Source organism: Citrus sinensis, chromosome 8 (assembly GCF_022201045.2).
Source record: "Citrus sinensis cultivar Valencia sweet orange chromosome 8, DVS_A1.0, whole genome shotgun sequence".
Lineage (NCBI taxonomy): Eukaryota > Viridiplantae > Streptophyta > Magnoliopsida > Sapindales > Rutaceae > Citrus > Citrus sinensis.
Genome location: NC_068563.1, coordinates 10662150 through 10734238, shown reverse-complemented (window position 1 = coordinate 10734238; position 72089 = coordinate 10662150). Strand labels below are relative to the sequence as shown.

The 72089-nt window shown below is 34.0% G+C and overlaps 4 protein-coding genes and 1 pseudogene across 8 annotated transcripts in view; 3 read left to right on the top strand and 2 right to left on the bottom strand.

The window, feature by feature from the left end:
• The window catches only part of LOC102620109 (auxin-induced protein PCNT115), a 3880-nt gene extending 775 nt beyond the window's left edge, over positions 1-3105 (bottom strand). The window contains exons 1-4 of the mRNA XM_006487426.4: positions 2782-3105; positions 2371-2571; positions 1590-1762; positions 1392-1494 (exon numbers count right to left, since the gene is read on the bottom strand). Of these exons, the coding sequence (XP_006487489.2) occupies positions 1392-1494; positions 1590-1762; positions 2371-2571; positions 2782-2997 (693 nt within the window). The 5' untranslated portion in view covers positions 2998-3105. The remainder of the gene's footprint in view (positions 1-1391; positions 1495-1589; positions 1763-2370; positions 2572-2781) is intronic.
• A 39529-nt stretch (positions 3106-42634) lies between these two features.
• On the top strand, positions 42635-48304 carry LOC102619337 (65-kDa microtubule-associated protein 3-like). 4 transcript variants are annotated; one of them, XM_006487424.4, is made up of 13 exons: positions 42635-42854; positions 43179-43263; positions 43369-43575; positions 44120-44371; positions 44474-44683; positions 44800-44955; positions 45079-45238; positions 45325-45476; positions 45571-45658; positions 46044-46117; positions 46206-46280; positions 46422-46713; positions 47545-48304. In XM_006487424.4, exons 2-13 carry the CDS (start codon positions 43195-43197, stop codon positions 47991-47993), a joined length of 2184 nt encoding a protein of 727 aa, XP_006487487.2. In that variant the 5' UTR covers positions 42635-42854; positions 43179-43194; the 3' UTR covers positions 47994-48304. The 4 variants fall into 4 exon arrangements, with proteins under 4 accessions (XP_006487487.2, XP_015388514.2, XP_015388513.2 ...); XM_015533028.3 differs by having other exon boundaries at positions 42635-42859; XM_015533027.3 differs by having other exon boundaries at positions 42635-42859; positions 43179-43274.
• Positions 48305-50569: 2265 nt separating this feature from the next.
• Positions 50570-52371, top strand: LOC102619039 (uncharacterized). The gene is made up of 4 exons (XM_006487423.4): positions 50570-50771; positions 51091-51262; positions 51733-51849; positions 51983-52371. Exons 1-4 carry the CDS (start codon positions 50662-50664, stop codon positions 52157-52159), a joined length of 576 nt encoding a protein of 191 aa, XP_006487486.2. The 5' UTR covers positions 50570-50661; the 3' UTR covers positions 52160-52371.
• Positions 52372-53436: 1065 nt separating this feature from the next.
• LOC102618562 (uncharacterized) lies at positions 53437-57532 on the bottom strand. 2 transcript variants are annotated; one of them, XR_003066923.2, is made up of 7 exons: positions 57145-57532; positions 56954-57049; positions 55740-55780; positions 55129-55246; positions 54618-54698; positions 53883-53976; positions 53437-53750 (listed from the first exon to the last, which is right to left on the bottom strand). XR_003066923.2 is itself a non-coding variant. In XM_006487421.4 (6 exons), the coding sequence occupies exons 1-6, from the start codon at positions 57367-57369 to the stop codon at positions 53694-53696; spliced, it is 618 nt and encodes a 205-aa protein (XP_006487484.2). In that variant the 5' UTR covers positions 57370-57530; the 3' UTR covers positions 53437-53693. The 2 variants fall into 2 exon arrangements, 1 of the variants encoding a protein (XP_006487484.2); XM_006487421.4 differs by lacking the exon at positions 53883-53976 and having other exon boundaries at positions 57145-57530.
• A 4305-nt stretch (positions 57533-61837) lies between these two features.
• LOC127899297 (probable glycosyltransferase At5g03795) lies at positions 61838-65779 on the top strand (annotated as a pseudogene).
• Positions 65780-72089: the final 6310 nt, after the last annotated feature.

Genomic DNA, 72089 nt, shown 5'->3' with positions numbered 1-72089 from the left:
ATGTATGTGTTGTTTTCATGCATGTCAGTAGGCAATCTCACTAATTCTTACAGAATCTGAGAAGAAAGATGCTGATTAGCTTACAGTTCTATAATCAGAGGCAGCTAACTACTAAAACATGTCCTAGGGCAGGATAAATTATATGAACGTTAAAGGGACTGCATGAAAATGCTTGGAAAGATACCGAAAGGTGAAAAAAAGAACTACATGAAATAGCGAGATGGATATGCATGGTAACATATCATTGCCATCAGAGAGCACTCCTCCATATCTGTGGATTAATTGCATTCACTCTGATTCCATCCAAAACTATTGAGTTACAATCTTTGAGGCAAAAGAATAGCTTCACTATGATTCCTATGATCCTTGGATCAGGAAAAAAATGTTAAATTAGGCAAACAATAGATGTAGTTATGAAAAACTACGTAAGACTGAATCAAGTTGTTTTTAGAAAATTGTAATTGTTCCAGTGTCTTAAATTGACAAAATGATTAGTCAAGGGACTTCTCGCAAAGAGAAGAGGTGAATTATGGAAAAACATTTTGGGAACTGAAGAAAATGTCTCACAAGGAGTAAACCCCATTTGGATGGGTCAATGGAATTTCACTTTAGGAAGCATAAGGCATAAGCAATGCAAAAATGCAATGCAACAATATGGAAACTACCATAATAATGAAGAAGTCTTGGAGAGTCCTAGTTATTAAACTTCTTGAGGATCCAGCAATAGTTGAGGTAAGGGTACAATACCCTTTTTTTTTTTCGGGTGTCCTTTTAATGATCCAAACCCGGATAAGGACTTTAACCTTCAACTCGATATTAGGGGGACGCATTATTGTGTACATCCATTTAATATTTAATTTCATGTTAAATTTTTTAAGAATTAACAAAACTTGCATATGCAATTCCTCATACTTTCATTGCAAAGAAAATACGACTTATTTTCAAAGAAATTAATATACATGATATCAGAAAGCACATTTGAAAACTATAACAAATTTCATTAGTATAGAGTAAAACTAAACAGGTGTAATGTGAACAGCAATCTGAAACGCATGAGCTTCTAACTGAAGAAATAAACAAAAGACATTTACTTAATGATGAGTAAGTTTTGGTAGCCATGATGTCAACTGGACATGAATTTGGAGTGTATTAAGTTATTGAATTTTCTTATTACTCTAGATTTTCCATGCGTTTCATTGGAGTGAACTATAGGTACAGGTTGTTTTAAAAAAAAAAAATTCAGAGCTTTATGCAAGTCGATCCAGGGTACCTTCAGAGAAGGTGCTTGCCAGGCTTGCAAACTTACAATAATGATGCTAGAAAACATTCTAAGGCTAAATGCACATGTAATTCATCCCAAATGCTAGTAATTGCTTGGTAGATTTACAAACCTGTCTAAAATCTTCCTTTGAAAAGCTTTCAACCAACTTAGGCCCTGAGGAAAAAAATCCTCGTCCTAGAGGACTGTATGCAACAATTCCAATGCCAAGTTCCCTGGGCAATCACAAGGTTTCCGTTGGCACATATTAAACAATTCCTCTCATAATTTCTTTTCCTTTAAATCTACAAACAATTCAGTATTCCCTTACCTGCAAGTAGGAACAATCTCTGCCTCCACATCTCGTGACCACAAGGACCATTCCAACTGCACAGCTGTTATTGGATGGACAGCATGAGCTCGTCTAATTGTTGAGGCAGAAGCCTCGGACAGACCTATATACTTTATCTTACCCTCTTCAACTAGTTTCTTGAGTTCTCCAATCTTCCAAAAGGATACAAAAAAGAATTAGTGAATATTCAATAGGAAGATTGATAAGTAGATAGGATCCATAAAAAGTCCATAACGATAAATGGAGACTGTTTCGAGACAATCACACTTCATTACCATAACAGATTGTTAGTTTAATAAAAAAGTTTCCAATAAAGAAATCCTGCTAAAATAAAAAGGGATTACCGCTCCTGACGTGACAAGCACTGCACTATGCCACTACTTGCTCAGGGGTTATTCATGATGATCAAAAAGTCTCTCCGTCAAGCATGCAGCGAGACAAAATGCATTTTCTTATTGACAGTCATCAAATAAGATATTGTCCCATCTTCTTTGATGATTAGACAATTAATATGCATGCTATTAGTTAAATAGATTTGTTTTTCTTTTCTTTTCATTTTTCTCTTTTTCAGGTTCTAACTAACTTTTACCAAACAATAAATCAGATGATGTAAATAACAGGGTTCAGCACATTGCCAAAAAATGTAAATGACAAGCAAGTGAAAAAAATGAAAGAATTAAGCAATGGAAGAGGGGGAAAGGAAAAAAAAAAATCTCATAATGAATCAAGACTGAGACATATACAAAAAAGGGGGGCAAACCGTGACTTCAATGGGAACTCGTGTATCAATGCGATGTTGGTAATAAAGATCAATACAATCAATATCCAGACGCTTCAAGCTGGCCTCACATGCAGCTCTCGCATAAGCCGGGTCACCGCGAATTTCCCTTTTACCATCCGCATAGCTGATACCAAATTTAGTAGCCAATTCAACTCTTTCCCTCATTCCTCCCTTCAAAGCCTGCTCCCCCAAACAAATTAAAACAAGATTACATATTTACATAAACAACAAAAGCCCATTTCACAGATATTTGTGACAAAATTGTGCACTAAAATGTTCAATAAACACCCAATTTTTACTAGGTAGCTAAATGTACCAACTACCACTAATTTATACTCAATTCTAGCCATACCCTTTGAAAGAAAGGGGAGAGCGGCAGCAAATTATTACCTTTCCCAGAAGGATTTCATTGGTGTGGGGCCCGTAAATATCGGAGGTGTCAAGTAGAGTGATGCCACTGTTAATGGCATGGTGGATCAAGGCGATCATGTCGGATTCTGGCTTCGGGGGCCCGTAGAAGGCGGACATGCCCATGCATCCTAAGCCTTGTGCTGAAACCTCTAGACCTTGTGAACCAAGCTTGATTCTCTTCACTGCCCCCGCCATTTTTTTTTTTTTTTTGATATAAACTATAAGTACTCACCGAAGGATGTATAAATAGATTGTTTAAAAGAAGAACAAAAGAGTTGGTGGGTGAATCGATGACATCGATGATGATCCCAACACTTGTACTGATAACGCAATTGATTACGTTAGCACTGGCCTGATTAACGCATAAAGCACAAATTAGTGCCATATACATTAAATGAATGATAAATATAAAAAAATACGTGTTATAATTTTAATAATGTAGTTATAAAAACGTGTTTTTCCTTAAAACAGTTTCAACAGTTGGATTTATTAATTAAATATCGAAATTAATTATTCACTTATTGTCTTATTCAAAGCAACATCTCGCATGCTAAATGCGGTGGTTTAATTTATAGGCCTATACACGTTGATTTCGTTACTTAAAAGGGTTGGGCCTCGATTCTGTTAGTAAGACTTGAATAATTAAGAAAATATAAATTCATCAGTTTTTAATTTAAATTAAATCGAATTAAAAATAATCAGTTTGATGTTAAAATTTAAAAATAAATTTAATTTATATACAATAATTTTTTTATTGATATTTTTGCATAAAACATGAATAATTAGTCATTATAATTAAATTAGGCTTAAAAAATAAATTTAAGCTAAAAGTATAAAATTATAAAATTTTTCGTTAATATAAAAAAAATTAAATTTCATGAGCCTATATAAAACTGAACCAAACCGAACATATTCAATTATCAAGTTCGGTTCTTACTTGGTTTATAATTTTTTGAAGCATTGGGTTCGGTTCGGTTGATTTTTTAGCAAATTGAACCGAACGAATTTATGGCCAATAAGCACTACAAAAATGGGCTTGGTGGGCCTTAGTTTCTGGATCATTGTTGAGTGAAAGTGAAGTCAGTCGAGTGCATAATGCTTTTTTTTTTTTTCAGTGAAGCTATTGGCACCCTTTCATTATCCTTATAAAAAATCCAGTTTGAATAAAATTACAATTAAAAATAAATAAGAATTAAATACACATAATTTTTTTCCTATCAAATTACTTACATTTATAGGCAATTATTTTTTTTAAAATTTCTTATCTGTTACTTTCTATCTAACTAAAATAGATTGTACAAACTTAAAATAATATATTTCTCTTTTTATATTTCTCATTGATTAAATATGTTTGTACTTAAGATTGCTATCCAATTATAATGTAAAATATGTGTAATTTCAGCTAATGATTAACACTAAAAAATTCATCACCAAGAATATTTTTTAATTTGTGTTTAAAGTAATAATAAGATTGTAAAGAAATGAAAAATAAGACAATACTATTTTGAGTTTTCAAAAAATAAATGAAAAATTAGAAGTGTAGAGAAAAAAAAAGAATTTTTTCAAAAATAAAATAAATATTACTAAAAAAGAGGTTTCTTGAGTAGATTAGAGGGATGCCAATAGTCTAAGGTTGCGTTGTTTTTTTATTTCAAATCTGAATAGATCTGAATTTAATTAAAGTCTAAATAGATCTGAATGAGAATGTCTGAATGACATGTCTGTTTTTTCTTTTTTAACATTTGAAGAGAAAAACTTAAAAACTAATAGTTTGACATAAATATCCTTTTAAATGGTGCATATATTTGTTCTTCAAAATTTATAATTTTCACAAGTTGATTAGTCCGGTAACATAAAAAAAATATTATCATTGTTGATCTTAATTTAATTTTTTAATGAAAGATGTAATTATATAACATAATATTTTATTATAAAGTCAGTACGGTTATTTTATTTTTGATTCATCACAATTGACATAATTTGATTTATTCAATATTTCAGTTTAGTTAATATTATTATGTGAATAAAAATTTAAAGCAATAAAAAAAATAACTTCAAGAATAGTACAAAAATACAAGGTTTATATATAATGTTGGAAATACATGAATTGTTAAGGGTATTTTTGAGATTTAAAATTAAAATTTTCCATTTAACTTCAGACTTTAGATAAAAGTGAACTTTTTCTATTTTTTCTATTCAAATAAAATTATCTGACAATAAATGATAGATTAAAAGAAAAAAAAACTTAAAATAAACAAAGGTCTAAAAAAAATTAAATTCAAACTTCAGACTAAAAAACAAACATCACCTAACTCTTTTTTTCTTTTTTTCCTTTTTTTTTTCAAAAACAAACTCATACAACAGCTTCTTCAATCAGTTATTTTCCCGCCATAAGCAAGATAAGCCCCATTTTCTGAAGTAGAGGAAAAAGTAAAAAAAAATGAAATAAGAAAAACCACCGCAAGAACCAAACGATCTCTGTAATAAATAAATAAATAAAATAAAGAAATCCATAGACCTTGAAGCACTGACGGAGCTAGCATAAGACCAGTTGGGACATGGACCCTAGTTGGGCTTGAAAAATTTGAAGAGTAATTTAAAATCAGTTCATAATTATTTTGAATTTTTATAATACCTCAACTCAATATTATAATTACTAAAATTGCCTAGATAATTTTGAAGAGATTCAAATTTAAGCTTTGTTAAAAAAATAATAAAATTTAATAGTTAGGTTGATTCTATAAATATGAATTAGCCACACCTAAATAACGACAAGAAATTTAACAAAACAAGATGTAATAATTAAAAATCATTAAACTATAAAAGAAAATTAAGTTTCTTATTTTTTCCTTCATTATCTTCTTCTTCTTCATAATTAGTTATATAAATGAAAATATTATATATTATTGTATTGACAATCATGCTGCATTTATAAAACTGGAATCGGAATGAGCTGGAATCGGAATGGGCAGGAATGGGAATGGGCTGGAATGAGAATAGGGAATGCTAATCAAAATAAGTTGTTTACTTGAATTGTATGAATCGAAATCAGAATAAGATGGATTGCCATTAATGTGTTTATTTTGTCTTGGAATCAAAATCGGAATTAGTTAGATTGTAACAAATTATTAAAAAGTACTTAATGGATTGTTGTCATAATTATTATTAACTAATATATTAATTAATTGTAAAAAATTTAATTAATTAATTATAATAACTATATTAACAATTATTATAAAAATATATTTGCTAATAATATTAATATTAATTACTTAATTAAAAAATATATTAATTATTGTGAATATTTATTCAAAATTTATAATTATTAATAATTATTTTTAATATTATATTAATATATTAATTATTAGTAATAAATATATTATTTAATTAATAATAATATATGAATTAATTATAATAATTATATTAATAATGATTATAATAGTATATTAATTAATTAATAATATTAATATTAATTAGTGTGATTATTTATTCAAGAACTATAATTTTTAATAATTATAGTTAATAATATATTTATATATTAATTAATCATAATATATGAATTAATTAATTAATTATAATATTATATTAATTAATTATAAAAGAGAACAAAGTGGGCATTTTTAAATATGAAGAGGGTAAAATGGTCAATACTGAGAATGGGAGACTCATTCCCACCTCCCCCATAGGAATCAATCTCCCATTCCCCGTTCCCAAATAGTGGTGGGTCCCATCATTCTGATTCCAATTCCTACTTCATATTTGCGAAGTAAACGCTGTCAATCATTCCGATTGCCCAATCCGAAAAGTAAACACACCATCAAACCATTTTATATCATTTTCAAAACACAAAATTTTCTGCTGACAATTGTAATTAATAAAAATCTATCAATAAATAATAATATAATATAGTTATAATCTCATATATTGTTATTTGAATATATTGAAATTGTATTATATCTTTTTTTTAAAAAAAAAAAAAAGATAAAAGAAGATGAGAAGCCTTATCTACTAAACATCAATTCTTACTTTCTATTATTACCCGGACTATACTGCTTTCTATTATTACTTTCTGTCATGATAGTTATTATATGAGTCAGTTAAACTACACTCATGATCTATATTATTTGTTCAATGTGCCTCTGTTGAAAAAAATTTCTGACAACCTCCCTATCATGAAAGATCTTTGTCTCTTTTTTTTCCCCTCCTTTTTCAAAGATTTGAGCCAGGAATAGGAAGTTGAGAAAATGAAGTAAGAACCGAGAGCGTTGATTACAAAGTGTGAGAAGCAGAGAAGGGTTGGAATTGGTTAAATGAAAAGCATCAACGGGAAATATAAAGGCAATAGAACAGGCATGCCGTGGAGGAATCGGCCGCGAGTACCATTGGCTCTCCTTCCTTTAGCCCCATGGTGCTTTAATTATTATGCTATATATTTTGTTCTCTTTTGGTCTGACCATGTTCAATCCCACAGATTTTTGTAAGAAAATGTAAAGATAATGGGAAGTACTGCCAGCAGGAACCTATTCAACCTGCAACTCGGACAGATATCTGCATCTGCTTATGACAATCAGTTAATTGCGTTGCTCAAATTGAAGTCATTCATCAAGTTTTGTGTTGGAATCTCTCAGTTTTCTCGACGGTCCTTTGCTTCGGGAGATTTATTGTTACAACTTTCCATGTTGAAATTCTGTACTTTGTATTCAATTCTGGAACATCTTTGTTATGGACATACTTACTCATAGGGAATAAGGATGACAAAATCCGGTTCCGGATTCGGATGCACTTTCGGATCTGCAAAACAAAAAAAAAAAAAGTGGATTCAGATGCGGGTAATATCCGCACAGATTGCGGGTGGATTTTCTGGATATCCGAATATGATTAATAATAAATTTAAATATAATTTTATATTAAATAATTTATCTAATAATATCAAATAAAATTCAATTATAATTTAACAATCAACAATTTAACGTCAATTCAAAATAAATAACGTACAACAACACCATAAATTGACAAACAATAATTTCACAACATGAATCAAACATTAAAAAAAAAAAAAATTTAAGGTAAACCGATTCATTACAATATTCTCTAATTATTATTATTATTATATTTTTTTAGTTTTTTAACATATTTTTCATGGTCAATGAAGATTATAGAGTTAATTATGCTTATACATATTAAATAAATAATTCAATTTATATATATTTTCAATTGCAATTTAATTAAATAAATAATTTAATTATAAAATAATGCGGATCTGAATATCCGGTTTTTTGGATGCGCTTGGATCCGTATCCAGATCGCACGGATCTTGGTTTTTAAGATCCGTATTTTTTAACATGCAGATTCGGTTTTTTTTGGGATCCAGATCTTCTGGATCTTTGTGGATTCCAGCCGGATCCAGAGTTTATTGTCATCCCTAAAGGGATGTATCTCTTAGATTAAGTTAATACATTTTAAATTAATTATAACAGCTTCACTGAGAGATATGACTAATTCTTGAAAGACGTAACTTTCCTTATAACATAAGTGTCATGTATGTATAAAAGGTTTGTTGAACAGTTATGAATAGTTTATAAATAGACTCTATTATATGCATTTCAAATGGACTCACTTACAAATATTTCAAATCATTGAAAATTATGAGTATAAGACATTAAGGTGATGTTTGGTTTTAAGAAAGGGGAGGAGAGGAAAAGAGTGGAATGGAAGGGAAAGGAGAAGAGAGGAGTGGAACTGTGGAAGAGAGTAGTGAATTAAATTTTATTTATTTGGTTTGACATAAAATTTGATAGGGAAATGAATTGTAATTTTTTTCTTTGGACAAATCTATCCTTTGCCTTAAATACTAAATTACCTATATTAGTAATAAAATATAATTTACTATTAATACCAAAATTTTTTAATTTCAAAAAATTCTAAAACAATTCATGATTTATATTTAACATAAAATATAAAATAATTTAATATACTAAACTATTTAATATAATTTAATATAAATAAAAGCCGGTCAACATAAGTCAACACTGGTCAACAAAAGTCAACGGTGGCCGGTGACTTTTCGACGGAAGTCCGGTGAAGTTCCGGCGAAGTTCCAGTGTGCTGGTGGTGATCCGGTGAAATTCCGGTGGAGGTTCGGCGAGATTGGCGGTGCTTCGCGCGGAGGTTCGGTGATTTCCGGCGGAGATCCGGCGGTGGTCAGGCAAAAGTCCGGCAGTGATTAATTTATATTTATATATTTTCATATTAAATAAATAAATAAGTTATTTATTTTATAAAATTTTTTAAATCATTCATTCAATTTGATTAATATAAAATTATTTATAATATTAAATTGATAAAATAAAATTATAAATGATAATAATTAATAACAATAAACAAGTTAAAATATTGAAGGTTAATTTTGGAAGTTTGGGTTTTCAACATAAGAGGAATTTAAATTCTTCACTCTTTGGTGTGGAATTCAAATTTTACATTATAAAAGATATTAAATTCTAATTGAAATTAATTTCTTATATATTTTGTGTAATCAAATAATGAAAATAAAAGTAAAATTTAAATTACTTTCCTCTCTCCCATTCTCTCCTCCCAACTAAACATCACATAAGAGTTAACTAGCTGCCTAGATAGAAGGGAAAGCGACCCCCCCTCAAGAGCTACAAGCGCACAAAAGGTTAACCCCAGGTTGCCTGGAACAAACGAGTTCCCTCAGGGAAGATAAAGGCCTCACCTCACTCCTTTGTCTGAATAACTCTTATGTTGTGTTTACTTGCTGGAGTGGGAGTGAGGAGTGTGGATTCCTCCCACTCCAGCGTTTACTTCCTCTAAATAGGAAGGGAGTGGGAATCCCACTCCGTGGGCCCCACCCATTTTTGGAGTGGGGAGTGGGAGTGGGAATCCACTCTCACCTCTCCCTTTTTTATCCTTTTATTTTTTTTAATTTAATATTTTATAATTAATAAAATAAAATAAATATTATTTGAATAATATTATTATATTTATTTGAATAATGATATTATATTTAACTAAATAATAATTTGCATTGATTCTAAGTTAAAATTATTTTAAAATAATATTATTATATTAATAGAGAATTAATAAATATAATATTATTATATTTATTTTAAAAATAATAGTACTATATTTATTTGATATTATTAATAATAAATAGTTTATTCTAAGAAAATATTAATTTTGTACTAAATAATATTATATTATTATTTTATATAATAATAAATTTAATATAATTATATTAAATAAAATAAAATAAGGTTTCATTTTGTATTAAAATTAATAATTAAAAACTATAATTCTTTAAATAAGGATAAAATTGTAATTTGAAACTATTTACTCCCAATCCAAGATAAAGTAAACACATAAATTGGATTCTGATATCTAATCCATGCTTCCATTCCAGTGTAAGTAAACAACCTACTCTCACTCCCACTCCACACTTCCAATCCTAGAATTCCCACTCCTCAGGATTCTCAATCCAATCCAAAAAGTAAACGCTACCTTAGTTATATTTGATTTTCAGTATGAGGAGAATTCTCTCCGAATTACCTCAAAGGGGACCAACAAAAGAAGAAAGAGGAAGAAAAGGAGAGATCAAGGAGAGGTTTACGATTTTAAGGCTTGATTTATGAGACAAAGCCTAGCTTCACCAATTAGTATTATTTAATCTTAAACTAACCCAATCCCAACATATGTGCATTTATTAGTATAACATATATACTTTAATTTTTTTAATTAAGTGTATTAATTTTTCCTTCAATATAAAATTATTAAAGTCGTTGGATTTATTATAAATTGTCATTGACAGAAATTTTAACGCGACTTGAATTTGACACGATGAATAAATAAATGTGTTATAAAATTTGACGGATTTAATAAATAGATCATGTTTTAAATAATTTAAATTTGTCACGACATTAAATTGAGACAATTGGAATGCGATCCAATGGCAATGTAGTCGGATTTAATTTTCAATTCGGGTCCGGTAATTAGTCTGAAAAAAAACAAAGGGGTGACCGTCTCTACAAAACGGGGGAGGGAGGGAGAGAGAGAGAGAGAGAGAGAGCGCAGAACCGGTTCAATCTGACCCGACCCGCGAACTTGAAACGTGACCCGGTTGGATTTCGCAATTTCGACCATCTCACCGGCCGAGAAAGTACCAATCTGAAGCTTGAAGACTGGCCATCATATCGCAGCCGTCACCGCCGACGGAATACGATCAGAACGTCGGCGATCCAAACTCGAAAGCCCGCAACTTTTCCACCTTATTTCGCCGGATTTTGGATGCATCACCACTTGGGTTTTGTTCTTCAGGTCACCCTCATCATTTTCCGACCGGTCCCGTCACCTGAAACGGCCGGATTGGCACCGATCGGCCGCCGGAAAGCTCACGGCTTTGGGAGCTCGATCCGCCGCCGTCGTCGCGCGTTGGGGGTCACCGCCTGCATCATTGAACTCAGCTCGGATAGAATTGTCTAACCTGGGCTTCCCGACCACCGTTGACTAATTTCAGTTGCCGTTGACCGGCTAGGGCATTTCCGTAATTTCATAACTTCGGCGATCATATTGTAATTTTAGATTGGTGGATAATTTAGTAATTTCAGACTGAGGGTAGTTAGGTAAATTAGAATCTTTGGAGGGTAATTTGGTGATTTAAGTGTTAAGGGGCAATTTGGTAATTTCACATCTAGGGGTAATTTTGTAAATTCAAATCATGGTGGACAATTTGGTAATTTCATGTTGAGGGTAGTTTAATAATTTGACATTCCAGGAGTAATTTGGTAATTCATGTTTCCAGGGAGTTTTGGTAATTTTAAGAGAGGGGTATTTTAGTAATTTTGTAGAATCATGGTTGTATGTAGAGTTGGCAAAACGGGTCATCGGGTCATGTTCGTATCGTGTCAGTTTCGTATCGTGTCAAATTTAGGTCGATCCAAACCCGACCCATTTAATAATCGTGTCAAAATATTGAGACCCAAACCCGATACGGAAAAATAATCGAATTATCCAATAACCCGTTTAATATCTATATATTGAACAAAAGTTACATCAAATATTTACACACTATCATACATACGTATGTACATACATACATACATACGTAATTTATTGATATTATAAAATATATATATCTACCAATATATTACACATTTATACTATTGAGGTTTTAATAATATATATATATATAAAATATTATATAGCAATATTATAAAATATACATGTCTATCAATTTTTACACACTTACACTATTGAAGCTCTAAATATATGTAAAATTTTATAAATAAAATATTGTGTTTATATTCACCTTTTTAAAGAATAAAAAAAAAAAAGAAAATTATCTTTAATATTTGAGTTTTAATTATAAGAATATGTAAATTATTTTAAAATAGAAAATATAATCGAGTCATTGATCGGGTAAATGGGTCAAGAATTTTAACCCTAACCCGACATGGAAAAAAATCGTGTTGACCCGGACCCGATCCATTTAATAATCGTATTAAATTTGACGACCCATACCCATTTATTTATGTTGTGTTCGTGTCGGGTAATCGGGTCGTGTCAAATTTTGTTAGCTCTAGTTGTATGAGAGTAATAAATGATCGCTTAGAGTTTAATTGCATATCGTTGATTTCATTTCACATTATCGGATAGTAATTATGTCGTTTGCTTGAATTAGGAGGACATGCGAACGAAAATTAATTCGTAGACGTGGACGATAATCGAGTTTGAGCGTTATCACTGTGAGTGAAATATACAAAATATATTTTCATAATATATTCTGATTTTACGATACAGTACAACATGTTTGATAAATAAGTATTTAATGTTCCGATTTAATGATTTTCTAGAAAATAATTTTTTATCTACGTATTGATATTTATTATTAAAAATGCATATGATTAATGATTTATTATCGATTTTGAGTAAATGCATGACAATGTTGTTACTGCAAATTTGTAATGGATAGATAGGAAGTAGTTGAACTAGTAAACAAGAAGACAAGCAGTATGGCTGAAATCTTCTGGTTGATCTTTGAAATTCTGGAAAAAAAAAAAAGAATTTTCAAAACTTCAAAGCTCAGCACATCTCTAGGAATTGTAATGGCATAGCTCATAAGTTAGCTAAGTTAACCTTTCAAAAGAAGGAAATTGTATTATGGTTGAATGAAATTCCAACGGACATTATATATTGTGTTCAAGTTAATTCTATGAAAGGCATACTTTCTTTTTAAAAATAAAAATAAAGTGGATTTAAAGTGTATAAATGAAAAAAGAAATGAGATTTAAAGTGTGATTATGCATTTATGTATAGGTGAATAAAATATTTGCAAAATTATTGGATAATACTCTTCCCTAGTTACAGTGATACAGATATAATGAGGTATTTAGGATTCGTCTAAATACACATTGAGGCTTTGGACCGTGTGTTTGGGTATTTTTATCTTTTGAGGGCATATGCATACAGTAAGATAATTACAAAGATACAAATATTGAAATACAGACAGATATTGAGATACATATGATGCAGATGAGATATAGGTCTTTGAGACCCATCTGAGTACACGCAGAGGGTTTTGGTCGTGTGCTTTGGCTCATTTGTCCTTTGGGGACTAGTTTATATATGCACAGATGTGATGAGATATGATATTACTTTTTCCTGTCTATCCATTGCAGTTTCGAGGCATGATGGTTCCTTGATTGCCCGTATGTTGAGATCTGGATATGACGAGATTATTCTCGTACGGTATTACATATTATGTTTATGTTAGTGTATGATTTATATTTAAATAAGTTATTTAAGTTTCTTATGGTAATTTTGGTAAAGTTTATTTATTGAAATGATATAATTATTTTGAAGTAAGTTTTATTTTAAAAAACTATTATATACTCATGTTGAGTGTTAGAAAATGCATATTTATAAAAGAAGAAAACCGTCATTTTACATTTCAAGTCTTACTAACAACCCTTATTTTTATGTATTTAACCTTCTTGTGATTTAATTACATGTGTTTTATTTTAATTAAGTATTTTATGTATTTTAGGGGTATTATAGTCATTTCACAATAAAGGAGAGATCAGACGGCAAAACGGACATCACTTTTGAACTTAAGACAGTCGAAAACCTTAGGAGGAGCATAAAAGGAAAAATGGCAGTATTCACATGTATGATACTATTCACGTGTACGGTACTGTCTACGTTACTATTCACGACATTGTTTACATAGACGGATCGATAATGTGGCATTGACCGATGAAGTAGCATTGACTGATGAGGTATCACAATCCTATTGGACTAAAATTCTTATGTACTGTTGATGGTGACGTGGCAGCATATCAGTGAACGAAAAATCTCGCATACGGTACATGCATCACACAGGATTATTTTCAACCAAACCATGTTACTGTTCAACCCGGGTCAAACCGTGTTACTGTTCATCCGCCTGGTCAAATCGCGTACTGTTGACTGATGACGCGGCGCTATCCTGAGCGTCCAAACTGTTTTTAATCCGATGACCATGATTTACTCCATGTATCTATAAAAAGAGGGCCTCCCTCCCTTCTAATTTGATATTTCTGAATCTATTTTTGGGATCCATTTTCTGTAATTCCTTCTCCATCTTGTATTTTCTTCGTATTTTAATAAATTTTCATTTTGCCCCTAGTTCAATTATGAGTAACTAATTTCCTTTCAAGCTTGGGTTGAAGGTGAAGTCTCAACATATGTCATGGGCTTTATTTGGTAAATTTATTTTCTCTTCCCCTATAGTTTTTGTGGATGTTTTGACTTCTCGTCGACAAATAATACTAATCTTGTCTAGTACCGCCTTGGTTTCATCGGTCCTCTAGTACAAGGTTATTATTATTTGGCACGATAAGCCCTTAGCTCCATATTGATTAGAGCGTGGTTCATGAGGTGTGGATTCCCCCCTCATGATTTAATTGGCATTAATACGGATTATTTAGCCCATGATGCATGTTGATATGGATCCAGATACCCAAATACGTTATCTCAATAGATTTATCTTCAATTTATTCTCGCCATTTCAATTCCAATTTTAGAATTTATTCTCGCAATTTTAATTTAAATTTTAGCATATTTCAAATCATTTCCACTACAAATCCAATCACTCATTTACAAAATTAATTCTACACACAATTAAAATCCACCTCCTCGTGGGATCGACACTCGTCACCATTAATTTATACTACAATAGATTCGTGCGCTTGCGAGTACATTAAAATTTGCACAACAACTCACTGAGTTCATTGAGTTTTATACTCACCTCGTTTTTATTATACATTTTCCCCCCACAGGAAATTTGTAGGTATAACAATCGACCCAGCAACGATAGTAAATTTTGAAATTATGGCCATATGATGGTGTTAAGAGTCTTAGATGTTTTTGTTATGATATCTCGGATTGTATAATTTTGTTATAATTTGTGATTAAAAATAACTTATTGTATTTTGACATTAGATGTTTGCATGATATTTGGTATTTTGATTGAGGAAGTTGTTGTAGAGGTTGGTTGAATATTGAGTTATTATTTTGAGAATGTTTGTTCTGTAATTTGCAAGTGTGGGAATTTCATAATTATAGGAGAGATTTTGCTGAATTTTTGGCAGAATTCTTGGTTGTTTGGGACAAGTCGTTTCAAGTTGGCATAAGAGCATGTTGTAATTATAATAAGTTTTGTCGTTGTTGAAGTGAGAATTGATATTTTGTAGGCACCATCATGCTTCGTTGTAGTAGTAGACGTGGTCGTGGTCGTGGTCGTGGCCGTGGTCGTTCTAAGCTAGTAGCTGAGTTGACTCCTAGTTATGTACATGCGGAGGAAAATAAACTCGTGAATGAGAGAATAGTAGAGTCTTCAATGCATGAGGTTGCACAACAAGCACTAAGAAATGTATCGAACATTGAGCAATCATTTGATAGGCTAGCTCAGATCATAACTGCTGTTGTACAGAATCAGACTCAAGCACATGCCAGTCATGTAAACAGCATTGAACGTGTACGAAGTCTAGGGGCAAAGAGTTTTAATGGTTCTGGAGAGCCACCTGAGGCTGAGTCGTGGTTTGTCAAGATAGAGCGTATTTTTGATGTGATGAAATGCTCAAATGAGGACAAACTTTCCTTTGCCACTTTTCTACTCGAGGATATAGCTTATCATTGGTGGCAAACAATAGAGCGTCGATATCAAGGACATGCTGCTATCACTTGGGCTATTTTCCGTAAGGAATTCTATGACCATTATTTTCCAGTGGTGTACCAAGATATTAAATGGAGTGAATTTCCTCGATTGGTCCAGGAATCTATGACGGTTGAAGAATATGAGAAGAAGTTGTGGATCTTTCTAAATTTGCTATATTTGCAGTGGACAATGAAAGAGACAGATGCAGGCGGTTTGAGGAGGGTCTTTGATTTGAGATTCGTACCATAATAACTGCATCACGATACACTGAGTTTGCAGAGGTAGTTGAGGCAGCCAAGAGAGTAGAACACAGTATCTCAGAGGGGCGCAGAGTGCAAGCTTTGAGACATAAGCGTAACCAGAGTTGGACAAAGGATGCCTCTAGCAGTAGGCCACCTAAGAGAGGAGGCATATATGCCAGCTACTCTAGTAACATTCAAAGGAGTCTGGGTATAGGCGGCAGGGGAGATCCAAGACCAGCTGTTTGTCACGGTTCAATACAACAGTAAATAGTGAGTAATGTCAAGGCTCCGGGACAGTATGATAGCAATAGCAGAGGACACCGTGGTGATCATTCTAGGAGTATACAACTGATTTCTTGCCCATCGTGTGGCAAGAACTATCTGGGTCAGTGTCATGTTAGAGACAAGGTGTGTTATTTATGCGGAGAACCCGGACATATCAAGAGATTCTGTCTCACTTTGCCTCAGGGTGATAGTTCTGCTTGAGGTGACTCACAATATCAGTCTCACTCTAGACTAACTTAGGATCAAAGAGGTGTGCAGGCAGGGCGTTTTACATATACTTTTAGGAGTCACATGGCTGCTCTAAGTTAGAGAAGTAAACCCGGTTGACCTCATACTCAGGCTCGAGTTTTTGCTTTGACGCAGCAGGAGGTTCATGCAACACCAAAAGTTATTATGGGTACATTATCTATCTTTCGCTGCGAGACCTATATTCTTATTGATCTTGGATCCACACATTCTTTTGTTTCCCATACTTTTGCCATACATATAGAGTGAGAGCTTGAACCACTTGATTGTGGTTAGTTGTTAGTACACTTACTGGGAGGTCACTACTTGCTGAGAGTGTGTATCGAGATTGTATGATTAGATTGAGGAGTATGAATTTGGGGCGAATTTGATTATTTTAGACATTCGAGATTTCGATGCCATTTTGGGCATGGATTGACTTACATCTCACTATGCTACTGTGGATTGTTTTAAAAAGGAAGTTGTGTTCAAAAAATCAGGAAAAGCTGAGGTGAAATTTTGTGGTGAGCGCAGAGTTTTACCCTCATGAGTTATATCGGTTGTTGGTGCTAGACGGTTGCTAAGAAAATGATGCTCAACTTATCTTGCACACGTGATAGATACTGAAGCTCGAGAGTTGAAATTGGAGGATAATAGTAAACGCACCATTAAATGAAAGGTATGGGTGGGCATTGGGTACTAAACAAACAAATAATAATTTGTTCAAATGTCGCTCATATGCCCCCTTCATTCAGAAATGAGAAAACCTCCAAGATTTGATTAAATACTCATATAGACCCCTTTAATTCAGAAAAGGGCTCATATTTTATTTTGTTATTATTATTATTTTACTATTGTACCTTTGACTATAATTATCATGAATTTCCTTTACACATAATAATTTACATTCTCTTTGAAATTAATTTTGATAGAATATTATGATAACAAATACTTATAATACAATTAAATAATTTAAAATTAATTTATGATAACGACCATTCCCCCAAATATAAGTTTTCATCATCATTGAAGAATAGAAGGAGCTTTATAATAAACTATAAACACAAGGAAAAATTAAAAAAACAACAAAAACATAGAAACATAGAAACATTCCAATCCAAGATTCTCGACTTGTTAAAATATGAGAAAACTATTAAATCACATAATTTAATATTGTAATGACATTATACTATTGAATCATATAGTTTAATAATTTTTCTGGATATTAATAAAGTTCAAGATTGTGGATTAGACACACACACATATATATGTATGTATGCATGCATGTATGTGTGTGTATATAAATATATAAAATACTTATTCATAAAGCACGTATCTCTCATGATTACTTTAATGGGACCAACTTAAAGAAGAAAAACAAGAGAAGGAGATAACAAGGAGAGGCTTACAATTTTAAGGCTTGGCTTATGAGACTAAAGCCGAGCTCCACTAATTAGCTAGGGGGCAGTTTTAGCAAGACTTAAATCTTGTGTTCAAGTTTCATGTAGTGTGAGTATGGGTTTAATTACTAAATTTTTTATTTAAAAAAAAAAGAAAGAAAGTTTGAATTCTAAACTGTAATCTTGTTAATTTTGCTACAAAGTTTGTTGCTGTGTTTACAATTAGTTTTCATTTAGGTTGCCCCATGTGTTGTTCCTTCATGATCTAAAGCTCTAAGATTATGAAAAGGCCGACCTAAATAATAAGAAGAAAATCTAATTACTCTTCAAATCCACACAAGCGTCCAACTGTTTGTGAATTATTATAACTCAACTAGTGTGTGGCTATAGAAACTCTTTCAAAACCAAAAGAAGAGGAGCAATCCTATTCAGTCCCCGATTTATTTATTATTAAATTTTTAACCTAGAGTTAATTTTAAGGTAGATACTTGAAATGGGATTAGATAAGATGAAATTTAGTTTAATGAATATACTACTACACAAGACCCTAGATTTGCAAAATGAAAGCAAAACGTGTGACAAAAAAGTGTGAATATAATTCATTTAGATTCCCGTCTAAAAATCCTATCAAAAAAAGAAAAAAAAAAAGGATCGGTCTAAAAACATCATGATTGTGTTATTCATTTCAAACTCATCACTGTCTTATGTTACTTTCTTCTCTACTTTTTCTGCAACTTTGTTGAAACCTTCGATTCCGAAAATTGAAAAGAAATATATATATATGGTAGTTGTTAAGACTTAAGATACATTATTGTGTCCCATCCATTAACCCCACAATTATTATAAGTGATACAAAAGTAGAACTACGTACACATGTGTTCCTAACAGAGCTTATGGTTCCTCACCAGGTAATGAAGACATGAATTGGTCTTTTATGGACCAATGTGGAGTTGATTTGGATGTTATGATTGAATATGAAAATGTTAAGGTGGTCATTATTCTGAAATTTATAATGTTGTTCCCGGATGAACGAACAACTTCGTTTTGGTTGTTTGTAGCATGAAAAATAATTAGAAGTAAAAACTAGGTGTACAATTAAGTGCAAATAGTAAAGAATTGTAGTGCGAACCTAATTGTAGCTTTTGTTAATAAATATTTACATGATAAAAACTTGTTTATTCTCTATATATAAGAGTAGTGTCCTTCTGGTTTTTATATTTTTTTAAATATCTCAAAATATTCTTGTCAATAAACTATTGACCTTCTGTTATTACTTTTTATACTTTTTCGCTAGCTTTTAGAATTTGATCCTCTTAAAATAATATTTTTGGATAAAAAGAAAAAATTTAAATTATTAATTTAGCCCCAACAATAAAATAAAAAATATATATCTTAGTTTTTGTGGAAGCTCATGTTGTACAAGAAAATTAATATTGTAAAAAAAAATTAAATTATCAATTTTTTTGCCATTAATAAAAAATTATATATTAACTCCTCAGCAGAGTGTTGTACAAAAATTAATATATATATTCTTTTTGTTTCTATTTTATTTTAGGGATTAAAATTGGTAATTTAATTCTTTCTTCTTATTAATGTCCGAAAAGAAAAAAGAAACATTATTATAAGAGGGTGATATTATAAAAGCAAACTAAAAGGAATAAAAAGTAATGGAAATGTGTTAATAATTTAATAGCAAGAATGTTATGGGATATTTTAAAAAATAAGAGAACTAAAGGGGCACTAAACTTAAAATATAGGGACTAAATGTGTTTTCAACTTATTTACGGAGCCTTTACAAATTTGGAACAAGAATGACATGGAATCCAAATAGAGTATGACAATCTGAATAAATATTTGTGGTGTGTTGTTTGCTTCAGCTGTACGAATTGGAATTAGAATTAGAATCAGAATCAATGTATTCCCATTGTTATGTTTACTTTGTCATGTAATCAAAATGAATTGTTGAAAATATTCAAAATACCTTTAATTAAAGGAAAATTATCATTGCACTACCTTTCTTTTGCCTTATGTTCATCCAATCACCATAAATTTCTAACATGTTCACTGCATCACTTTTTTTTTTAAATTTATATCAATTAACAACTTTTACACTAACACTGTTAAATAATTTAAATGAAATAATAATTTTACCCCTAAATAAATTAAAAGACCATTTTATTTTATAAAAAATTTGAAAATAAAGAATTATAATTATAAAAATACACCTAAATTTAAGAAAAAATAAATCCCAAGATTAGAATTTTTATTTTAATAAAAATATTTAATGAAAAATTACAATTATAAAAATAATTACAAAATTTTGGGATTTAATAAAAATTTCCTAAATTATTAAAATTTTGGGATTTATAAAAATAATTACAAAATTTTGGGATTTATTTTTTTAATAACTATATTCAGTTTATTTTTATTAAAATTTTGTAAAATTATAAATTTTTAATAAAAATAATTATTAAAATTTTACAAAATCATAAAATTTTATAAAAATCAGCCGAGCACATCTATTTGGGATTTATTTTTATTAAATTAAGGGGCATTTTATAATTATAGATTTTTTTTTTAATTTTTCATAGCTTTTATAAGATAAAATGGTCTTTTAATTTATTAAGGATAAAATTATCATTTTATTTAAATTATTTAATGGTGCTAGTGTAAAAGTAAATAATTTTTACAATTTTAAAAAGAAAGGTGGTACAAAGTACATGTTAGAATTTTGTGGTAATTGGATGAAAATAAGGCAAAACAGAGATGGTGCAGTGATAATTTTTCTTAATATAATAAAAATTAAAATATAATATAATATTATTGAATAAGAAATTATTAATTTATTAATTTCTAAAAATAATTATAAAGTAAAAATAAAATATAAATTATCATTAATTAAAAAATATATTTATTTATCAGTATCACAAAGACTTGTAAGTCAATTAACACCTGGCAAGAAATAAATAACCGAAAAAGACCAGATTAATGCAAAAAATAAAAGAATGCCTGAGAATAGATTCAAAGATTTAATCTCCCTCTAGCTGAAAGTGCCCATAAACGGTGGCCTTGAATTAACTGAAAGGAATCAAGACATAAAATTTTTTTCAAAGGAATTACCAGAATCTCTCTCATGAATAGAGTAGAGAGTGGGATAGACGCTCTCAGGACTCAAAACTATATTTTTCTTCAGAGTTTTTTCTATTATCTGATTAATCAAATGTTGATTTGAGGGTTGAGTGCCTGCCAGTACCGATGTTTGAAGGTTTGGAAGCTTGAAGATAATGAAGCGAATCGTGACTGCAGGTTTTAAAGGAATTTTGGCTCCTTCACTTCTCAATAGTCAAGACCTCAATCACTGCGGTATGGTTGAGGTTTCAGCTACGATGTCATGTCCGCCCAAAACGTTGTGATCAAAGGCAAGATAACATTGGTTGAAAGAGACTAAAATTTTGATTTATAGCTAACTTGAATTCATCATATAATTTCAGTCACGAAAGAATAATTACTTTACCTATTTATTTTTCAGAATAAGAGCCAAAACTTATTCTGAAAAAATATTATCACACATGCGATCAAATAAATGATAGCTTTGTTGTGCGCGGAATGCAGAATTAAGCGCACCAAATAATTATAGAAAAATAAAAGACACAAGAATTACGTGGTTCGGTAATTAAACCTACATCCACGGAGGCAAGAAATAATAATTGTTTATTTAACAATTAATAGAGTACAAATATTTGAGTAACGAATCTCACTTCCCACAAACCCAAATATACTCAGTACTTTCACACTCTGCAAGAAAGATAAATTCCCCAGACACACTTTTCTCACTTCTCTCAAAAGCTTAGAAACTTATAAGCTTAACAATTTTTGGGATGCTATTAAATGAAGAAATGGCTTCAATTTATAGGCTTGAATTTAGTACTATTCCACCTAACCCAAACACTATTCTACCTAACCCATGCAAATATTGTTAGCTTATATGGCTATAGATATTGATTTTGATGATAACAAACCACATGTATTGATTAAACAAAGATTTATGAATTGTGTTTTTATAATAAGAAAATGATGTTATGGAATCAAAGTGTTTTGGACTAAAATGAATGTATTTTAAAACCTTTGATATTGTTTTAAATTTTGGATTTGGACCTATTTGAAACTATTTAAATATTTTGGGTCATTCTATAATTTCACATAGTTTGAGTGAAATCATAATTTTAGAAAGTTTTGGGATTGACAAAGTAATATTTAGAAATTCTGAAATTGGACCTATTTGCAAAGTTTCATAACGTTTTGAGCCATAATATAATTTTTATAAAGTTTTGGGGTCAAACTGTAAAATTAAAAAATATTTCACTGTAGCAGTTACTGTAGCAAGCAGCTAACCAGATCCTAACAAACGGTAATCCGATTGTTAGGCAGTAAGCTTTTGAGTATAAGCGGCTATCCGAATTTGACAAAGCAGCATACCGGATGTTCAGAAATTCAAAATTGTGGCTGTAACGGTAACCTTAAGCAGCTAACCAGATGTCCATAAACGGCAAGCCGGTTACGACCAAAATGTGCATAACAGTTAGTTTTTGAGCTCAAACTATATAAACTCAAATCCAACTCATTTTCAAGCTTTCCAACAAACAAAAACAAAAAGCACACGAGATATCTTAAGCCTTCAACTTGCAAAACACAAAACATTGAATCATTTCTTGTTCTTCATTTTTGAATATCTACTCATTGAGTGAGTTTCATTGTAACTTTCATTTCTTCATCTTAATTGTAAGAGTTTGAGTGTGTGAGACACTTGAGTGAAGAGATTGGGAGATAATCTCTTTGTTGTAAAGGTTTATTGACACCTTGAAGTCAATTGTAAACTGTTAAAGTCTTGGAAAGGCTTGGATAGTGAAATCCTCAAGCTTGGATCGCTTGGAGGCGTGGACGTAGGCGGGATTTGACGAACCACGTAAAAATTCGTGTGTTTGTTTCTCTTCTCCCTTACTCATTAGTTGTTGTGCTTTTATTGAACTTATTGCTTTCAATTTTTATTAAGACATTAGATTGCTTATTGTGTGGATTTGCTAGGATAATTTTTAAAATTCCAATTCACCCCCCTCTTGGGTTGCACACTTATATTTCAAATATGTCAAGGAGTTTGGTATTTCTTTGGCCAATCTTGAAAAATTCTCCAAATTTGAATCCAACATTTCGGCTAACCTTGACATTTGTTAGCAAAATGCAAGTGGTTTTCTTATTTTTCAACAATTCTCCACTTCGGCGAAAATTTGTCCAAATCTGAGCCAACTACCAACGAACCATCATCTCCAAAGTGGCTGCATCTCTATAACTGCCTACGTACCCAAAATTTGGGATCAAGCCAACTGTAGTTCAAAATTCTCCAAACTCAACGTATTCGAAGAATTAGTTTCAATCCATATAAAGATTTACTCAATCTGCACACACGATTTTCCTTTCCAACAACTTTGAAACCACAAGGCTGAATCATATAGATTTCCTCCTCCAATCTCCATGTAAGAACGCCGTCTTAACATCCAATTGAGTCAACTCTAACTCATATTTTGCAACTAAGGCAGGTAGGATATGAATGGAAGTATGTTTTACAACTGGAGAGAAAACTTCATTGTAGTCAATACCTTCCTTTTGAGCAAAACCTTTTGCCACGAGCCTTGCCTTGTATCGAGGAGTTGTTTGAGTCGAAGATCCTTGCTTTTTGGTGTAGACTCATTTATTACCAATAGCCCTTTTCCCCTTTGGTAACTTTACAAGTTCCCAAGTCTGGTTTTGATGGAGAGATTTCATCTCTTCCTCCATGGCTAACTTCCACTGATCACTTTCACTGCTGCGTAATACTTCACCGAAAGTGTTAGGGATGTCATCATCAATAACTGGAAGTGTATAAGCTACCACCATATCTTTAGTAAGCCATCCAGGTTTCTTTATCTCTCTTCTTGGCTTCCTTGTTGCTATAAAATCATCATCATCAATTGTTTCTTAATTTTGTGGGACATCAGAAGAAACAACCTCTTCTTCAACTCTAGGTGTCACCTCCATAGTTGAACCCTTCTTTGATGTAGAACTAACTGGTAAATATGGAGTTGCATTAAACTCCACCCACTGCAATACCTCTTTGGTCTTGTTCTCCACCTACTGAGAACTTGAAGCTTTCATCATTGAAGCTTCATCAAATGTGACATCTCTGCTACACACAAACTTTTTGTCTTCGAGATCCCAGAGCTTGAAGCCCTTTACTCCACCTTTGAATTCCACAAAAATAGCTTTTCTAGCACGAGCATCCAGTTTACCATCTTTGACATGATAATAAGCTGGACACCCGAATATACGAAGGGAATCATAGTCTTGTGCATGCTTTCTAGACCACATTTCCATAGGAGTTTTACCTCCAATTACAGTAGAAGGCAACCGATTTACCAAGTGACTTGCGTAGCTCACAGCTTCAGCCAAAAACTTTTTATCTAAACCAGCATTAGATAACATACACTGTACTTTCTCCAGTAAAGTACGATTCATACGCTCAGCCACACCGTTCTGTTGCGGAGTATGTCTCACCGTGAAATGTCTTTTAATACCCTTGTTCTGGCATACTTGCAAGAATGGATCAGAAGTATATTCACCTCCATTATCAGATCGTAATACTTTGATTTTTTTGCCAGTTTGAGTCTCCACCAATTTCTTCCATTTCACGAAAATCTCTAGAACCTCATCCTTTGCTCGTATAGTGTACACCAACACACGTCTAGAGAAATCATCAACAAATGTAACAAAATAATGGCTTCCACCAATTGATGTAGTTTTGGTTGGTCCCCATACATCACTATGAACATATTCAAGGATCTCACGAGTATCGTGATTAGCTTTACCAAACTTGACCATTGTTTTCTTGCCTACTACACAATACTCACAGAAATTTAATTTACAGGTTTTGGTACCTTTTAAGAGTCCATGCCTCATCAGAGTTTGTAAAGACTTCTCTCTAGCATGTCCCAGTCGTACATGCTATAGCTTGGTAGTGTCACTGTGCGTCTCAGCAACATTTGCTTCATCAGCTGTACCTCCCTTCAAATAGTACAGATTGTGACGCCGAACCCTTTGCAGAATCACCATAACCCCATGTGTAAACTTTATTGTGCCATCTTCAATGGTAACATTGTAGCCTTTAGCTTCCAAAGCATCCACAGAAATTAGATTTTTCTTTAAAACTGGAACAAATCTAACCTCTTTGAGTTCTCTGATCATTCCATCAAACATTTTGAGTCGAATTGTTCTTATCCTCATTGTGCAACAAGGTTGATCATTTCTCATCACAACTGCACCGGATTTCAGATTATGAAAATCCGTAAACCATTCCTTAATAGGACACAAATGATAGGTTGTTCCAGTATCAAGTATCCACTCGCTCGAACTAGCCACGTATGCTGCAGGAGTAATACTTAGTGAATAATTAGAGTCTTCATCTTTCCGTGCCATGTTTGTTGCTGCTAGTTTCTTCCCATCTCTCTTTTGAGCCTTTGGACAATCTTTCCTCCAATGGCCCTTTTCATGACAAAAGGCACACTCGTCTTGAGTTATATTTCTGCTTCTCGATTTGGATCGAGAATTCTTTCCACCACGTTTCTTCTGTTTCTCCATCACCCAATCTCTGCCCACCAAAGCTTCAGATGATGCTCGTTCAGAATTTTTATCATTATTCCGAATCTCTAAGCTAGTTAATGCTGTCTAAACATCTTTAAAGACGATTACACTCTTCCCATATATCAAAGTAGTCACAAAATGGCTATATTCCTCTGGTAGTAAGTGTAACAGAATCATAGCCTTAACTTCATCCTTAATATCTTCATCAAGATTCTTCAAATTAGCAAGTAACTTTTCAAATCTTAAGACATGATCGTGCATTGACATCACAGACTTCATTCGAAAACCATATACTTGGCTGATTGCATGAAGACGATTTTCAGGACTTTTCACCAGGTACTTCTCCTCCAATGTACGCCACAAAGTCACCGCACACTCCTCATTTTTCACCAAGTATTTCACCTCTTTGGTCAAACAAGATCTGATCTGACCACAAGCTTTCTCATTCATACGATCCCAAATCTCTTCATCATACAAGTGTCTTTTATTTTTCAAAACAACATCAAGATCGATTTGAATAAGAGCATCCATAACTTCGCGCCTCCACATGTCGAAGTTGATTTTCCCATCAAACTTTTCAATATCGATTTTCTAGCCTCCTATAACATGTGATGAATATCGATTTGACAAATCTCGCCTCCCACATGAAGTGTCTCCTGAAATAGTCTCGGTAGATCTCTCTCCAATTCTGGAAGTTTCACCTTCTACCATTTTCTCAACGAACTATTTCCACTTGAAAAACAGTCTCTATGATGTTAATTTCGCATGAATAAATGCACCAGGAAAGTTTCCAGGAGACTGGACGGGAACTCGGTCCCAATTAAACACCAGAATCCTTAGACTATTATCGTCTTTGTTGATAGAACTTTTATAGACATGCAAAAATACACACTACTTACAATAGACTGTCTCCCAAGTACAAATGGCCGTCTTCACCGTATTCGTGAACAGTACCGTATACGGGAATAGTACCGTATACGTGAACAGTATGTATACGAACCGTCGGCTCTGATACCACTTGTTGTGCGCGAAATACGGAATCAAGCGCACCAAATAATTATAAAAAAATAAAGGACACAAGAATTACGTGGTTCCGTAATTAAACCTACATTCACGGAGGTAAGAAAGAATAATTGTTTATTTAACAATTAATAAAGTATAAATATTTGAGTAACGAATCTCACTTCCCAGAAACCCAAATATATCCGGTACTCTCACACTCTGCAAGAAAGATAAATTCCCCAGACACACTTCTCTCACTTCTCTCAAAAGCTTAGAAACTTATAAGCTTAACAATTTTTGGGATGCTATTAAATGAAGAAATGGCTTCAATTTATAGGCTTGAATTTAGTATTATTCCACCTAACCCATGCAAATATGTCAAGGAGTTTGGTATTTCTTTGGCCAATCTTGAAAAATTCTCCAAATTTGAATCCAACATTTCGGCTAACCTTGACATTTGTTAGCAAAATGCAAGTGGTTTTCTTATTTTTCAACAAGCTTCGAATTAGTGACTATCATTATCCAATTGCAGAATCATATTCAAAGATGATTCAATTAAAGCGAGGGAATCCCACTTGCACGTTGCCTCTATATATATTTCAAAACTCGATTTGATTACCAGGCAAACAAAAACAGAACTAAAGAAAAACCCTAAGCTCCTTATTTCCTTTGTTTACAATGTCCCTGCCGCAGCCAACCAAGAGAGTCAGACCCCAGTTTGGGTCCTACAGTGCTATTCAGCAATCCAATAAATCCAGTTACGGATGGGGCAGTTTCGGTTTAGGCGCAAGTGTCGGCTTGCTGGATAAGAATACTGACCTCATTGCTACTGTTGACTACCGTGGCACTCAGCATGCAGGTGATGTGGGACGACGAATGATATGGCCCTTGCTGGTTACATGAAGCTACCCAACACACATAACATACAAATAAAATAATAAATAAAAGGAGTTCATGCAGGACATGGATATGGAATCCTGTATAGCTTCAAATGTGTACTACGAGTTTATGAATCTAGTATATATATTTATGCTATTTTACTGAGCTTCTTATAATTTTAGGATTATGATTCAGTTCTGAGCTTCTTTTTTTTTTTGCTGAGTACTGAATCAGTGATCAAGATTTATTTGAAATTTTTATTTATTTATTTCTCTTACCTAACAATTATTGATTCAGTGCTCAATAAAAAGTTAACTCAACACTAAATCCTTATCCATAATTTAATGTTTATGATCACATTTTTCATATGATTAACTAGGCAATATAGCAATTAAAGAGAAATTAGCTAAGCATAAGCTGATGACCATCTTATGACACTTTTTTTTTATCTAATATTCTATGCTTAGGTGGCGTTTGTTTTTTTGTCTGAAATCTGAATAGACATGAATTAGTCTGAATTTTAAATAGATCTGAATATCTGAATCTGAATAATATGTTTGTTTTTTTGTCTGAATCTCAGAAAATAAGTATTAAGTTGTTTGTTTTGTTCAACTTAAAAAGCTGAAAAAATGTACTTTTACATTTGTATCCTTATTAAATTTGAATGTCAAATAAATAATATATTAAATACCACAATATTTTAACATTTATAAGTAAAACTATATTCAAGTGAATACATAATTATTTTGGAATTTTAATTATAAAATACCATAAATTTCAAATTTTATCGTATATCATATAAGAAAGAAAAAATATGGATATTTTTATGTGGGATAAATGTCTATGGGGGAGTTTTGAGACATGAAAAATAAATTATAAAGCAGAGATATTTTTGACATTAACAAGTAACTGACTTAATTAAGATTTCTCCATTAAGTAAAAAGTCAGAAAAATTAGCTTATTTTATTAAGTCAAAATTATCAAAAAAGTCTCATTAAGTTATAAAAACAAACACCTCTAATTAACTTAATTAATTAAGTTAAGTCACTTTAAGTCATTAAGTTAAAAAAACAAACGCCACCTTAGTGTTTATTTTCGTATCGCCAATGTGTGAAATTGTAGTTGGTCTCCATATTGCAAACAAAAATAGAAATTTGTGGCGCCAAAGTTTTGCATAGAAATTTTAATCAATTTGGATCCTTTTCCATCATAAAAAGCTCAAGAGTTAAATGTTGTCTCAAGTTTATATTAATCTAGGATAAGTTCATAGCTAATATGGGATATTCTTCTTGTAAGTACCATAATATTTAGTTACTTACACTGCACCACATGTTAGCAAAGACTATAAAGGCATTATGGAATTATACAGTAAAACACATAAAAAAAAATCCTCAGAAAACAAGAGCTTGTGAGTCACTTAACATCACATGACAAATAAATAAGTTCAAAAGCACTACATTCAACAAATAAATAAAAAGAGAACGGCTGAGGATTAATCTAAAGATCTAATCTCCCTCCAACTGAAAGTGCCTACAAATAGAGGCCTTGAACTAACAAACAGGAATCTAAACATAAATTCTCAAAAAGGAATAAACACTGATTTGAGTATCGGAGTGTGTTTTAAGGTACTATACCAACATTTAGAACTTGAAAATGGAGGATAGATTTGTAACTTCCAGGTATTGAAGGAAATTTTGCCCCTTTATTGCTCAATAGTCAAGACCTCAATCACCGCAATGTGCTTGAGGCTTAAGTTCAGATATCATGCATCTACCCAAAACTTTGTGACCAGAGGCAAGATAACATTTTTGTTACAAGAAATGCTGGTACCATGAATTTTGCGGAAGGATCATTATCCTGCAGCATGGTCAAGAAAGTCAAAAAAAGGAATGCTGGTGCCATGACTCTACAGCAGGATGCTTATCCTGCAGCGGGGTCATGAAAATTAAAAGAAGAAATACGGTGCGACGAATCTTGCAGCAGGATCATTAGCCTGCAGCAGGATTATAAATAAGTTAAAAGGTCGCGCTAGAGTTGCGAAACTTACTACAGAATCATAGAACCTGCAGTAGGATCATTAGTTCCACGGAAAAGCACATGAAACCTGCATCAGAACCATTAGATCTGCGGCAAAGCCATTAGCCCGTGTAACAATTGTTGGATCATGGACCATGTAAAAGGCGGTGTAAGAAAGTCCGAATCCAAACTGTAAGATACAAGCCCCTCAGGAAGGTCATAAAGTGAATATTTGGCCAGACGCGGCCCAGCTCCAAATGCAAAAGAATCTAGAAGACTGATTTTAAAGAGCAGGCCTAGAGATATGGTTTCATCCATAGATATGGATGATTGAGGAGAGTTGAATTAAAATGTTAACAATAGAAGGCTATAAATATAAGTTTTCTCTTGATACAAAGGGATAAGTTGGCTGTAACAGTAAAAATTGTAATATTTTCAATAGTGAAAAATTTTAATTTTTGTCCATGGACGTTGGCCAAAAGGCTGAATTATGCTTAAATTTTGTTTTTTCTATTACATCGTTCCACCTATTTATTTTTCTAATTTACCATGTTGATTGAAGGAGAGAATTTAAATTAATTTATGGCTCCAATTTTTAGTTGTTGGGGGAAAAATCAGTTTTTTAAAAAAAAATTTTTAGGATCGATCTCATACAATATATAAGAATTCGTAATCTAGAAATCATACCTTCAAAATCTGAGAAGATGAACAATTTTTGTTTTTTTCGCTGAAGTGATTTAAGTTCCCAGATCATGATATGTCACCACCACTCTTATTAGATCATGATCCGTCACCACCACGCTTATTAGATCACAATCCGTCACCACTGATCTTCCAGATTATGACTCAGGTTTGATCTGCACTTGACGTGTGAGCGCCTTTATCACCACTATAAGCAACTAGCAAGAGAAAATTTTTCTCTCAAAATTAGAGAAAAAAAATCTTTTTCTCTGACCTGTATGAAGTGGCTGCTATTTTTCTTTTGGGGAAAATAAACCTTTTTATATTTCTATATAGTGGAAACCCTAAGCTCCATGTTTTTATACTTTTAATTCTATTAAATCAAATTTGATTTAAATTAAAAAATAATAAATTAAAAGTAACTTTACTTCTTTTTTGTCATAGGAGCCTACCTTGTAAAATAACACAAGTCCCCTTAAACACAAGCACATTACATGGAGCCTCCCACTAAATTATATATTTAGGTTTTTAACCAAAATAACTAGTTATCTTGCTTATTAATCCAGTAGCGGCGCAATCAATTAAATGACCAAACCCGGGGATCATATGGGTACAAACAATAGTGGCTACAATAATTAGGCATGTAATTAAATTAGCCCAATTATTTAATTCCAAATCTACTCCACTAAAAGATTGGAACTGACCTCCATAATTGTAGGCTATCTAGGATAGAGTTCTTGAATAATAATTCGACCCATGCCACATTGATTTCTTTACTGCATAATCATTTGTACCACATCGCTAATTAAATCGATATCTCAACTGTCCAATCGATTTAATGACATCTTATTCCTTGATACTTACTGGTTTTCTCTAATGATCATTTTCAATATACTAAATATGTTGACACACTCTGGCCAGAGAATTATATGATCAAGTGCCAAAAACACATCAACAGATGTGTTGTACAAATTCTATATTGTTAATCTATAACTCCAATACTCATAATTGCTCCCACCAAGATACGGGGTAATCTTGACCACAAGTGTGTGTCGTGCCCATTGGTAACTCAAATGGAATAACAATTACAATCATGAAATCATAACTAACTCAAGATTAAGATTATAGTAAAATCAATGCCTATGAAATTTAATAAGTCTGACAGTCATTTCAAGGTTAATTAAATCTCATATGTGATCTAGCTCAATGTAGTCAAACGACATCAGTAAATTCATATATGATTAAGATAAATCATTCAATGAATTTACTACAGTGTAAACATAAATAAAGTGTCTAACTTTATTTATCAACTGTGAACTAAATTTATTTAATCATAAGATAACTTGTATTTATGATTTCTGTGAATTCACATGGTGGTCACATAAATACATATAATATGATTAAATAAACTTTAATCAAAATATTAATGCAATTAAGATATTTGAATAAAATACCTCATTTATTTTATTAATTATAAAAATTATTTATTACAATTAAATAAACATATATGCTTTTAGAGAGCATATTTTCCCAACATTAGTTTCAGTCAGGAAAGAGTAATAACGTTATATATTATTTTTCAGAAACAACATCAAAACTGGGGGTGACAATTTGGTTTAGAATTCATTTATTCGATTTGATTTGATTTGATGCGAATTTAAATGGGTTTGGGTTTGAAAATTTTGATTAGTTTAATAAATAAGTGAATTCAATTTGATTCATTGAATATGTATTTAGGGACATTTATTCATTTATTTGCTTAGGATTTATTTGATAAATGAGTGTAAATGAATCGAATACGGTCCATTCGTTTAAAATTTATTTAATTAAATTATTTAGTTATCCTTAAATTTATATTAAAAATTTTTAAAATTTAAAGGTTAATTTAATAATTATAAATGATAATAAGACAAAATATATAAGTGAAAGCAAAAATTAGGGCACAGTCAGCCTTAATTTTTTTAACCTCATCATTTCCACTCTTTCTTTCTCTTCTTTCTTCTCTTGGTCTCCATCCTCCACGGCAATTTCTTTTTATTTTCTCTGCAATTTTTTTTTTTTGTTTTTTTTTGTTTAGAGAAGTTAGCACCGTCTCAGCTAATGGTAAGCTCTTTTTTTTTTTTTTTTGGAGCTACGAGTTTATATTTTACCCAGGTAGCTTATAAACTTTGTCAAGCTTTTGGTGGCAAATGGGTCTGTTAAAATGGCATTTCCCACCAAAAAAATTAGGAAAATGAATAAGATTTGAGCAAGAAAGTAAGGTCCTTTTAGATTATAAGCCATTTTTTTTTTATATTGGTATTGGGTAATGAGGTTTATAAAGAAGACATGATCATGCAAAAGCAAAAATGGTGGAGAGTTTGAGTCGATGATGTTTTGGGATCTTTTTTCCTTTTTTTATATTTTTTTTCTCAACAAGAATTTATAATTTGGTGTTTGTATGACTATATATTTTAATTTTAGAATATAGTTGGATTATTTGTATTTTGTAGGATGTTAAATTTGTAGTTTTTAATATTTTATTTTAGTTTTTCTCTATTAATTATATTTTGTAAATAAATTTATATTCAATTCGATTTGTTAATGATTTGTTTATTAAAGTACAAATAAATAGTCAATGAATCCATATTTGATTTGATTCATTTATTAATTCTACAAAACGAATTAAACGAATCAAATCAAATATTTATTTAACAAACAAATCGGATCAAATCAAATCTTGAGATTTTGATTCATTTAATAAATAAATAAATTTGAATCAATAAAATTTTGACCCAATTCGTATAAGTTTTGATTCGAAATCGATTTATTTATTCGTTTGACCACACTAGTCAAAACTCACTTGACTTGTATTTTATAAGAAATTATTATAACATATCAATCAAGTCAAAATTCACTTGACATGTATTTTGTAAGATCAGAGGATAGCTTCGAATAAGTGACTATCATTATCCAATAGCAGAATCATATTCAAAGATGACATAATTAAAGTGAGGAAATCCCACTTCCACGTTGCCTATAAATATATATTTATATATATATTTGATCACCACGCAAACAAAAACAGACCTGAAGAAAAGCCCTAGGCTCCTTATTTCCTTTGTTTACAATAAATGAATGGCAATGCATCGCGAAGCCAATCCAACGTCAATAGGGTCGGACCCCAGTTTGAGTCGTACGGCGGTGTGCATGGCAGTACGGAGCAGCAAACAAAATGAGTCCAGCTACGGATGGAGCAGTTTCCTTTCAGGCGCAAGCTTCAGCCTGGGGAATACGAACACCAGCCCTTCTGCTAGAACTGACTACCATGGCACTCAGCATGCGGGTAATGTGAGTAATGTTTAGCGGGACACTGACAAATACGAATGATGCGGCTCTCGCTGCTTACATGAGGCTACGCAGCACATAAATAAAGTAATAAATAAAAGGAGTCCATGCAGGACATGGATATATAATCCTCTGTAGCTTCAAGTGTGAATACGTGTTTATGGATCTAATATATATGATTGTGCTATTTCTCTGCGCTTCTAATAATTTTAATATTTATAATCACACTTTTCATATGCTTAACTGGGCAAAATAATAATTAAAGTTAGCTAAGCAAAAGCTAATAACCATCATATGCACCTTTTTTTTTTTTTTTTTTGTCTGCAAAGCATCTTCTATCTACGCGAAAATTAATTTACAAGTAAGTTTTAACTATTTACCGTAGCATTTATTGCTTGGTCTACAAACTCGTAAATTCTGGTTGAACATCATATCTACAAATCAGGGCGGAGATAGCATATTGATTGATTGGGGCTTATTCAACAGCAATATAAAAAAAAAATAAAGATATAAATTTGAAAGATTTGTTTGCTGCCAGCCACAACTTTATGAAACTGGATTTATATGTTTCCAAAATCCCTGAATCTTAATTCTGAATTTTTGAAAAACCAAATCTATTTAATTCTATAAGACAAGCATCAATTTGTTCTCAAACTCAATAATACAAGAATTATTAAATTCACGAATATCAAAACTTTAATTATTAATAAAAAAAGAATTCGATTCTCAATGATTCAACATAAAGAGACTTTAATACCATTTGTTAGAACAATAAATCTTTGGTGAAAACCATCACCTAAACTGTAGGAACATTCATGTTGTACACCAAGAATCAATAATCAAATATATGAAAGCGTACCTAAATTCATAATGTTGAATTACTCTCTAAAACTGTATAGTTAGACTTCCAGATCAATATATTTTCTTAGAGAATCCTTTAAGTTTCTCTATGCATGCATTTTATCTGATGATATGATATTAGAAAAGAATAAAATAATATGTGTGATCTAGAGATCATAACTATTTATATAAATAACCTTTTCTCTTATCTTTATATGTTCCTATTTCAATCTATCATATAAATAGAAATTACACTTAGGTCTCTATACATTTAAGACACACACCTTATTAGATATATTAAAGATCAAATTACTGAAAAGCTTAATAAATCAAGTTTAATTGGCTTAACCTTATATGACAATTCACAACACATAATTATACATATATAAACCCGATATTGAATTAAGGATACAATGACATTGGATTAAAGATCCAATAGTAAGTTGATGTTTTCACACTTTTAGGGATAAATTAAAGAGCGGGTGGGCACTATTTAGTTTGGTTTGGTTTAGCCCTAGAACTGAATCAAACTGAAACCAAATGGTTCATGAATTTATGAACCAAATACAAACCAAATTATAGAATTGTTTGGTTTGGTTTTATCTTTTATATTCATTATTCAATAAAAAAAATATAATAATACACTATTAATACAACAGTAATATTGAGTCTATAAATTAGCAAACAATAAACAAAATAATAAAATCTAACAATAGTAAATTAACATAATAAATTCTAAAAATAATTTAAAAATCTATAAATAATAATTAATATAATAAAATCTAACAATAATAAAGTTCAACAATAATCTAAAAATCGACTACACATTAGAAAATAAACTTTAAACTTTCATTGCCAACGAGTACTCTCTCAATCACCATTTTTTCATCATTTAACTTCCACATTCACAATGCTTACATCATCTCTCAAAGTCAAAGCGAGTCATTAACAAAGTATTAACAATTAAATAAAATAAAATAAAGTATATGTTATGACATATATAATATAATGTATTAACTAATAAATAGAAAAAAAATAAATTATGAACTATTTTTTAATTTTAATTTTTTCTTGAACCATTTGGTTCGGTTTTGAACCAAACCAAATAAAAAACCAAACCGAACCAAATTGCCATAATACGGTTCCGTTCAGTTCAGTTCAGATTGAACCGAACCAAATGCCCACCACTAAGTGTCATTGTAAGCAGGGAGTAAATTGAAGTTTACCTTTAATATTTTCCTACTTATAATACTACTAGATATCAATCCTTTTTTTTCATAAGTAATCACATACATGCATAAAAGGTTTTATTCCTTCCGGCATTAGGAATTTGAGGAATCTTGTTGATTTGGATTTATCTGTTAATCCCTTCAATTATGGTTGTTTAACCAAGTTGAAATATATGAACCTTTCTTACAATATGTGTTGATGCGAGATTCTGGTTGTCCTCGTTCTACGACCAGGGTCTCTGCTCGATCAACTTCACCACGACCAGGATCTCTCCTCGTAAAGCTTCTTCTCCAGAGGTTCCTGCGCACACAGACAGGTCAGAGTACGCTGGTTGTTTTCCCGGCGCAAACCCTCCGACGCTCAAGTCAGATATGAAGGTTCGGGGAATGCTTGCCACAAATCTTATGGCTGTTAGGTTGTTTTCTCTCTTTTAGAATCAAAATTGCTAACCCTTTTACCTTCGTTGGCTACCTTTTTATAGGCTTCCTCTGAATCCCAGTTTTCCGCAGTCTACGTCTATTATCCTCCCACCTCTCGAACGTGGATTCCCCATTTCCGTAGTCGTGGTTGGTTGCGTGGCCTTCGTGCCTAGATTCTCAGGCTGGAGAGCATGCCTCGCCAACTGTCGTTGACCGCGTCTCCTCGAATCAACCCTTAGCAAGAATACATCAGGAATGACTTTATGCTTCTTACAGGAAATTGGCCTCGTGGATAACGTGCTCGTGGATGAGCAGGATATTCCTGCCCCTGTTTCCCTGTTACCTGGCTCTTACAGGACACACCTGCTCGCAGACTTCTGCCACCAAACAACTGCTCATCACGTCTGGTCTCGTCGGAGTATTTTCCTCAAACACCGGTCCCCCAGTTTTTGGTGTTGGGTAATGTAATGGATCAGCAGTAGAAACTTAGCGGTTCTTGGTCGCGTGGGACTGGAAGTGGCCCCGAGGAGGAGCTGACCAGGGTCAAGGAGGATCTTCAAAGGCAGAAGGCTATGTATGAGGCTCAGCTCGAATCTCTCCGTGATTCCCACCGGGTTCGGGTCGAGAACTTAGAGAAGGAGGCTGACAACCAGTACGACCAGGGACTTCGGCATTCCTATCGTTGCATCATGGCCGTCCTCGGGAAGCAACACCCTAATCTGAAGATGGATGACCTTACAGCTGGTGTTGCTCAACATATGGACGAGGAGGCGGCCAAGGAAGACGCTGAAGGGGTAGAGCCGATCGTGATTGAGGAGGAAAACTCTCCTCCTCGTGCAGTACCTGCTGATGTTGGCGAGGCGAGCACCCCCCCGGACGCAACTGGTGATACCCCCTGCACCTGAGGAGGTCCAATCAACCGATGCTGCTCGGCTTACTGATCCACCATCTTCTTGATATATTTCTTGTATTGTAATGAACAATGTTTGTGAAGATTATCTCCTCTGTTAATTATTAACAAATTAATAAAGATGTTTTTGATTACTTTCTTGTGTTGTAATAATGAGTTATTTTTCATTTGAGAATCTGCTCGTCTTTGTCTGGTCGAGCAGGTTCTGGCTTGGCACATGGTTTTACCACATGCCTTTGCATGCCTTGGAAATTTTTTCGAATGCTTTGGACTCTGCTCGCCTTCTCGTGGTCGAGCAGATCCTGGCACGCTTGGCTTCTAGTCTCGCCATAAACAGGCTTTTAGACTTGACGAGCCTTTGGGTGCCTTCAATTCTTCAAGGATTGGGATTCTGCTCGCCTTCTCGTGGTCGAGCAGATCCTGGCACGCTTGGCTTCTGTCGCGCCATAAAACAAGCTTTGAGACTTGGTGAGCCTTTGCATGCCTTAGTGACTTCTTCGATGCTTGGGGATTCTGCTCGCCTTCACGTGGTCGAGCAGATCCTGGCATGCTTGGCTTCTGTCTCGCCATAAAACAGGCTTTGAGACTTGGTGAGTCTTTGCATGCCTTTGATTCTTCAAGGATTGGGATTCTGCTCGCCTTCTCGTGGTCGAGCAGATCCTGGCACGCTTGGCTTCTGTCTCGCCATAAAACAGGCTTTGAGACTTGATGAGCCTTTGCATGCCTTAGTAAATTCTTCAATGCTTGGGGATTCTGCTCGCCTTCACGTGGTCGAGCAGATCCCGGAACGCTTGGCTTCTGTCTCGCCATAAAACAGGCTTTGAGACTTGACGAGCCTTTGCATGCCTTTGATTCTTCAAGGATTGGGATTCTGCTCGCCTTCTTGTGGTCGAGCAGATCCTGACACGCTTGGCTTCTGTCTCGCCATAAAACAGGCTTTGAGACTTGGTGAGCCTTTGCATGCCTTAGTAAATTCTTCAATGCTTGGGGATTCTGCTCGCCTTCACGTGGTCGAGCAGATCCTGGCACGCTTGGCTTCTGTCTCGCCATAAAACAGGCTTTGAGACTTGACGAGCCTTTGCATGCCTTTGATTCTTCAAGGATTGGGATTCTGCTCGCCTTCTCGTGGTCGAACAGATCCTGGCACGCTTGACTTCTGTCTCGCCATAAAACAGGCTTTGAGACTTGGTGAGCCTTTGCATGCCTTAGTGACTTCTTCGATGCTTGGGGATTCTGCTCGCCTTCACGTGGTCGAGCAGATCCTGGCATGCTTGGCTTCTGTTTCGCCATAAAACAGACTTTGAGACTTGGTGAGCTTTTGCATGCCTTCGTAAATTCTTCAATGCTTGGGGATTCTGCTCGCCTTCTCGTGGTCGAACAGATCCTGGCACGCTTGACTTCTGTCTCGCCATAAAACAGGCTTTGAGACTTGGTGAGCCTTTGCATGCCTTAGTGACTTCTTCGATGCTTGGGGATTCTGCTCGCCTTCACGTGGTCGAGAAGATCCTGGCATGCTTGGCTTCTGTTTCGCCATAAAACAGGCTTTGAGACTTGGTGAGCTTTTGCATGCCTTCGTAAATTCTTCAATGCTTGGGGATTCTGCGCGCCTTCACGTGGTTGAACAGATCCTGGCATGCTTGGCTTCTGTCTCGCCATAAAACAGGCTTTGAGATTTGGTGAGCCTTTGCATGCCTTGGAAGATTTATCACAGTTTCAAGTGAATGACATTCCTCGACGTTCCATTAATTGCAGGTTTTGATTTTACATGAACTTGCTTTGACGTAAAACATAAAAATAAAAGATAAAGAGCACGAGCAGAAATTGCTTTAAAATATGAACAAGTCTTACTGGAAGTATTTTCGGAGGTGTGCTGCGTTCCATGGGCGTTTCACCTCGTGGCCGTCCGTGCGAACCAGCTTGTAAGCTCCGGGTCCCACCATCTGCTTGACCCTATATGGTCCTTCTTGTTTTCTACTCGGGTATCGAGGGATGTTATCTGCATTGCTTCTCTTGCTGCCGAGGAGTAGCAGCTTTTTGCGATCCTCTGGTCTCCTCGTACCACTCCAACTACCCCATTCACCCGGTACTTCAGAGCCAGATAATGGTTGGACAGCACCGCTTTGCTCATCCTCAGAAATGGCCGGCCTAGGATCATCTGGTAAGGACCTTCTTCGTCTACCACCACAAAGTCCATCATCATTGTCCTTTCTGTCGGGGAGCTCCCAATTGTGATAGGCAGCTCGACCATGCCCAGAGGGATCAGCTTTCCTCCTCCAAACCCTTTCAAGGAGGTGTTGGTATATTCCAGCTTCCGGTCTGCTATTCCCATCTCCTCCAGGGTTGACTTAAACAATACGTCAACTGAGCTCCCTGTGTCAACTAGTATCCTGTCAAACTTCTTGCTAGCAACAGTGGCCTTGATGACCAAAGCATCCTCGTGAGGGTATAAAATCCCTTCCTCATCCTCATCTGTCCACATGATTGGCATTTGTCTAACTCTTGCACGTTTGGCTACTGGGGTGTTGAAGAATACCTCTTTGCTGGTCATGGCGTATCTAGCATAATTCTTCCTCGACCTGTTGGAATATCCAGCCAATGTTGGGCCCCCAGCTATCACCCTTACTGTAGGCTGCTCGCGCCTCAAATTCCTGTCACTCTGCTCCCCTTCATTTGTTGATGCTACCATTGGGAATGTCCCATCTATAAACTTGTCCAGATACCGATTTCTCACCAAATCTTCAACCTGGGTCTTGAGATCCCTGCAATCTGCTGTGGTGTGGCCATGAGTGCCATGGAACTTACAATAGCGTCCCCTATCCCTCCTGCTAGATGGCTTTGTTATTGGGGCAGGGAGGCACAGCAGCCCTCAATCCTTTATGGCTTCATACACCTCATCCAGGGACATCTTCAAGGAAGTATACCGCCCATAGTCCTGGTTCTGGTCGATCAGGTGCACTGCTCTTTCTCTGTTTGCTCCGTTCTGAGTTGGGGGCGTTGGCAGTACTTCTGGTCTGCTCCCTCTGCTACCGTGGGAATGTTGATGAAGACCACCATATGCCGAATCATGCCTTCTCCAAGGCTCCCGAGCTGGGGAACGAGGAGGTTGCGCCTTGCTGCGCTGATACTGTGGTGGCCTCTGATGGGGCTGGTAAGCAGTTACCCGACCTCCTGCTCCACTACCCGAGGTCTGGTGGTCCCTCTTCCTGATCGGCCTATTCCCTGGTAATGCTCTCTTCTCTTTCCTCCCCAACCCTTCTAACTGGTCTGTTTTAATCCGTGCGGCCTTCTCCTCTTCAATCTCAATGTCTCTCTTAGCCTGCTCGTATGCGGCCGCATACGTCTGAATAACTGGGCTTCTTAAGTTGTACCACAGCCTTCCTATCTTCACCCCTTCTTTCAATCCCCTTAACGCCTGAGGGTGGTTGAAGGCTCCCAAGTCGAGGACAGCACGATGAAACCTCTTGATGAATTCCCGAAGGGTTTCTTGCTCTCCCTGTTTCATGCTTTTCAGCTCTATCATGTCATCTTCTGGTGCCATTGCCCCACTAAACTGCTCTGCAAATTCCTGGCACATCTGCTCGAAGGTTTTAATGCTGCCTCGAGGAAGTTTCCTGTACCACTCTCATGCATGTCCCTCAAGGGATAGTGGGAACACCCTGCACCTTTGGGATTGGGATAATCCTTTTACCCCAGTTATGTCGTTAAAGCGCTCTATGTGTACCAACGGATCAGTTCTTCCCGAATATCTAAGGTTTGGGAGGCGAAAATCTCTCGGAATAACTACCCTCATGATCTCTGCTGTGAGCGGTGATTCTCCGTCCAGCATTATCCTCCAACCAGGAGCTCTGCTCCTTCCTTGCATGTCGTCAATTATCTGCGCTAGTCTGCGCACCTCCTCCTCCAGCTGTACTGCACGACCAGGGTCACGTGCTGCAACTTGATCCCGCTCTTGCTCTACATCATGCAAATGTTGCCTCAGCACTGTTTCCTCTGCATTCGCCACCCCATCGTCCTCGTCAAAAATCTGTCTTGTCGGGGACTACTCTTCCTCTCTATGGAATTCTCCCCGCAGGGGTATGTTACCTCTTTCACCACCAAGTCTCCCGGTAGTCTGACTTCTCCTCGTATTATCGGGACCTGGTGCCACTCCATCACCTTTCACCATTTCTTCCTGGGTTACCCTTCGTTCGCTCCGCAGCTCATGCAGGATGGTTGTCAAGGTCTCCATCTGCTTTTCCATCCGTTCCATCCGGTCGAACATGGCTTTTTCCCGTGCTTCACTGGCTATCTCCCTCAGCGTCACAGAATCATTAAGCCTCATATCACCCCCTTGTGCACTACTTCCTCCTGCCTCCATTGCTTTTCAACTACTTCCCTTCTCTTCTTGCTATCAAAAGAAGCTTTTTGCTCAGCTCCCCACAGACGGCGCCAAAATGTTGATGCGAGATTCTGGTTGTCCTCGTTCTACGACCAGGGTCTCTGCTCGATCAACTTCACCACGACCAGGATCTCTCCTCGTAAAGCTTCTTCTCCAGAGGTTCCTGCGCACACAGACAGGTCAGAGTACGCCGGTTGTTTTTCCGGCGCAAACCCTCCGACGCTCAAGTCAGATATGAAGGTTTGGGGAACGCTTGCCACAAATCTTATGGCTGTTAGGTTGTTTTCTCTCTTTTAGAATCAAAATTGCTAACCCTTTTACCTTCGTTGGCTACCTTTTTATAGGCTTCCTCTGAATCCCAGTTTTCCGCAGTCTACGTCTGTTATCCTCCCACCTCTCGAACGTGGATTCCCCATTTCCGTAGTCGTGGGTGGTTGCGTGGCCTTCGTGCCTAGATTCTCGGGTTGGAGAGCATGCCTCGCCAACTGTTGTTGACCGGGTCTCCTCGAATCAACCCTTAACAAGAATACAGCAGGAATGGCTTTATGCTTCTTACAGGAAATTGGCCTCGCGGATGACGTGCTCGTGGATGAGCAGGATATTTCTGCCCCTGTTTCCCTGCTACCTGGCTCTTACAGGACACACCTGCTCACAGACTTCTGCCACCAAACATCTGCTCATCACGTCTGATTTAGTCGGAGTATTTCCCTCAAACAATATGCTAAATGATTATTATATGAAATCAATGATTCAAAATTTGAGTAATAATTTTTCCTATATATATTACATGATAAAATTCATAATATAATACATAAATATAAATAAAACAAAAAATAATTGACACGACCACCCGAATTCCATTATGGGATTAGGAGAGAATCTTTCAATACTAAGACCAATCATCCTTTTGGGGAAAAAAACAATAGAAAGGTTCATATAGCGATGATGAACACATATCTAAGCCATGAACACATATCTAAGCCGTCCACGCTTAGATAAATGCGGTTATGATTCAAGTTAGAACAATAGAAACCAACCCATGGAATTCCAACCCTTTGCCAAAGTGGCATTTGAAATTCGAAAAAAGAACAAAAAAAATATATATGTTGGGTCGTAACCGAATTAAAATGTTGGCTCCCTTTTAAAACAAAATCCTTAACAAGCGCTCTTCAACGGTCTAATTTTCCCACTATCTTCTTCTTCTCCATAATATTCAAACCCTAAAAATAAACCCCAAAATTCATTTTCCGAAAATTTAAAAAAACAACAAATTCTCTCAGAAAATACACAAAAGCTCACTTCCGTTCCTGCAAAGGCCAAGCAAGGAGGCATTTCTTCTTGTTAGGTTCATTTAATGTCGGATTATAAGATTTTGAGTTGGTGTATTTCTTTCAGGATTTCAAATTAAAAATATAATTTTTTTTTTAAATTTCTCTCTTGCAATTTGATTTTGATGAACTGAGTCTAATATGTTATATAAATACATTTCGTTATGTTAATGTATGAGTTATATTTTATTTTTGTTCCCAATTAAATATAACATTTTACGATTGAAACACAACGAAGAAAAAGAACCTAAATTTATATGAATTTCTTGAGAAATTTTATATTTTTCTAGAATATTTGGGGTGAAATTCTGCAATTTTGCATTTTTGTTATGATAGGCCCGAGCAGTTCATCATGTCTAATCATAACGATCCGTTTCTGCAAGAGGAGACGACTAGTGGATCACTTATAGAACAACTTCAGGTTCCTTATTCGTAAGCCCTTGAGATAAAAAAATTATTTGATCCCATGTACTTGTAGTTTTATTATTTGTATGTAGCTGAGGAAACTATCTACGATTTGTGCTAGATTATATGGGATGAAGTTGGGGAGACGGACACAGATAAGGATAAAATGTTGCTTGAGCTTGAACAAGAGTGTCTTCAAGTGTACAGAAGGAAGGTGGATGAGGCCAATCGCTGTCGAGCACATCTGAGGCAGACAATTGCCGACTATGAAGCTGAGCTTGCTGCCATATGTTCTGCAATGGCTGAGCCACCGGTGCATAATAGGCAGGTTAGAAATATCATCTGGATTTGTATAATATTTGGAAATGCATTGAATGAATTATAAACAAAAATGGGCCAATAGTCAAATGTACATTAATTATGAAAACCATTTATAGGAGGTTGTGAAGCATTTTAAGAGAGATATTAGGAGCGAAGAAGTTGTTAGCTGGATACATGCATGCATGCGTGCATACATACATATATATATAGTCGTTATCTAGTGTGGGTTTCTTTACTTTAATAAAGTGCAGGAACCCTCATTGAAACATTTCTTTTGTGTGTGTGTGTGTGTGTGTGCATACACACATACACAAGTGATACACTATGTCTATAGTCATTCAATGTTTGTAGAAACTAGATCAGATTAACTTGCAAAGCTTGATTGAAAGAAGAAGTTAGGAAGGAGGGTTTGATTTCATTTGAAGTCGTTATTGCCTGGACATGCGAATAAATTTTTTGAATATTTTTCACTATTTTATTTTCTAAAATAATTTTTTGTGAAGTTTAGTGCATTATCTCCTTCAGACAATTTGCTTAGCCTGTATTTTCAGTCTGATCAAACTGCAGGAAATTTGAAGGAAGAGCTCAGGAACATTCTTCCTCAACTGGAGGAAATGAGGAAAAGAAAATCTGACAGAAAAGAGCAATTTGTACAAGTGTTAGAGCAAATACAAATGATCAAAAATGAAATCTACAGATCAACGATATATATTTCTTCTAAAACAGTTGTGGATGAAACAGGTTTGTCATTGAGAAAGCTTGAAGAATTTCACAGAGAACTCCATGAACTTCAGAAAGAGAAGGTCTGGATCAGTTACTTCTCTTTTATTTATGTTCAATTGTCATTGGACTTCCAAATATTATCTACATCTTTTAACTTTTGATATTGTTTGTGTGGTATGCAGAGTGATAGGATGAAGCAGGTTCAGGACCACCTAAACACTTTGAATTCTTTTTGCTCAGTGCTCGGAATGGATTTCAAGCTTACAGTTAGTCAGATTCATCCTAGTTTTGGCAATTCTGAAGGATCAAGGAGTATAAGTGATGATACAATTGAACAGCTGACTACTGCAATACAAAAACTACGAGAGGTTAAGATACAGAGAATGCAAAAGGTAAACAACTGTTTTAGTTATTTATCCATTAGATGATTTTAATTTTATTCTGTTGAATCATTCAAAACTCTCTTCTTTCTCTTTGACCATTGTTATTACCCTTTGTGCCACGGCAGCTCCAAGACCTTGCAACGACCATGTTGGAGCTATGGAATTTGATGGATACTCCTATTGAAGAGCAGCAAATGTTTCAGAATGTGACCTGCAACATTGCTGCTTCAGAACGTGAAATAACCGAGCACAACACTCTCTCTGTGGACTTCATTGATCATGTCAGTTATTAATTAGCACGTGTTACCTTGAGTGTCTTCCAGACCTCTTGGGCTGTATATTTTTATAAGTTGGCGTGGGATTTTGCTTTGGGTGTGAGACTGCGAGGTAATTATATTTTGCAGGTAGAGGCGGAAGTGACTCGGTTGGAAGAGTTAAAGTCAAGCAAAATGAAGGAGCTTGTTCTGAAGAAGCAGTCAGAACTAGAGGAGATTTGCAGAAAAAATCATATGGTTCCAGAAAATGATAGTTCAATGGAATACACGCTTGAAGCCATTGAATCTGGTTTGAGCTAGCTGATATATCATTGCATCATTGATTACTTTTGTCTTGAAGTTTTACTGAACATTTTAGAATTTCTAATGATGCAGGAACCACAGATCCAGCTAATGTACTTGAACACATTGAACTTCAAATAGCTAAGGCTAAAGAAGAAGCTTTTAGCAGGAAAGACATACTTGAGAAGATTGACAAGTGGTTGGCAGCATGTGAAGAGGAATCTTGGCTTGAAGATTATAATAGGGTTGGCCGTTACACCATCTCTAATTCTTTCATATTTTATTGTGTGATATCTCCATCACTTTACTTAAGAAGTATGACCTGACATGGTTATAAAGGATGAAAACCGATACAATGCTGGAAGAGGTTCCCATCTTATACTCAAGCGTGCAGAGAAAGCTCGCTCACTGGTTAATAAACTTCCAGGTACCCTCAGCTTCATCTATGTTGACAAGCACTATCTGGTACAAGCTTTAGTTAGAGATTTTTATATGATGGACCAATTAGGCTATATCATTAGAGGTCACACCACATGCTTTTGTTTATCAGAGTTCCATTTATTGATCAACTCTTATATTCACTGTTTTAAGTAGCATCATTGAACAACTCTCTTATTTGCTACTGAGGATTGAAACAATTTCTTTTCAACTTCTCTTACAAAATTTTAGTTTATTTTTTTGCTCCCCTCTATATAAGGCTCTTTTCCAACCTGTCTTTATATTTTTTTATATTTTGGCTGTAGAAAAAAAAATTGTACCATATATATATATATATATATATATTTAATGAATATTGTACCATATTGGCCCAGGGATGGTGGAGACATTGGCTTCAAAAACCATTGCCTGGGAAACTGAAAGAGGTGTTGAGTTCTTATATGATGGTGTAAGCACCTTTCTCTTGTCTAAAGGTCACAGTCATTTCTGGTTCTTACTTTTCTCTGAACTCTTTCCTTTTACTTGTCACTTATCAGGTTCGTCTACATTCTATGCTTGATGAGTACACTATTTTACGGCAAGAGAAGGAGCAAGAACGCCGTAGGCAGCGAGTATGAACATACCATTTTACTCATCCCCTGCACACTGTAGAAGAACTTATATTGCTCCACTTTCATCTAGTGCTTTTGTTGTTGATATTCTGCAATTTATGATATTGTGCAAATTATGATCTACATACTTGTCTCCTTTAGGACCAGAAGAAACTTAAGGAACAACTCATAGCAGAGCAAGAAGCACTTTATGGATCAAAACCAAGCCCTTTGAAGGCCCAGAGTGTGAAGAAAGTCCCCAGGGTTTCATCTGGAGGTGCAAATAATAGAAGACTTCCTGTTGGAGGAACCATGCTTCAGACTCCTAAGCCTGATTCACTTGGCTCCATAAAAGCCACTCCTCATTCACGTCCTATCAAGAAAATTGATCGAACACTCCAACATGACCCTTCAAATCTCCATCTGGATGATGGTTGTGCAACTGAATCAGCTGGTAATTTCTTTGAAACCACTTTTAAAATCTTTTAAAGATTACATGAACTTTCACTGTAGCTCATTAGAAAATTTTTTATTGTTAAATGTGAACCTGAATCAAAACTTTCAGAAGGAGACGACTTTGTCGTTTCTTGAATTGGATAGGAAACGACAAAGCAAACACACAGATAAAACTGCTGAATGACAACCAGCACCCATCATACAAAAGACTTAAGTTACGCACGTGACTTGCACGATCAACTTAAGTTAAACGGTAGTTGCTGATGCCGTTTCAATTTGAAGAGTTGTTACTGACAGTTGGGGTTGGCGGGAGTTTGCTGGGTTTGTTGAAACAAACCCAGAACAAGAGCTGGTGTACAGCTCACATATCTGGACTTCTTGCGAGATGTATATAAAGCCTTGAGGGCTATACTTAGTGGTTATCGTTCCTTGTAGCAATTACTCTAAGACTGGTAATCTGTTAAAGCATAAAGAAAAGCTATGGCTTCTGTTTCTCAAGAGGATGTAGGCTGCAAAGCCGAATCTCTATAATCCTTCTTGCATTTCGTTTCTGCTTTATTCTTTCTTAAATCCTGTCTCAGTTAAATACCCTTGTTTCTTAATCTGATTTCAACATCGATTCTCCATTCTTGCCTTAACAAGATCAGTGTGTGGTGATTTCTTGGGTAAAAGAATTAAGGTTTCTCACTCTTAATTTCAACATTTATTTTTGTTTATTTTCTTTGAAAGAAGCGTCATATCATTTCAATGCTCAGTGTTAATAATAGCTTATTCATTTTCCTGTTCTCTGAATAACATTATTTTACTACCTTTTTCTACATTTTCACAGGCAGGAGAGGTTTGGACATTCCTGGTGAGCCTAAAAAGAAACAGTCCTCAGATGCTAGTGAACAAGATTCACCAATGAAGCGCAGACCATTTTCGGCTATCAATTCCACCACATCATCAAATGATGTGAATCCAAATGGTGAGACAGTACAGAAACCAGATCCACCTTTTGATTTATCATTCACTACTCCCTCGAACACAAATTCTTTTATTGATGACGAGAACATGACTCCCAAGTCAATGCCAATTCCTGTGCCCCCAACACCACCAACAATTTCAGTGCCAATGCAGACAACTACGACGACTCCTGCACCTGCAGATGCTCCGATCCCTTTCAATGTTTATCAAGTTGTGGAAACAGCAGAAGGGATTGATGAGTACTCATTTGAGGAAAGAAGAGCTGGTTTTGTGCTACCAGAAATACATAGCAAGCCATCGATACAAGTCTAATATTAAATCAAATTCTTGTTTCTTTTGAACCCGGAATAAGTCAATTGTAATTGCCCTTTTTCTGGTTTGTGTATATAGTCTACCAGAGTTTGCATACTGTTTAACTCGAGCCGTGGCTTTTGAACGTGCATAAGAAAATCAGAAGATTTTTCCACTTTCTGATATCTGCTTTGAGTTTCCGTTAAGTGTGCATCTCATATTTGAGACGCTCTAAATGGCTTATTTAGAATTTTCAGATTTTTCTTCAATACTGCTTATTTTTGACAAGATCTTCTAATCCTATGTGAGAGCAATCTTTGTGGGTTTGTTCATTTCTGTAGTCTGATTTGTATGATAAATAGCGGAATAAAAATAAAATATATGCATAAATTTATTTTATCAGGGGCTAATGTGTGAAATACAATTGTATTTTATCTTTGTAGTGAAAACAAAATAAGAATAAATTTTGACACACATAATTAACCAAGTATGACCTTTAGCCTACGAGCATCTCATTAACCAATCTACTATTTAAATGTAATATGAGATTTTACAAGAGGATGCTTACAAGTTTTTTTTTTTTTAAATAGAAAGTAGACCTTTCATTCCAAATGAACAACACTATCGAATACATTCTGTATATCTGCTGGTATTGTTCTAGTCCAGACAACAGCTAAAACATTCCTTAAAGCAAATTTAGCTAAGGCATGGGCAGATTCTAGGGACAAAATAAAATTGGACATTATGAAACTCCTTTTTTTGACTTCGGATATTTGAAATTATTCAGTAGATCTATGTTCTGCTACCCTTAGTGTTGTTAACTAACTCAGCCAATTCTTTACGATCAGTCTCCACAGTCAAACAAGATATGGCTGCTTCTTTTGCCACTTGCAGACCCCATTGGATGGCTTCTGGTTCTGCAAAACTGACACTTTCCCTTAATTGAGCTCGCTTAATTCCTGCAGCTATTACCTTCCCATCTGAATCTCTGATGACTGCTCCCAAGCCTATCTTCCGGTGTTTGCTGTTTATAACTGCATCTACATTGTGCTTTAAAACATTTTCTGGGGGAGGTTTCCATCTCTGATTTTTTCCTCTTCTAGCATTGCTTAAATGAGTTGTTCCTTATTTCCTCACTCTTTGACAAGCCTCCAAGACCGATTCAGCTTTAGCTGCTGAAACCCTTGGATCTATCTTCTTCCTTTCAAAGATGAATTTATTTCTTGCAAACCATATCACCCAACAGTAAACCACCATAAGCTTTGCATCCACTTTCCTTGACCTGGAGTACATTTCTTGGACAACATTGAAAATATCTTGATTTTGATCATTATAGTGCTAGAGTGTGAAAGGAGCTAGATCCCAAATCTTCCTCGCTGCTTTTCATTCCAACAGAACATGCTTTATAGTTCCCACATTCTTCTTATATCTTTGATAGATTGGTTCTTGCAGACTCTTCCTTCCCCAAAGATTTTCAGCAGTCGGCAGAATGTTTTTTGTAACCCTCCACATGAAAATCTTGATCTTCTCGGGTAATTCAAGCATCCATAGAAATTTCCATTGTCTAGAATTGCTGTCTGAGCTGCTGCTAGGCTCATTAGGAAATTTGAGGTTAAGTGCTAACTGATAGCCACTTTTCACAGAGTACTCTCCTCTCTTATGAAAGTGCCACAGCACTTCATCTTCTTCTTGGCTTCTTGGAAGAGGCATTTGAAGAATTGCTTCAACATCTTCATTCAAAAAAATGTTGCTCCAGCTTATCTGCTCTCCACCTGTTTTCAGCATCAATCAGTTCAGCCACAACAATCTCAGCTGGTAAATTTTGAGGCGGTATTGGCTTGAAAGTAACTGGTCTTGAGATCCAATTGTCTTTGTATACAAAAACGTTCCTCCCATCTCCTATTCTCCATCTCACCCCTTTCTTGATTACTTGTCTTCCCCATAAGATGCTTCTCCACTATAAAAGAGGGAATGGAGCCTGCCTTTGCATTCAAAAATGTGGAACTTTTGTAATATATAGCTTGCATCACTCTAGCCATTAAAGAATCGGGAAACCGAAGTAATCTCCACCCTTGCTTGGCCACCAAGACTTGGTTGAAACTAGTGAGATCCCTGAAACCCAGCCCTCGTCTGCTTTTTGCTTTACAAGTTACAACATCAATAATAAACAACATAAAATTAGTTTTCTTAGACTTTTCAGTAGAGGCAGCTTCCACTCATTCTCATGGATATTTTACCAATAAAGGAATTTGATTAATAGATAGATAGTAGAGGGGCTATACAGAATTCTAAAATTGAATTATATTGATTGTATATTTCAATAATGGTGTCTCGTAACACCTTAGCGTGTTAACCTGCCTTTCCTTTTCGCTTAAAAGGAATTCGCAGCGAACGAGATTATATTTTTATTGTTGTCTTGTGCGTTATTTTAATTAGGGTTCAATTTTACGGGTTGTCCGCCAATGTGGCATTACATTTTAAGTCCTGGTATAATATAATTCATTAATTAATTTCAAAAAGTGGTGCCGACCGATTGGTCCGCGTGGCGTTGTCTTATTGGCTCCGTGGTAGTTGAAAAAAATATCTGTCAAAATTCAGTTCAAAGTTGTGGTGTCCAGAATCCCAATATAGAAGAAGGGGAAAGGAGCTCCAACGGCAAACCGGCAAAAGAAAAGACATTTGAGAAGAGATGGGTGAAGAAAAAGTGAAAGAAGAAGCGATGGGGATAATTGGAATGTTCCAAGTTGTCCCTCGTTTAGTCGTTTTCGATCTTGATTACACTCTCTGGCCTTTCTACTGGTACCCCCTTTTCTTCATTAGGTTTTGAGACTTGTTTGTTCTGCAACAAAAACCCAGATATTATCTTTTGAAAATATTTGGTCTCCTGTTTGTATTCTTCAATTTAATCAAGAAATGTTAACTGCCCAGTTCACTATTTTATTTACAAGTAATTAATTAAACGTTAAGATTCATGGAGGAAGATTGTTAATGTGTTTTCAGTTATCGACAGGTTCCTGAATAGTTTGTTTAATGAATTTTTCTTTTGTGTGAATTCGGCTATTAATTCTAATGTGAAATGTGAACTTGTTTTATATTTGTATAAATGGTTGTTTTTCAGTGAATGTCGCTCCAAACGTGAAATGCCATCTTTGTATCCTCATGCTAAAGGCATATTACATGCTCTCAAGGACAAAGGGATTGATGTAGCTGTTGCTTCTCGGTCGCCGAGCCCTGATATAGCAAACACTTTTCTCGAAAAATTGAACATCAAGTCCATGTTTGTTGCAAAGGTGAGCCCTCGATTACTCCTTCTATGATCTGTCTATTGTGCATATGTAACAACAAGAGTCAGTCAATTGAATATTATTCTTGAACTAATACAGTTAGATCATGAGAAGCTATATTACAGCCTCTTTAATGGCTAACATTCAACAGAAGTTTTTATGATGCAATATTCTTTGCCACCCCTCTCTCTCTCTCCCTCTTTTGGGTCATTTGGTATCAATTCAGAGGCTTTTTGGAAGAGTTCGATGTTTGTAATTATCCGTCAGTTGCCGAGAGCATTTTTTTAAATGTCTGTCCTATGTGCATGTACTTGCTACAAATGATAATCTGGTCTTTGTTGTTGATATATTTGTCTGGTCTGCATCTTTGTTAATAGGCTTATGAGCTTATTCAGGTTGCTGATATTTGCTGCAATAAGAAATGACAAATAAGTGACCTTCCCATTGGTTTGGTTAATTGTCTTTTGATTATTCAGGAGATTTTTTCCAGTTGGTCACATAAGACCGATCACTTCCAGAGAATTCATTCTAGAACTGGAGTTCCTTTTAACTCGATGCTCTTTTTTGATGATGAGGATCGGAACATTGATGCGGTAAAGTGACCTGTTCCACTCTTTTTCATATGCTTAAACGCTTGTTACATTGAGTTATTTTTGGGAGTAGCATCTCAGGTTCTCTTATATATGTTATTTAGCTGAAGTTTGTAAATTGTAATGGTCATTACAGGTTTCAAAAATGGGGGTGACAGGCATTTTGGTTGGTAATGGGGTTAATCTTGGAGCATTAAGGCAAGGTCTTACAAAATTCTCGCAAAACTGGAATACATCTCAGAAGAACAAGCAAAAATGGATATCCAAGTTCTCTCAAAAGCCAGATGCATCTGAGAAGATAGACCAGAAATGAAGAGCTCTGTATAAGGGCATTTGCTCATTCTTACACCAATTTAACACCCTGAAAATTGTTTCCATCGCTGTTGTGGATTATTTTGAAAATCCAGATCTGTTTATGAACTGATTAGTATTGTTTCTCAACGGTCAAAAAGAGTATGTTTTGGGCTGTTACCTTACAATATATACATTTTATACTGATTAAAATTTAAGAGTGACTTGTATGCATACTATTGTTTGGAGAAATATTGTGAATATTGCTAACTTTATGCTTAATCATGGAGACATCGTTGTTCAAATGACTGAAATGGCTTTTAAGGAGATGAGCTTTCGCATTTAATAGCTTGCAATAAGCTTAGAAAATCCCGATTTTAAGCCATAAGAAGTATAGAAATTTCTTCGTTTAGTAGAACATCAACTGTAAAATGCAAAATTTTCAGTCTAATGTGAAGCTCCTCTATTTGTTTCCTTTTCACCCATCAATTCGGATCCATAAGCAGCTATATCATCTTTCACATTTTCCATTTTAGATTGACTTGTTTTAGACTTGGTGCAACTATGACTGCGAACCTGCTGCGTAATTCATGAATCTCTTGCTCCAGGTGTGCAATGCTGAATTCTTGATTCTTCAAAGAGTTTCTCCTTTCTTTCCCAGTAAGTTTCTCAGCCTTGCAATCTGCTTATCTCTTTTGAGCAGTCAAGCATTCCTTCTTTCCATCTTTGACTTTTCTTCATCCCACTCATTCTTGCCACGCAATTCAAGTTTGGATTTTCGATTTTCAAAGGGTTTCCTCGTGCTTTCTAGATGAGCCGAAGCTTGGTTGCAGATCTGTATTTGGTTTTGACAGCCAAACGCGATTCTAGTTCAAGAAACCAAGCTTATCTGCAATGAAGAAATCTCTTGAAGCATTGTTGAAGAAACCTCTTTTGTGAGCATTCTAAAGAAGCTGGAACTGTACTTCCCTCTATGAGCTTATACTAAATTTGCGAATTTATGAAAGTTCAGATTATTTCTCCAGTTTGTTAATTAGAAATAATTTTAATTACCAAATGGCTTTAATAAGCCTGTACTTCCGTCTCTGTATTCTTTTGAAGGAATACTGTACATGTGTGTGTTTGAATACGGTTTGTTACGATCATTTCAAATATCATAACATATTTTCTTTTTTTTTAAAAAAAAAGAATATAACAAGCTGTAAGATCAGAATTTTGTGTATAAGCATGCGATGAATAAACCGAACAAAATTCCCAATAAAGTATGGTAGCCGCAGATGCAAATGTACAAATTAAAGATCACGTAGAAAGCATCAAAACAATTTCTTACTTATGCCATCTTGACAATGTAATACAAGAAACGCAGACAGAGCTTTCTACATCTCAAAGTGGATATTCAAAGAATCAAGAGATGCACACAAACTAAACAGATCTAAAACAAAAGGTAATGTAAATGAAAAGATGGTTCCTGCCGAGTATACAAATCAATGAAAGGGACCCAGAAGTAGAACTGTGACCTCTATAAGATGATCCTAAGGTTATACTGACAAATTGTTTCAAACTCTTTCTGCCACGAGCAACTGTTCAAGTTCCTCCCTACGCCGCTCCAAATCCTGTTAATGTTCATGAGATTTTTATAAATAATAAGTCCATACTGAAACACATGAACAGAATTTCAAGAGGGATATTTACTTGGACTAATTAACAACATGAACGAAAGTCGACACTCAAAAGATGAAATGAACCTTTGCGTCTAATTTTCCACATAAGGTAGACCTGAAAGCAATCCTAATATTACCGCGGAATGCATTAAATCAGAAAGTCCCCGTACTGTCACCTCTGTAAAATAAATGCTGGATTCATATAAATTTCTACAACTGATTATGGAGCCTCTCGGTCAAATAAATGCTGGATTCATATAAACTTCTAGAACAGATTATGGAGCCTCTTAAAAACTTAAAATACAAACTAATTATTTATATATCATAAACTTGAATTTACCACAAAGATACACAACAGGGCAGTATAGTCTTAGAACATGAATTCAAGTGTGGATTTACTCTCATTGATGTTCTACATTAGATGTTACTTTGTGTTTACATCTTTTTTTTGAAGCCAAGAGGGATAGATGAGGCTCGACCACTGGGAATAGACATATGGTAGCCCCGTTGTATATTAGAGTGAACAGGTAGTACCATGAGGTTTTCAGTGCAGTCTGATTCTAGTTTTTCCAAATTGTTAGGCAGACTCAAAACAAGCATGAAACTTCAAGAACAAGATGCTTTTTAAGGTCCTGGTACTGAAATACCTTTTATGTAATACCTTTTATGTATTCTCTATAAAATTGACCTCCAAATAATGCTTATTTCAATAGCTCAGATGCAGCAATAGGAACAAAAAACACAATCATAGGCTGAAGTCATATGCAGAAAGAAAACCTCATTGAACTCTCAAGGAAACTATGGTAACACGATGCTTACCTCTAGATCCTTGACTGCTTGGTCCCTTGTCATTTCTTTCTGTTGTCGAGCACGTTTGATGCAGCCAATGCATAGAATTCCCTAAAATTTGGTATTGACATTAGAAAATATCAAACACCATCAGTTCCATTTATACTTCCCACAACAGAAGAACTAAAATGCTGTTTGGGATTTTTTCTATATAATTTTTATCAAATATATCATGAATATAAGTCTCAACCAAATACTTTATAATAATTAAAAAATAATGACAAAAAAATACCAAATAAGTGATACTGTTGAGGCTATATTTCCTTCAAAATCAGCCTTAATGATAAATGTTTAACAAAACTAAGAATCAATTTCAGTTAAGAATCCTTCATTGACAAATTTAGACACCTGGCCTCTGAACTTTGACAGGAAATTTATTTATGCATTCAGGCACCAACCCACATTAGTAAAGGAAAAACAAAACGGAAGAAACAAAAAGATTCTGCTTAAAGTAAACGTATTGTGCTTTTCATCATCTTACTGATATGACATAGACTACACCACAAGCAAGAAGCATGTAGCTTGCTATATTCTGGAGAAGAATGAGATCCTTTTGCTTTGCAGAATAGTCAGGGAAAGCTCTTGTCATCACTGCAACACTGAATAGAAAGACCACAACTTTAAAAATTCAGCAATTACTAATAGGTATGTGTTTTGCTATCAAATTGCCAGCCTTCAGAAAAAGTGATACTTTGATGACAATCCATCCAAATTATATGAGGACGTGACAGAAACGTCAGTTAGATTTACATGTTCAATATCTATCATCAGTTATTTCTGCAATTATCCTGCTTGGCATGGTGAAGTGTGAGAACCAACGTATTTTGATTTGTTCTCAACTGGGTTGAATTGTTTGTCATAAGGCCATTGAAACCTGACTTACTATTTCAAAGGGCATTGGGGAATGACGCCTAGCTAAGAGAAGAAATAGAAAAAAAAGTTAATATATGCCTGTAAGTTGTCATTACTTTATTAGTATTGTGTTTGATATTTTAGGAGCCTAACTCAAAAGCACGATAATTCTAGAAGAAGAAAAAATTAAAAGATCAAGGGACAAAATAAAATAAAATAAGTCTATAGTATAAGACATACAAGATCTGCAGCATACCCCGGGCAACCCAGTACTCCAATACCTGCAAATTATTAAACAAAATATAACTTAAGAGACAGCTAAATGATGTGACAAAATGATAACAATAAAAAAGAACAAAGGAATGACATACACACAAAACTAAGGTTCCTCCAAGGATGATTCAAAAAGGCAAATGTGCTGGCATTTTAAGTCAACTACTGAATAATACTACATGAGGGAGAAAAAAAAAAGGACGATATAGGAAGCTGTGTAGTGGTCCATCTTTAGAACACTGATTTAACCAGTAATACTGATCTTTATCAGCCAACCTACAACGATCAAATTGACAAACACAAGAACACCCAATCCACAACTCGAAGATTGATCAAGAATAGCAAAGCAGTAATGAACAACTGATACAAGTGTTTGACCTGGTTCAGTCATCCATGGGTTAAAAGCAGCAACAAATCTTCACTTGAAACTCGAATCGCTATTACAAAGGAATCACTCAATTACAGAGATTCAACAGCACACAACCTCAATTGAATTCATTAACCATCCAGAGCAAAATTGAATGGTATAATTGGGTTATTTATCAGGCCTTGAAAGCTGGAAAAAGGAGAGAACAACCGACTTTAACTAACTGGCTTTCCAAATCCATTTAAGTAGACCCCACTTAACAGCTTTTTAACAACCTTCTAAACAGATTTAGTATCATCTTCTACAAGTTTGTTGACAATCAAAGAAAAGAAAACGTGTTGGCATGTGTCTATCTAAGCTAAACGAAATTCCATTAGAAAATGAGAGAAATTTCTTTAATTCAAGCTAAAAGCATGTGTCTATCTCTAGCTCCAAGGAGGAAACATTCATATTCTCAGTACGGAATCACTCTTTTCCTAGAGGCAGTGCTTCTTCTATATGTGAAACATTATAATAATAATCCCCACTCGAGCTTGATCCACAATAACAGCTCACCAAATTGATTAGAAATCTTAGAGGACCAATAGGTTTACAACACAACAGCTCAAAATGAAAGTGGTCTAAATAAAGAAGACAGATAAAGTCTCTTTCTTGTACAAGTTATGGCAAATTATATTAGCCAAAGCTAAATTATTATTAAAAAAAATACTTTACAAAAAAGAAATATCTCACTCGAATTCATGCAATTCAACAGTACAACGTAAGTATAATAATGAATTATGTACCAATTTAAACAAATAAATATAAAACGAACCTTCGTGAACTTCAAAACGAACTGCCATTCAGTCTCAGCAAGAGCGACAAAGAACGCAATTACAACCGCATAACACCGAAATATCCCGTCAAATATCTGAAATTAATAAAATAAAACAAATAAATCGCGTAGAAAACCAAAAACGACATAAGAGCAAATATAAAACGACGGACAAATGAACACACACGTACATCGGATCCGTTTTTGAAGGAGCGAATAGCAGAGAGAACGTTAACAGCAAGGCAGAGGAGAGCCGTGAGGGAAGTCAGCACGCTGTAGCACCTGCAAACCACCAGCAGCGGGTCAGCTCGATTCCGAAGTCTCCCGCCCGACGACGCTCTCGCCGGAGGCGGCGGCGGTTGTGGTTGTGGCGGTGGCTGTGAGATTTCTCCTACTCTCTCTCCATTTCTCGCCATTTTCTCGCGATTCCGAGAAATTCAACTCTTTATATCGAACAAACTATTTTGAGCATTTTTTTTTTTAATCTTTTTCTCTTTTGATGCTTTCATCGACTGTGTACGTTGCTGTTGTTGGTTGGTTTCTGGAAAGCGGGATTCTTTCCTTTCACCTGCTGTTCAAGGGAGTCAGTTTTGCGACTGAATAGTGTCAGTTTTTGCAAGGCTGTTAGATGGACACGTGTCGGTTTGTTGCCATGAGGACACGTGTCGGTTTGTGCTTTCTTCGGGAATTTTATGTCTACCGTTAGACACTTGGTAAATTCATATTTTCTTGATCCTTTTATCCATTTTTTGCCTTTTAATTATGTATCCAAAACACTCCAAACTCGTCCCTTTTTAAATTTTTTGTCTTTTATTTATTATTAAACAATTTAATGATTAATTTTAAAGTAATTATTTATTAAGAGTTGAGTTGCATTAATAATGTTATAAATATAATTACGTTAAATCGATTTATAAAATGAAAATATTTGTAGGGAGAGTAATTAAAAAAAATATTGGCACAACTTATTCTTTGTTTGTGCGAAGGGGCTAATGTTGACAAGTCGTTACTGTTAAGAAAGTCGGATGATGTTTGGAAGGACAAAATTACTCTAATACAAATTTTGGTTATCCAATGAATTGCACGTAAGATGTGTTTACCTCTTTTGATCAATTGAGTTGTGTAAGATTGTTTTGAAATAATAATTTTATAATTAAATAATTAAATAATTAAATAATTAGTAATATTGTATGTAGGTGACGTATTCTAAAAGACACTTAATTATGCCACGTGTACATCTTATAAGATAACAAGAGCTATATCAAGATAAACAATACTCAAACTATTTCAGATTTCGAGGTAAATAACACTCAAGTTATTTTGGATTTCGGGATAAACAATACTCAAGCTATTCCAAAGTAAATGATACTCAAGCTATTCCGGAGTAAATAACACTCAAGCTATTCTAAAATAAACAACACCCAAACTATTCCGAATTCCGGAGTAAACAACACCCAAGCTATTCTAGGATAAATAACATATAAGTTATTTCAGGATAAATAACACCCAAACTATTTCAGGATAAACAACACCTAATTATTCCAGGACAAACAACACCCAAACTATTCTGAGGGAATAATATCTAAGGAAAAATTTTTCTGGAGCTTATAAAAATAACAAGAGGGGGGAATTAGTTTCACAATCCATTAGTCCAAGAAAATCACGTCCAAAGGTCATAAGAGTAAGGAAACATATAGGGTCGGAAATAATTCCCTAGATCATATTCACTTCCACGTGTGCAGGAATGATGGGTGACACATGTTGTTCGATTAAGGGTTCAAAGAAAAACCATAAATCCACATCACTCATCATCTATAAATATACATTCATCTCTAAGAGAGAAGGAGTCTTTGGCCTCCAAAAAATCATTGTTTATGTCTAGAGAGAGAAAGTCATCTCTCTATTTTTTCTTCTTTCTTTTATTTTTTCAGGTACTCACCCTTCCGAATTCGAAGCCAAAAATTGTGATAAGTTCTTCACAAATTATAAATATATGTGAAGGTAAAAAATTTCAACAACCTTCATAGTAAAATATTGGAAATCAAGTTACAGTTCGAAATTTTGAACATAGTCATAAATCTCACCTTTAAAATTCTTTAATAAAATGCGACGAGTAAAATACCAACACGTAAAATAAATGATTGTAGATATCACTTTTATTAAATTTAATTTGCAAATGACATGTGTCGTTTGTTGAATATAAGTGACAAAAGACATATCAGGACGAGAGTAACTTAGAAAATACAAACAAATTCGGATAGAGTAACAACTCTAGGGAACAAGGGTTAAAGCAAATAAGTGAAGCGCCATATTTCTGAATCAATTAAGAACACGTGGAGAACTCTTTAGAGCAATCAATCTACATCAAGACTTGCGCCTATTAGTGAGGAATTATGTCATAATTTTTGTGAAGGTTATGACTATATTGGAGTATATTTATGATGGAGAATGAATTTTAACTATATATATAAAGTGATAAATAGTAAAAAAAATTATTATAATTTTGATCGTGTGGTTATGAAGGGGTAATCTATCTTAAAACAACTCCAAAATAACTAAACCCTTTTTTGAATGCATATGAAAGCTCTATAACTTTACTATTTTATTATATTCTTTCATTTATGGTTCTCTTGTATAATTTTCCTACAAATCCTAATTTTAGTATTAGCTTGTCCTTGCAAGTACACCCCACGCCTTTTTACTCAAGCTCAAAGTAGAGAAGAGAACCCAATTTGTGAAGGTAAAAATCTAGTGGTGGGCAATTTCATATTCGGATCGGATTTGGATGAATCCGATCAGATTTCGATGAATCCGATCGGATTTCGGATAATTCGAATTGAAAAAAATCCATCTGAATTCAATCTGAACATTAATCCGATCCGAATTAATTCGGATCGGATTCGGATTGGATGAATATTTCGGATAATTTCGGAATTGGATGAATACGAATTTCAGATTATATTTCAAGTTCGGATTATATTTTGGATTCGAATTAATTCGGGTTTGGGACCTTTTTACAATGATCACAAAAAAATAATGAAATTTGTAATTAATGAACACAATACAGAATTTTTTTTTTTAAAAAGAAAACACAGGAATGATATTGATAAAATACATGCAGGTATATTCTAACTTCTAAGCAACCAAATCATTTATTTGCGAATGATCAAGACAAATCATATAAACAAGTAAAAAATTCAAAGTTTCAAACGCAAATCATTGGGGGTTGTCGGATTAGTGGATTACCATGAACAAGGCGAGGTTTCTGTCGCTACTAGCTGCTCGTCGTGGGTTTGGAGGACGTCGCGATAGTTGGGTTTGTGCCAAATCTTATCCAGCTGGGTTTATGTCGAATCCGATCTGGTCTGGAGGACGTCGTGGCGGCTGGGTTTGTGTCGAATTCATTCAGTTTGTGTCGTCGGCAACACGGTGGTGGGTTGGCTTGTTAGGTCGTGGCTCATGGGTGTGGTGTGGTTTGTGGTCGTGGATTGGCTCATCAAAGGCGTGCAGCGGTGGTGTGTGGTTTTGTCATTTGGAAATTGGGAATTGGGAATTGGGTTTTGATTTTTCATCTTCAGTTTTTTTTTTAGTACAATGCAATCCAATCGGATTATTTAGATTGATCCGAATCAAATCCGATCAGATTTGAAAGCAAATCCGAATCTGATCCGATGCCCACCCCTATAAAAATCAGTCCTTTCATAATAATAAAAGAAAAAATACTTGAGTCAGGTTGATGTATTTGTCTCTTATTTCTTGTCAATGAATAAGAAAGATTTGACTAATCTTTTACTCTTATGTACTAAATTCTAGAAGAGTAAGTCTAAATGAGCTAGTCCTCTCTTATATGAGAGTGAAAATATATGATAGGTAAAATTAAAATACCTATCCCATTATCCGATATAAGTTAAATATATTTTAAGATCACTTATCAAGAACGGCTTAGAAATGAAATAAGTATAATAATAAACATCCCAGTCCAACAAATATGAGAAATAAAGATAAGAAAGATATTAAAATTTATTAAAAACTCTCTCCACTGTAAATCATCGTTGAGGAATTATTGATAAAAATATATCTGAATTTTAATTAAACTCAAAGTAATAGAATTATGTATCACTTGTTGAGATTTAAGACAATAAAAATCTATTTTCAGTGCAAAAGCCCATTAACTATGATGTTAATTCATTATTTTCAGTTAAACATAAATTACTCCTTTATATGGCGTTACTTTTTGAAATAAAGCATCAATTTTTTTTTATCTTTATTTCTTGTTTTTATATTATTTTTCTCTTGGTTTTTTCTTGAACGACGTCGCATCTCTTGTACCAGAAGTAATCAACTTTGCCGCCAACAAAACCCAAAATGTTGACTAGCCTTTGACTCTCTCTATTTCTTCATATAAGTGCTCATTATCTCTTTTCTCCTCTCATTTAACAATCCCAAGACCCCAAACTTTCTAAGAAAACACTTTCCCAAGAAAATCAGAACACCCAAATTTTCCCAAGAAAATGGATCACAGAATCCTCCAACGCCTGCCTGCCCCACGCTTGCAAACAACCTTCATTATACGATTAATTGTCTCGCCTTTTTTTTTTTTTTTTCTACCTCTTCACTCTTAAAGCCATATTATCAATTATTTCAGATACTCATTTTCTTGCACCCTTGTCCCCTACTTTTCATTTTCATGCATTTTTGGGTTAATCAAGGTTTCTTTTACCTTTGTTTCTGATGTATTTATGCATTGTTTGGTTCAAGATTCTGCAAATATTTCATGTACTTATTACTGTTTTGTTTGGTTTATGAAGTTCCCTACGGAGTATGGATTAAGAATCTGAAATTTACTCGGACATCTTTCACTCACCGGAGACCTTAAAAGCGAATATGCGCAAATGGAGAGGGAATTCTAGTTACCAGACACCATGGAAGCTGAAAAGAAAGTTTGCAATTGAAGGATACTTCTTTAAGAAAATCCGAGAGAGTCGATTTTTGACTACTGATCCAGCCAAAGCACATCTCTTCTTTATCCCTGTTTCTTGTCACAAGATGAGAGGCAAGGTACAGATTAAAATTCGGTTATTTATATGATGCTTTGGTGCTTGAGTCTTGTGAATAATGAAGTTTTATAATTGGTTAATGGTTACTCTGAAGCTAATTAGGTAGCGTTTACTTTTTGGATTGGAGTGAGAATCCTGATAAGTGGGAATCCTAGGATTGGGAGTGTGGAGTGGGAGTGAGAGTAGGTTGTTTACTTGCACTGGAATAGAATCATGGAATGAAGATCAGAATCAAATTTATGTGTTTACTTTGCCTTGGATTGTGAGTAAATAGTTTCAAATTACAATTTTATCCTTATGTAAAGAATTATAGTTTTTAATTACAAAGTTAATAAAAAATATATTTAATGAATAAACATTTATTTTATTATATTTGTAAATTTATAATAATTATTAATATTCTTAATTATGAACATCATTTTTTTAAATTTTAATTATATAAATTAAAAATTGTTGATAAGGGCAATATAAATGAAATATTTTTACTATTAACATAGTATGAAATTAATATTTTCTTAGAATAAACTATTTATTAGTATTAATTATTAATATTAAATAAATATAATACTATTATTTTTAAATAAATATAATAATATTATATTTTCAAATAAAGATTGTATATAGTTATGTTATTAATTCTCTATTAATATAATAATATTATTTTAAAGTAAATTAAACGTAGAATCAAACCCAATTATTATTTAGTTAAATATAATAATATTATTTAAATATTTATTAAATATAGTTATAGTAAATTTAATAAAAAGAAGGGTAAATATAAAATGAAACATTATTTTATTTTATATAATTATATTAAATTTATTAATATAATATTATTTAGTACAAAATTAATATTTTCTTAGAATAAACTATTTATTATTATTAATTATTAATATTAAATAAATATAGTATGATTATTTTTAAAATAAATATAATAATATTATATTATTAAATAAAGATAGCATATATTTATTAATTCTCTATTAATATAATAATATTATTTTTAAGTAATTTTAACTTATAATCAATGTAAATTATTATTTAGTTAAATATAATAATATTATTTAAATAAATATAACTATAAATTATTTTATTTTATTAAATTAAATTAAAAACAAAGGGTAAAAAAGGGAGAGGTGGGAGTGGATTCCTACTCCTACCTCTCCCCATGGGAGTCCCACTCCCACTCTCCACTCTAAAAATGGGTGGGGTCCATGGAATAAGATACCCAATCTCTTTCTATTTTGTTGAAGTAAACACTGGAGTGAGAGAAATCCACACTCCTCACTCCCACTCCAGAAAGTAAACAGTGCCTTAATGCATTTGATGATTTCATAGTAATATGATATTTTCATGTTATCTTTAAGTCTAAGGACGGAATTATGAACCTATTGGGTTCTTGCTGTTGAATTTTAACTAAGCTTCACATTAGTTATAGGACTTTTGGCCTGTAAGTGACAGAGAAAAGGTGGGTGTGTATATATATATATATATGAGAATTTTAATCTTACCTAAGATTTTGAAAGTAAAAATATAAAAAAAAATAATAAATCAATTGCACAACACAAAAGTTAAAGTTAAAAACTTTTATATGGGAGATAAAACATGGTCACCAAGAACGATGAGATAAAAATACATAATGTGAAAAATTATTACAATCTCTCTAATATTTTTCTCACAATCAAAATTCCAATAACACTAAATTTCTCAATAAACTTATGGTTTTTCTCACATTAGAAATTGTTTATTTGCAGATAAACTTATTATTATGGCATGCAAACGAGTGAACCCAACTTCCTTATATATATATATTGATTATTTCTTGCAGAATAAATATTTCTTTTCTTTTACAAGTTGTACTCCTCTTTGAAAAAGCTAAATGACAAAAGAAAAATTATGTATTTTTTAAATAGAACACTCGTCAAAAACAAAATATCTTAGAAAATTCTTATTGAAAAATGAGATATATTTCCTAACATAATACATATGTTGGTTGTGAAATTTCAAAAACATTCACCAATAGGAAGAGTCAATGAAATGAGTTCTTGTAGATAACAGAATCATGTTCATTGAGACAAAGTACCAAATAGGAATTTTGTGACATTGGGGAAGAAATATTCATAGCTCTCGTGATGTCTTCGGTTTCAAGACTTGGTTGCTAATTTCTTACCTTTTTATGCATGCAAATTTGTCTATCATTTATGTTGCTAGAATCATTAAGAGACTAAAATTCACCGTACTCTGCAATTTCATATTCCAATATTCACTTATAGTGGACTAAAATCATATTTCGTGCCTCTGATGCACATCATATTGTATTATATGCAGGGAGCTTCTTTTACAAACACGACTACCATTGTCAAGGACTATGTTGAGCTTAATTTTGAAGTATCCGTATTTGAATAGAACGCAAGGAGCTGATCATTTTTTTGTCACTTGCTATGACATTGGTGTGAGGGCTACTGAAGGATTTCATAACCTCTGGAAGAATTCTATTCGAGTTCTGTGCTCACGGCACAAGGGTGTTTCCCTTCCTCAAATTATACCTCCATTTCTTCTTTATGCTGGTGGAAATGACTTCGAGGATAGGTGATTCCAGATGATATATGCTTCATATTTCATATCATATTAATGATGACATTGTCGAAATTAGTGAACTTATGATAACATTTGAAAATGGCACAGTAGTGCAGGACTAGCCTTGCTCTTTGGACAGGTTATAGCAATTATTCAAAACTAAAAGACCTACTGGCACAGTTTTGGCAGAATGATGAACGCCAAATCCTGTCCAATCAAAGATATAAAAGAAGAATTCAACTGAAACGTGTCAAACAAAATTCTACAGGAGTAAGTTCTGCATCTGCCCTGGTGGTTCCCTAGGAAATTTTGCTCAAATAGTAGATTCCATCCACTGCGGATGTGTTCCTGGTAAGATTATTTAATATAAAAAATGAACCTTCCCTTTTTTAATATAAAAAATGAATTTTTTTTTTTTAATATGATCTGTTGTCACCTATTATGTACTGATTCTGCTTTTATATTATATGCCTGCTTCTAATTGGTTCTCTGATCAACTTGTTCGCTTTCTGCAGTTATCATATCCGACTTTCACGACCTGCCATTCAATGACATTCTCGACTGGAACAAGTTGTCAATGATTATCCGGGAGGATGATGTCCATCGACTTAACCTTATTTTAAAAGGCATCATATCAAAGGGAAAATTCATTAATTCGCATAAAAACACATTCAAGGTGTATCAAATTTTCTACTCAGTAATAAGTACATTCTGCTGCATTTACAGTCTAAATTTCGATCCTCTCTACATGCAACTATGTGCTTTAATAGTATCATTTTCTCTGTTGTATTTTCAGAAAAACAATTTCTGGAAAAAGTCCCTAATAAGAATCATGCATCTATAAATACATTTTTCAACAAAAATTTATCAGTCTCGTTTAATTGTTAATAACAGTAGCATCATAACATGTACGACATTATAGTATGCTGATTATGTGCTACCAATCAGAAGTGGGTTAAAGTATTGTGTGGACTCAAGAGAACTATATTAGAAAGTACTTTTTGGGAACATACTTCTAATTTGAAAACTTCTATTTCGTAAAGTCTTATTTCTTGGATCTCTTGTATCTATTGATCAGGCTCAAAAGCAATTTGAGTGGAATACACCACCAATAAAATATGGCACAACATTTCATATGGTAGTGTATGAGCTCTGGCTGCGCCGCTATTTTCTTAAGTACCGACTTTCCTAAAACCATACTTCTGATATTGCTCTGCACTGGACCTGAATTCAAAGAGGGGTGTCAGCTTCCGAAGGCTAAAACATGGGCATTACTTGATTCATTTTCCTTTGATCTTGCGACCTCATTTATGAGAACTGATGAAACAGTTATTTACTGTACTTTTCCATCTTACGAAATGATGGAAAAATAACGCATAAATGGTTATTTTGAGGCTTGATTTTGTTAGAAAAATTAACAGTGAGTTAAATAGCAGCAAGAACTGTTGGGAAAATATGCTCTTTAAAGCATATGTGTTTATTTATTTGTAATAAACATTTTTTCTGATTAATAAAATTAATGAGGTATTTTATTCAAATATCTTAATTGCATTAATATTTGTATTAAAGTCCATTTAATCATATTATATGTATTTATGTGATCACCATGTGGATTCACAGAAGACATAAATACAAGTTATCTTATGATTAAATAAATTTAGTTCGCAGTTGATAAATAAAGTTGGGCACTTTATTTAGGTATAGACTGTAATAAATTCATTGAATGATTTGTCTTAATCATGTATGAATTTATTGATGTAGTGCGACTACATTGAACATGATCACATATGAGATTTAATTAACTTTGTAATAACTGTCAGACTTATTAAATCTCATAAGTATTGATTTTACTGTAATCTTAATATTGAGTTAATTATGATTTCATGATTGTAATTGTTATTCTATTTGAGTTACCAACGGGCACGACACATACTTGTGGTCAAGATTACCCGGTATCTTGGTGGGAGCAGTTATGAGTATTGGAGTTATAGATTAACAATATAGAATTTGTACAACACATCTCTTGATGGGTTTTCGGCACTTGATCATAGAATTCTCTGGCCAGAGTGTGTCAACATATTTAGTATGTTGAAAATGATCATTAGAGAAAACCAGTAAGGATCAAGGAATAAGATGTTATTAAATTGATTGGATAGTTAAGATATCAATTTAATTAACGATGTGGTACAAAGGATTGTGCAGTAAAGAAATCAATGTGGCTTGAGACGAATTATAATTCGAGCATACAATTATGGAAGTCAGTTCCAATCTTTTAGTGGAGTAGATTTGGAATTAAATAATTGGGCTAGTTTAATTACATGCCTAATTATTGTAGCCACTATTGTATGTTCCCAAATGATCCCCGGGTTAGCTCATTTAATTGACTGCACCACTACTGGACTAATAAGTAAGATAACTAGCTATTTGGGTCAAAAGCCTAAATATATCATTTAGTGGGAGGCTCCATTTAATTAGCTTTTGTATAAGGGGCCTTATGTTATTTTACAAGGTGGGTCCCCTATTGAAAAAGCAAATAAACGTGAGTTTTATTTAGGGCATTATTTGGAGCCTAGGATTTTCACTAAAGGAAGATATATAAGGCTTATTTTTCCCTAAAGAAAAAGAGAGAAGCCACTTTATACAGATTAGAGAAAAAGATTTTTCTCTCCATTGTTGAGAGAAAAATTTTCTCGTGCTAGTTGCTTTGGTAGTGATAAAGGCGCCCACACGTCAAGTGCAGATCGAACCTGAGTCATAACCTGGAAGATCATTGGAGACAGTTCGTGATCTAACAAGCGTGGTGGTGACGGATCGTGATCTAACAGGAGTGGTGGTGGCGGATCGTGATCTAGGAGCCTAAATCACTTCAGCGGAAAAAGCCAACTCAGATTTTCAAGACACGATTTATAGAATACGAATTCTTATATATTATATGAGAGCGGTCTTCAAAAAGTTTTATAAAAAATTTAAAAACCTGATTTTTCCCCAACAATTGGTATCAGAGCCATCTCATATTAATATATAAGAATTTCGTATGAAATTAATCTTGAAATTTATGTATTAGAGTGGCACAATTTATTCAGATATATATTATTTGTTTAATATATGAATAAAGCATGTTTTGGTTTGTCTTAATTCATGGTTAGATTTTTCGTTGTATTTTTCTTTGGATCTGTAACAAGAGGGGTGGTTTTTTATCACTATGTTTCCCTCTTGATTTATTTTACTGTAATTGAAATTTTGTAAAGCCAAAATTTGCGTTGAAAATTTGTAAATCACCGAAGCATCATCATTGGAAAATTGCGGAAACGTGCTGGAAACTGCAGCAACGAACCAGCACACGCAGCAACGAGCGGCCAGCAGCACATGCTGCCAGCAGCGCGTGCTGCACACGCAGCGGCCAGCAGCCACGCTGCTAGCAGCGCGCGCTGCAATGCTACAAGCAGCGCTACCATCTGCATAGGCGGGGACTTGTGACGCGCGTGCACAGGCTGCTGGCGGAGGGCGTCGTTTTGGTTCGTTTCCGGCGACATGGCGGCTGTTGGTTCGCGTCGGAGAGGCGTTGGAGATGGCTGGAAACCGGGAACAGCAGCTGGTGCTTTTTGGAGATGGCGGCTGGGGAAGAAGAGGAGAAGAAAAATGTGATTTTAGGGTTCCATGGTTTTTATCATGGAGGTCCCTATAGTTTCATATTTTTTCAGTTGGGCAGAAATGTTTTTAATTTTTTGCATTTAAGTCCAAAAACAGTTTTGGGCTTAAAGAATCCTAGTTTTAGGCCCAATTGTAATTTGGGCTTAATGGATTAAAATGCATAGATAAAATTGAACACATTAAATTTATTTTATGGTCCAAATGTTTTATTTTAATAAAAAAATTTTTTATTTATTTATTTCCTTCCAAAAATTAAAATTGGACCAATTATAAATTTAAAAGCCCAATTTCCCCTAGTCCACTAACAAAGACAAGATTATGAAAAGATGGACATTGACAAGAAGCCCAATGAAGATTAGGCTTAGGTTAATGTATTTTTTCATTATTAGGAAAGCCATGAATTAAGATTATTTAATTGTTTTTCTATATGTTATGTTTTGGATGATAACATGCCATGATAACATGTCATATAGAATAGGTAGTGCCACTCGATGCATAATTATACATGTCATTCATTAATAATGAATCTTATTATATTGTTTGAAATTTGCACATGCTTAATAATATTTGATGTCATCTAGATAATATTATAGGAAACATGCAATTAACAATATGTATGTTTTAAAAAGGAAAAACCAATTTTAAAATATTGAGTGGGAGAGGAAAAATTCAAGATAATTTTCCCACGGGCTCCATTGTTAGTTCAATAATAAAATTATATATATACCTCGATTTCATGATACGGTGATGCTCCCTTCGGAGGGTATATATATTAGATATTTTATTTGATGAACTTCTTCAAAGATAAAATTGAAATATTTTTCAATCGATTGTTCACCCCAACGGTGACTATTGATATGAAAAATACGTAGATTGAAACAATGGTTATACACTCAACTAAAGTTTGTTATTAACCTTCCCAACAAAGCTCTGTTAACAAATTTAGGCCCAAAGGGATAACGATAATTATTTATCATGTCTTTACATGAAAGTAAATAATCTAATGGATAATTGGGTCTAGTAAGTGTAGACATGACTTCCCCAACGGATAGCTTGTCAAAGCGGTACTAGATTATCGTTACAATAAATTAAAATGTATTTATGGTTTTTTGTATTTTTGTCATTTATTGTGAATATTGTTTCAAAGTATTTATGCATGTTTATTTTGTTTTGTTTTTCAGAAAATGTCTTCCATCAATCCATTATTAATTATCCTTGTTAAAAATGAACTCACTGGCGAAAATTATTTAGATTGGAAACGCAATCTATTTAATATTCTCACTGCTAAGGGAAGCAAATATGTGTTGACCCAGCCTTGCCCTCCTGAACCATCATTATACGATTATAGAAATCAGAGGGAGCTTATGAGAAATGGTGCGAAGCTAACAAAATGGCTAAGCGCTATATATTGGCTTCGATTTCTGTGGAACTGCATAAGAAACATCGGAGCATGGAAACAGCCACTGAAATAATGGCTAGTCTTCATCAGATGTTTGGGCAAAATACCCATTTTGCCAGAGAAGCAGCATTAAAACGTATCACAAATAATAAGATGGAAGAGGGCACAAAAGTTCGTGATCATGTCCTTAAAATGATGGACTATTTGAATGAGGTAGAGATTCATGGTGTTCAAATAAATGATACATCAAAGATTAACATGGTGATTGAATCTTTACCTGATACATTCAAAGAGTTTAAGGTTAGCTATATCTTAAACAATAAAGATATGACCTTAATTGAATTAATGCACGAACTATATGCTATAGAAGAATTTTATAATAGGAGAAAACTTCCTGAAAAAGGATTCTCTTCAAGGCTTAAGTCGAAAGACAAGAATGAGCAAGCAAGAGTTGGGATCGGCAAACTGTCCATTAAAAGAAGTGGCAAGCCAAAAGGCAAGTGTTACAAATGTGGACAGAATGGTAACTGGAAGAAAGATTGTCCTAAGATTATTAAAATCAGGTATAGGAAATCTTTAAGCTTCCTAATTAGTTCAGATTTCTATTGATTCATACAATAATGAATTCTGAGATAACTAATCTTATTTGTAATTCATTTATTTGGTTTTCAGGAAACCAAGAGATTAAGTGAAGAAGGCTTCAAACAGCAGTTGAGGACGTGCTAGTTTATATCAATTGAAAGATTAGATCAATTTTACAAGACTTTAGTTTTGATATTTGTCTTTATTTTTCCAAATATTAGAGGAATTTAATTTCGGTGGCTTGTTTTAATAAACAGGAGTGCACTGTTATTTATGGATCCTCTGTTTATTACTTATTTTGGTTATTTATAAAGACAATTTATATCATAGAAGTACATTGATCTATTCAAAGTAAGATATAATGATAAAAAGTATATGCATTTATCTAAGAAAAGAAATGTTTCTTCTAACCAAAAATCACCTCTGATATTTATGCTTAAGTCATATAAACTATAATAAGATTTTAAGAAAATGATTAATGATAGACTTGTTGGCCTATTAAGATTGATCATTGTAACTCTATAAATCTTATTTAGAAAAGTAATATGACAAGGATGCTCTTTTTGAGCTAAAAGCATAACATTGTATTTGATGATTTAGCGCATACAAATGTATACGGACTAATCAGTTTACATGTTATAAGAGGTCATGAGTATTCTATCAATCTTGTTGATGAATATTCATTTTATTTATGTTTGTCTAAATGTGTCATGATTTCATTGCTTTTGAAATTCAAAAGAGTACGTGGATAAGACAGAAGCAATTAGACAGGAACATAAAAGAACTTCGATATGATCGAAACAAAGAATATCTTTATAGAGAATTCAAGCACTATTTGGTTGTCAATTAACACTATGATACAATAGTGTAATTAAATGGAGAAATAAGATTCTTTTGGATAAGACAAGACATATACTAAGTGGTTTATCATTTACCTTTTTGATTCCAGATACTAGTATTTGAAACTACAAAGTTTTGTTGAACTTAGTTTCATCTATCTCGGTGTCTACTACTCCAAGAAATTATAAAAAAGTCACAAACATAGTTTGAGACACATTCGTATTTGGAGTTTACTAGTATTTCTACTAGAATAAGAGATAGAGAAGATGGATTTGTGTTCAGAAGCTTGCATGTTTTAGGTATCTTAAAGGAATAAGGGAAAGTCTGAATTATAGTCCTCAAGATAGGAATGTATTTATAGAAATATTCTTTACTTTCTTTGAGGAAGACTATATAATGACTTATAACCTAAGAGTAAGGTAAAACTAGAGAAATAAAAGAGAACAGGTTGATGCTCAGCTTTCAACACCTGTTATATAATAGGAAGAACAGCAACAACCAGCTGATCAGCACAGGATTATCCTTAAACAACCATCATTTTTAGAACCTCGTCGTAGTGGGAGGGTAATTAGGTTACCTGCGAGATACATGCTTTTGGGAGAAACCTATACGGCTATCTCAGATGAACATGTACAAGATCCCATTAGTTACAATGAAGCTCTAATAGATAAAGATGTTGAATTTTGAAAAAGGCCATGAATCAAGAAATAGAATCTATGTATTCCAATAAAGTCTGGAAACTTGTAGAGGCACCAAATGGGGTAAAACCTATAGGGTGCAAGTGGATCTACAAGAGAAAAAGAGGAGTATACGGAAGGGTGGAAACATTTAAAGCAAGATTAATAGCCGAAGGGTTTACTCAGAAAGAAGGTATCAATTATGAGGAAACCTTTTCTCCGGTTGCTATGCTTAAATCCATCAGGATTCTGCTCTCCATTACTGCAGTGCTAGATTATGAAATTTGGCAAATGGATGTCAAGACTGCCTTTCTCAACGGGCATCTTGAAGAAAACATCTACATACAGCAACC

Bases quoted from the DNA above. Each gene is read 5' to 3' on its own strand.
- LOC102618562 (XM_006487421.4), bottom strand. From the start codon at position 57,369: ATGGCGAGAAATGGAGAGAGAGTAGGAGAAATCTCACAGCCACCGCCA. The intron at 54,699-55,128 runs GTAAGATGATGA...ACCAAATTTTAG, and splicing joins GTGTAGTCTATGTCATATCA to GGAATTCTATGCATTGGCTG. The intron at 53,751-54,617 runs GTAAGCATCGTG...GAACATTAACAG, and splicing joins AAGCAGTCAAGGATCTAGAG to GATTTGGAGCGGCGTAGGGA.
- LOC102619039 (XM_006487423.4), top strand. From the start codon at position 50,662: ATGGGTGAAGAAAAAGTGAAAGAAGAAGCGATGGGGATAATTGGAATG. The intron at 51,263-51,732 runs GTGAGCCCTCGA...TTGATTATTCAG, and splicing joins AGTCCATGTTTGTTGCAAAG to GAGATTTTTTCCAGTTGGTC. The intron at 51,850-51,982 runs GTAAAGTGACCT...TGGTCATTACAG, and splicing joins AGGATCGGAACATTGATGCG to GTTTCAAAAATGGGGGTGAC.
- LOC102619337 (XM_025101677.2), top strand. The intron at 44,684-44,799 runs GTAAACAACTGT...GTGCCACGGCAG, and splicing joins AGATACAGAGAATGCAAAAG to CTCCAAGACCTTGCAACGAC. The intron at 45,239-45,324 runs GTTTGAGCTAGC...CTAATGATGCAG, and splicing joins GCTTGAAGCCATTGAATCTG to GAACCACAGATCCAGCTAAT.